Below are 72,089 nucleotides of genomic sequence, written 5' to 3'. Positions count from 1 at the left end.
AGATCAAATACTCTCAAATGCTAAGTGACTTCAGACCAATTAGCCTTATTGGGTGCATTTATAAGATTATCGCAAAAATCTTTTCGATTACAATAAAAAAAGTAATGGGGCATTGTATCGATGAAGTGCAATCAACTTATGTTGAGGGCAAAAATATCTTTACCGGTCATTGATTGTGAATGAGATTTTCTCTTAGGCAAAATAGAACGGAAATAAAGTACTTCTCTTTAAAGATGATTTTAACAAGGTATTTGACTCTATTAACCAGAGATTTTTGGATGCTAATCTCATGCAGATGGGTTTCGGTGACAAGCGGAGAATGTGGATTAAAAGGTGCCTTCATTCATTTCTTACATCGGTCCTCATTAACGAAAATCCCATAGATGAGTTCAAAATCTCAAAAGGAGTCTAACAGGGAGACCCTCTCTCCCCTTTCCTCTTTATTATGACCATGGAAGGTCTCAGTATCACAACGAGAGCAGCTTGCCAAGCAGGTATCTTCCAAGGTATCTAACTACCACATGGGGAGCCGTTGATCTCACATCTGCTATATGCGGATGACATGTTGTTTGTAGGTGAATAGTATAAACATAACATAAAAAACCTTGCCAGAATCCTATGATGCTTTTATGTGGCTTCAAGACTTAATGTCAACTTCAACAAGTTAGAGGTGTTTGGAGTGGGAGCTTGTCTGCAAGAGGTGTCTTGGGCAACACCCTTAGGTTGTGAACCATCTATTTTTCCATTCACATATATCCGGGTCTCGTGGGCGCTAACATGAGGCTTATAAAACATTGGAATCCAATTGTTGATAGGTTTCACAAAAAAATGTTGTCATGGAAGGCAAAAACGCTCTCATTTGGTGGGCGCTTGACACTAATTAAATATGTCCTTGGAAGCCTTCCAATTTATTCCTGTCTCTCTTCGTCGCACATGCTGGGGTATTAGAGAAACTTGAAAAACCTAGAAGGAGGTTTTTATAAGGTAGATCCGAGGGAAATAAAAAGATTCATTGAGTTTCTTGGGAGAAAGTGACAGCTAGCGATGATGTTGGAGGTTTGGGTGTGGGATCTATAAAATCTCTCAACACATCCTTAATTGTTAAACTGTGGTGGCGGCTTCAAAACGATCCCAATTTATTATGGGTCAAAGTCATCTCAAGTATACATAACCTCACAAATAAACATGATAATTATTATTCCATGAAATTAATGGCAGGGGTTGGAACAATATTGCATGTATTGAAAAGGAACTAGTCAAAATGGGCATCCTTCCCAACAATGTTATAAATAAACATGAGGTATCAAACGGATACTCATGGACATGTAGCCTTACTGGTGATGGGAATTACCAAGTACACACACTTAGAGATGTGCTCGAAGTTAACAATAGGGTGGATATAGGAAAATTATGGTAGATTAAAGAAGTATCAATCAAAGTCAGATGATTTATGTGGACGGCAAAGTCATAACGAATCCCCACTGCCTCGACTCTATCCACTCAAGGAATTAGTCTTCTCTCTACATCTTGCTATCAATGTGAACATAATGTTGAAACAGACATTCGTGCATTGGTGTAATGTCCCATCGCAAAAACTATTTTGAAATGGGTCTTTCACTGGTGTCAAATTGCATTGGTAGATATCCATTCAGTAAACGAGTTTCTAGATTATGCTTCAAACTAGGGAAACAACCCAAAAAGGAAGAGGAGGTTGTTTGGCATCTGATATGGGATCTTATGGTATATATGGAAGGCAATGAATGAGAGATTATTCAACAACAAAAGGTGTACGCTACGAAAGTCGTTGATATCATAAAATCATCAACTTTCCTATGGTTTAAGCATAGAATTGAACAAAAAACGGTGTCAAATGGCTTGTATGGATTTCATATCCATTTAGTTGTATGTAATGGTCATTGCTTTTCTTCTTAAACTTCTACTTTGTTTTCCCTCCTAGCTTCTTGCTAGGTTGGGTTTGTTTTTCTTTTTCATTCATATATATATATATATATATATATATATATATATATATATATATATATAAGGATCATATCTTTTCTATTCATAGATATGTTAACCAATATAAGTGTCATATCTTATCTTATATATGCTAATACATACCAATAAAATCTTTTTCACTTGTTACATGAGTAATAAATGGATTGTTTGTGGGAAGTGACATGGGTGAAAAGAATCTTGTATGGATAAATTGGCAGAACATTATGGCGAGCAAGAAGACACTCGTCTAGAAGTTGAAAATTATATGCTTTTAACAAAGCCTTATTGTACAAGTTGAGGTGATATTTTTTTAAAGTGTAGTAATGATTTATGTGTTTGAATTATTTAAGGTTCTAAATAACGTAAGACGTGACTTGACGGCAATGTAAAGCCTCAGTTTTTTTCAAGTTGTGGTAAGCCATGTCTTTCGTAAGACATGACTCAAGGCGGCAACTTTGTATATAATTATAATTTTATCCGTATTTTCTGCTATTACTCATTTTTATATACATATATGACTTAAACTAGCATTTAATTAAAGCTTGGCGGCAAATACAAGCCTTGGAGCCATGAGACGTTATGACGAGTTTTTTAGAACCTTGGTATTATTAAAGAAATCTTCGGTTTGGGTTGATGTTGTTACTCTTGGTCCAGGTATTATTTCATTTCTTGACTTTGGGGGTTTTTGGGAACTCAACGAGTTGGGGAGCTCCGACTTTTCGTGTATAGACTTTTGTGTCTGCAACTTTTAAGGACCCAAGTCGACGAGTCGAGGAGTTCCAACTCGACGAGTTGACGGCTAGTGATGAAACCCTAATTTTAGGATGTTGCACTCTATTTAAAAGACTTAAACCCTTTTGGTTGGCCTCCTTATCAGCCTCCCTGTCCAGAAAACCCTAGATTCGTGTTTCATCTTGAAAGGTTGTGTGTGGTGAGCTTAGAGAATTGTTTTTGGTGATTCTTGAAAGGAGTTTGGAAGTGGGAAGCATCTAGCTTGGACGAAGGACCTAAGATCCAAAAACTCTTCTTCTATAACATCCATAAAAATCATGCCAAATTTAAACTTTTAAAAACATTTTCAAACCATTATTCATTACAAAACTTGTTTGCAAGATAGTAAATATCAGAGTATCCCAGAAACAAAGTCATAAATGTGAGGAGCTATACGATCACGCATTTACCTTCCTGCGATCATATGATGTACAAGTGGAAGTGATGTTTTTTTGAAGCGTAGTAATGATTTATGTGTTTGAATTATTTAAGGTTCTAAATAACGTTAGAAGTGACTTGAGGGCAATGTAAAGCCTCAATTTTTTTCGAGTTGTGGTAAGCCATGTCTTTCGTAAGGCTTGACTTAAGGCGGTAACTTTGTATAAAATAATATTTTATCTGTATTTTCTGCTATTATTCATTTTTATATACATATATGACTTAAGGCGTAATTTTATTAAAGATTGGCGGCAAGTACAAGCCTTGGATTCATGAGACGCTATGACGAGATTTTTAGAACCTTACTATTATTAAAGAAATCTTCGGTTTGGGTTGATGTTGTAACTCTTGGTCCAGGTATTATTTGATTTCTTAACTTTAGGGTTTTTGTGCTCATCATGTACAAAATTTTGTGTCCGCGACTTTTAAGGATCCAAGTCGAAGAGTCGGGGAGTCCCAAATCGACGAGTTGACGGCTAGTGATGAAACCCTAATTTTAAGATGTTGCACTCTATTTAAAGGACTTAAACACTTTTGGTTGACCTCCTTATCAGCCTCCCTATCAAAAAAACCCGAGATTCGTGTTTCATCTTGCAAGCTTGTCTATGGTGAGCTTAGAGAGTTGTTTTTTTTGGTTATTCTTGAAAGGAGCTTGGAAATAGGAAGCATCTAGCTTGGAGGAAGGACCTTAGATCTAGAAAATCTTCTTCTATAACACCCATAAAATCATGCAAAATTTAAACTTTTAAAAACATTTTCAAACCATTATTCATTACAAAACTTGTTTTCAAGATAGTAAATATCAGAGTATCCCAGACAAAAAAATCATAAATGTGAGGAACTGTACGATCACGCCTTTGCCTTCCTGCGATCATCTAATGTACAAGTGGAAGTGATGTTTTTTTAAAGCGTAGTAATGATTTTTGTGGTTGAATTATTTAAGGTTCTAAATAACGTTAGACGTGACTTGACGGAAATGTAAAGCCTTAATTTTTTTCAAGTTGTGGTAAGCCATGTCTTTCGTAAGACGTGACTTAAGCTGGCAACTTTGTATATAATTATAATTTTATCCGTATTTTATGCTATTATTCATTTTTATATACATATATGACTTAAGGTGGAATTTTATTAAAGTTTGGCGGTAAGTACAAGCCTTGGAGCCATGACACGCTATGACAAGCTTTTTAGAACCTTGGTATTATTAAAGAACTCTTCGGTTTGGGTTGATGTTGTAACTCTTAGTCCATGTATTATTTCATTTCTTAACTTTGGGTTTTTCGTGGGAATTCGACAAGTTGGGGAGCTCCAACTCATCATGTACAAACTTTTGTGTCCGCGACTTTCAAGGATCCAAGTCGACGAGTCGCGGAGTCCCAAATCAACGAGTTGGCGGCTAGTGATGAAACCCTAATTTTAAGATGTTGCACTCTATTTAAAGGACTTAAACCCTTTTGGTTGACCTCCTTATCAGCCTCCCTGTCAAAAAAACCCTAAATTCGTGTTTCATCTTGAAAGCTTGTGTGTGGTGAACTTAGAGAGTGTTTTTTTGATGATTCTTGAAAGGAGCTTGGAAGTGCAAAGCATCTAGCTTGGAGGAAGGACCTTAGATCCAGAAATTCTTCTTCTATAACTCCCATAAGAATCATGCCAAATTTAAACTTTTAAAAACATTTTCACACCATTATTCATTACAAAACTTGTTTTCAAGATAGTAAATATCAGAGTATCCCAGAAAAAAAGTCATAAATGTGAGGAGTTGTACGATCATGCTTTTGCCTTCCCGCGATCATCTGATGTATAAGTGGAAGGGATGTTTTTTTTAAAGTGTAGTAAGGATTTATGTGTTTGAATTATTTAAGGTTCTAAGTAACGTTAGACGTGACTTGACGGCAATGTAAAGCCTCAATTTTTTTCGAGTTGTGGTAAGCCATGTCTTTCGTAAGGCATGACTTAAGGCGACAACTTTGTATATAATTATAATTTTATCCGTAGTTTTTGCTATTAATTTATTTTTATATACATATATGACTTAAGGTGGCATTTTATTAAAGCTTGGCGGCAAGTACACGCCTTGCAGCCATGAGACGCTATGACAAGCTTTTTAGAACCTTGGTATTATTAAAGAAATCTTCGATTTGGGTTGATGTTGTAACTCTTGGTCCAGGTATTATATCATTTCTTAACTCTGGGGTTTTTGTGGGAACTCGACAAGTTGGGGAGCTCCAACTTGTCGCGTACAGACTTTTGTGTCTGCAACTTTTAAGGATCCAAGTCGACGAGTCGAGGAGTTCCAACTCGACGAGTTGACGGATAGTGATGAAACCCTAATTTTAGGGTGTTGCACTCTATTTAAAGGACTTAAACCCTTCTGGTTGGCCTACTTATCAGCCTCCCTGTCCAAAAAACCCTAGATTCCATTTTCATTTTGCAAGCTTGTGTGTAGTGAGCTTAGAGATTTGTTTTTGGTGATTCATGAAACGAGCTTGGAAGTGGGAAGCATCTAGCTTGGAGGAAGGACCTTAGATACATAAACTCTTCTTCTTCAACACCCATAAAATCATGCCAAATTTAAACTTTTAAAAACATTTTCAAACCATTCTTCATTACAAAACTTGTGTTCAAGATAGTAAATATCAGAGTATCCCATAAACAAAGTCATAAATGTGAGGAGTTGTATGATCACGCCTTTGCCTTCTCGTGATCATATAATGTGCCTGAAACAAAACTGAAACTGTAAGCCCAAAGCTTAGTGAGTTTCCTCCAAAATACCCATACACACAATAATACACATATAATAAAAAACAACATACTGTGGGTCCATTCAACCATCGGATTGGAATACCCCAGACCCTCAACCATCCGGTTGGAATGCCAACATACTACGGTCCAATCATCCTCGGGATGGAATACCCCAGGCCCACAACCAATAGGTTGGAATGCCCACATACTACGAGTCCAGTCATCCTCGGTATGGAATACTCATGGCCCACAACCAACAAGTTGGAATGCCCAGGTCTATTGGCTTTCGTACAAAGCAGATAAGCCTCAACCGCCAATCAAACATGTGCACATATAACAGATAACCACATAACAGTCTATAGACAAGCAAACTGGTCTAATGGATCAAAGCCACATAATAACATAATACCATCCTATCTACTATGGACTGATCTAATAGATCATACTAGCATAGCATATCGGGATAACAATCCAAAGGGCCAGCTGGTGCCATCGACCCTTGAGTATAATGGGGAAAACCCACATCGCAATGTCGTACTGAAAAGATAAGCTCAAACTCTCAAATCACCACCACGTACCCCACCACCTATATTTACCATAAGATCATTTCCATAAATTTCCAATTCACCAAAATAACCCAGAGGTCAAGTAGTAATTTCTTAGTCAAAGTCAAAGTCAACGGTCAAGGTCAACAGTCCACGTTGACCCGACTCATCGAGTGCATTTCAAAGACTCGTTGAGTCCTTCCAGAAATCGAGAAGTCATGAAATACCCAGTTGACTCATCGAGTTTCCCTGCACCTCGTCGAGTTCATGCATGTCCAAATGTCGGGAAAACCAAGTTGACTCGTCGAGTTCATGCATCTCCCTGAAACTCGGCATAACTCTTCTATCTACTATGTGGAGTCTGTAACTACTGTCTAATCTGCTGAATCTTCTCAGTAGTTTGTAAAACTACCTCTGTCTGTCCAATCGCTCTGTGACCAACCTCACCCCAACAAACCGGGGTGCAACATCTCCGCCAGTACAATAGCTCAAAAGGTGGGGCACCAATACTGGAATGATAGTTGCTGTTGTAGGCGAACTCTGCAAGGGGTAGGTGGGAATCCCAGCTCCTACCTGTAACACCATAAATTTTCAAACAAAATTTTCATTTTAAAATCACTTAATTCTCATAAACACATTTCACCAAATCCCAAGTATCAAATCATCGAAACACAACTCCATAATTGTTTGATTAAAAATCTAGGATCCTCAAAACATAACTCTTTCTCTTGTATGTACAATCGAGCTAGCGTCTTCCTGATATCCTGAAGAGTACCTAAAACACATATCACATAACATGGTAAGCATAGAGATTAGTGAGTTCCCCAAAATACCACACACATCAAATTGGCCACTCAAGGCTATAAATCAATAAGACCCTCAGGTCAATGTGTCTTAGTGGAGACCCTCCGGTCCCACAGCTCGGATGCACCCTCTGGTCCTAACTCAATAAGCTCATAATAATCATAATACTCAACATAAATCACAAAAACATAATGTATGATATCACAATACTCAAGTAAGCACATAAGACCCTCCGGTCATATAAAGTTATCACTCTAGGTAAGTATAGTGAGAGGACTCACCTCGTAAGTAAGCTAGGAAAACATATGCCCCTCGAACCTTCTAATCCCCGCATACATGTAACAAGCATCTCTAATTAAAACTTAAAATCACAACTCTAAATACACTCATGATAGCCCCTCTCTAGCTCTTAGGAAGGGTAAAAGACCATTTTACCCCTCCATGGTCCCCATTACTCATGTTCGACCAAACCTTAGAGTCAACAGAAGTCAACACTTGAGTCAACAGTCTATGTTGACCTAACTCCTCGAGTGCATCTATGCAACTCATTGAGTCCCCTCATTATCTCATAAACCTCAAGAAAGTCCAAATCAACTCATCAACTCGTCGAGTCGACTCATCGACTCGTCGAGTCCTTTCAGTCCAATCCTCATTCAGACGTTTTAAGGCAGAAAGCTACTCTATACTCTAGATCTATGCTCCTAAGGCTTGAATACCATGTAAAGCTTACAAATTTATGTTTACGCATGTTATATTGGCTCAATAATGCCAATACGAGCTCTAACAAGGGTTTGGTGCTCAAAAACTTGCCTCTAACTCCATAAAGCTTGGGTCTTTGGGCTCATAAGACCCCATATAATCTAGATCTGAGGTTTCAACCTCAAGATATGCTCAAGGGACTGAATAACACAAGATGGATAGGGAAAAGCCCTAGAAACTCCCTAATCCAATATCTCTCAAGGAAAATGATCAAGATAGCATCTTTTTACCTCTAACAGAAGCTATCCATAGAGAACCTCTAGATCCAAACGTCCATCCATGCTCCAAGCCATGATGCTCCCTACTTTTTCTCTCAAAGTGCACCAAAATGCTCAAGATAGCCTATCCTTTTCACACAACAAGCTAAAACTCGATTATGGTTCTTCACAGAGCTCAAAGGTGATAAGGGAGGCGGAAATAAGCGCCTAAGGACCTTTAAATAGGACACAAACCTAGAAAATTAGGGTTTCCTCGCACAACCCCTATTCGTCGAGTTGGGGTCCTCCGACTCGTCGAGTAGACTCTAAATGTCCCGCGCCCAAATAGTCTCTACTCGGCGAGTTGGTGCTCCCAACTCGTCGCGTTTCCCTGTTCTCATGAACAAAATACATTAAATAAAACACCTGGGAGTCGGAATGATACACCACCGAAGGCGATGACGCAATACCTCAACATCTACTATAGTCCGCTCGCTCTATCCGTTGGACTACGAATGATATGTTTTGCTAAAATGAAGTTATGTGCCCAGATCCTCATGGAACTTCTGCTAGAAGCGGGAGGTGAATCAAACATCTCGGTCGGAAACAATAGAGACCAGAACTCTTGTTGGAATAGTGTCTAAGGCTGTAACTATATTCGGTTGTGCATGGTCCTTTTGGGTTGCCTTCACCATAGCAACTTGAAGGATGATTTGTTAAGAGAGAGTAAATATTATAAGAAATAATATTTAGCTATTTGATTAATATAAGTCATAAATTAATTGGTATTAATTTGGTGACTTAAAGAGATTAATTAAATAAGAGGGTATAAACTGTCAATTGTTTGATAGTTAGACTTTAAACTATAAATCCATTAGGATGGACTTTGGACGGATTCTAAGAGCTTTAGGATAGCTCAAAATCGTCCATAAGGATATCTATGGAATGGATTTGGATAGCCTTAAGAGAAGATTATCCAATTAGGGTTTAGGGTGAAACCCTTAAGGAGTCTACAAGTATAAATAGACCCTATGGGTGAGGGAATTCGAGACACAACCTTAAGCAAGGATACTCTGGCCGAATTCCTCCCCTCTCCACTCTCCTAAATCATCTTGCTTGCTATTGGTGTTTGTAAGCCATTAGAGGAGTGACAATTGTGACTCTAGAAGCTCCAAGACAAGAAGATCAACAAGGAACTCAAAGGTATGATTCTAGATCTGTTTTAATGTTGTTGTTTAACCTAATTAGCCATTAGAAGTCTTGGATTCAAAAGCATGTTTATTAGAAAGCCTAGATCCAAGCAATAGGGTTTTGCATGCGCACATAGGAAAGTTCTTATGGATAAAACCCAACAGTGGTATCAGAGCATAGATTGGTTTTCTTTAAATTGTTGCTTGAATAACTGAAACAAACCTGCAAAATTCGAATTTTTGGGTTTTGTGTCACTGACTCGTCGAGTTCCAAGGTGGACTCGTCGAGTAGGCCTGACTCGGCGAGTCCCTTTGTGCACTCGGCGAGTCCAAGCGTCAGGAAGGGCAAAATTCGGGATTTCTTTGTGTTTATCTTATCCAAACTTTCCATAAACTAATTAGATCAATATGAATCCGATTTCTTGATAAATATAAGTGTTATCTTGATCTAGTTAAAGGTAATTATCAACTAATTAAATATTTAGTTTCCTTATATGATAATTAATTAATTATTTTGATTATTTTTGGTAATTATCTTCAAAGAAATCAAAGATAAATCAAATAAAGATAATTAAGATATTAATTGTTAATTGAAATTATTTGTTATTTGATCCTCCATGTTTTAAATGTTTAAAACCTACCCTATTGTTTTGAAATTTATATTTGTGATTAAAAGTTCTAATTTAGACAACTTAAATTTCAAACCCTAAATTTTGAAAAGTTTAAAATGCAACCCTATACTTATATAATATTACTAGGATAATATATATATGTATAACTAAATGCTAGTCTTACCGCTAGTAGGCCTCATTCACGAAGCCGATCTATAAGGTGGGTATAAGGTTGCGGCCTATAAAATGACGCTTAATGGGTGTACACTCACACCCACCGCTTGCTTGATTGGTGGAGGGTCGTTAGCCGAACGGGTAGGATAGGGCAACCTCATCCTCTCATTAAAAGTATAATAAAGAAATACGAAGTAACTAAACTTTCTTTTAAAATTTCCCAATCTTAGTTACTTTAGGAAAAGTGAATTGATGCAATCCCATGAAATTACACTTTGCACCTTGCTAAGATGTTAGTGGAGCGTGTGTGGTTTACCGGCACACTAATTGGTTCTAAGCGAAGGTGGCAAAGGGTGATTCATTGTTTATCATAGTTCGATGGAGCGTGTGTGGTTTACCGGCACATCGAATAGGTGATCGTAACAATGAAGGCACCATGTAAATTTGCATGGTAATTCACACCCGCTTTGTGATCCTCGGCATCCCAGTCACAAACAAGAGGGGCATATCGAGATTTAAACATGCCATTGAATAGTTCAATGAATCTCATCCGAACCTAGGAATTCTCAAAACACTTAGAACCAAAAGTTTAAGTTTTGTGTTGGAGAATTAGTGAATCGTCATTCACTTACCTTCAATTTATTTGCATGTTAGATTACGGCATCCCTTCTCTAGTATATAAATGTTATTGTTGGATCCTAGCCCTAATTTTTCTTATTGGGTGATAATTAGGGATTCTTATTCTAATCTATCTTTGTCCTTTCTATAGATGTCAAACGCAAACAACGCTGCTGCTAGTTCTTTCACGTTGATGAGCCTTTGCCAAAAGGTCACCTTCGATGGAACGAACTTTGGCGAATGGATAAGATACATTCGCACCATTGCTCGCTATGAGGATAAAGAGTATGTCCTCGACGAGAAGCTCGAGAAAATCAACCCCGAAGTTGCTACTCCCGCCGAAATCACCGCCTTTGAAACTCATGAGCGAGATGCGACGAAAGTACATTGCATCATGATCGCCACCATGAATTCCGAATTCCAAAAGTCCTACGAGGACATGTATCCATACGAGATGCATCAAGACTTGTTGGAGAGGTACCACCAAAACGCGAGACAAGAGCGTTACGAGATCTTCACTAACATGATTTCCGCTAAGATGGGTCATGGAGAATCTCTTACCGTGCACTTGCAAAAGATGCAAAGGTATGTCGACCGCCTTCGCAAGTTAAATGTTGACTTCGGCGAAGACTTGGCGATCGACATGGTGCTTCACTCTTTGCCTCCCATGTATAATCAATTTAGGATGACCTACCACATGAACAAAGAGGAGGTCACTCTAAGTAAACTCCAAGGTCTCTTGAGGGTTGCTGAGAGCAAAATTTCAAGGACAAGTCTGTTGCATCAACTCCCAATCCGTCTGCTGCTCCTGTCTTGGCTATTGGTCAAGGGAAGGGAAAGAAGAGGAAAGCTTCTTCAAATAACTATCGAAAGGTGAAAGCCCGAGATGGTTCATCTTCTAGTGGGACCAAAGTTGATCCCTCTAAGCCCTGCTCTAACCCGAAGGAGGCAGAGTGCCACCACTGCCACAAGATAGGACATTGGAAGCGAAGCTGCCCGGACTACCTGCAAGCCATCAAGGAAGGAATGATCAAGCCATCTTTCGCAGGTATATATGCAATCAAATCTAACGATTCTAATCATGCTATTTCTTGGGTTCTTGACACCGGTTGTGGTTATCACATTTGTTCTAATGTGCAGGGACTAAGAAGAAGTAGGGATGTGGAGCAAGGAAGGATCAATCTAATCATGGGGAACAGAAGATCGTCGCCTGTGACCAAGATTGGAGTGTATTCTTTAGTGCTTAAGAATAGTTTAGTTTTATATTTGAACAATTGTTGCTATTCGCCAGAAATGGCTAGAAACATCATTTCATTTCATGGTTTATATAGACAAGGTTTTAGATTATCTTTTAATAATGAGAATGGTTCTATTTTGGCTTATCTAAATGGTGTCTTTTACTTTGAAGCTATACCATGTAATGGAATATATGAAACTGTTATGATTGTTGATAACTTAGGAAATGATGTTTTGAATATTGATTCTTCCACTAGTATGGATAAAGCATCCTTGTGGCATTGTCGTCTTGGACATGTCAACAAGAAACGCATAGCCCAACTCCAAAAGGATGGAGTGTTGGAGTCATTCGACCTTAGGGAAGATGACACATGCGAGTCTTGTTTGCTTGGAAAGATGACTAAGTCACCCTTCACGAGCACTTGTGAAAGGGGTGAGGGACTATTAGACCTAATACATACCGATGTATGTGGACCTTTTAGATCAACCACGAAGGATGGGAACCGCTTCTATGTGACCTTTACCGATGATTATAGTAGATATGGGTATATCTATTTAATCAAGCAAAAGTCAGAAACCTTTGAAAAGTTCAAAGAGTTCAAGAATGAAGTGGAGAATCAATTGGGTAGGAAAATCAAGATGCTTCGATCCGATCGAGGAGGAGAGTACCTAAGTCTTGAATTCCACGAGTATCTCAAGGAGTGTGGAATAGTTTCGCAATTGACGCCTCCTAGGACACCGCAACTGAATGGTGTGGCAGAAAGGCGTAATCGAACCTTATTGGATATGGTTCGCTCTATGATGAGTCGTGCTTCACTACCTATCTTCTTTTGGGGGTATGCCTTAGAGACTGCCGCCCATATCCTTAACCGAGTCCCTACCAAGAAGGTTGCCAAAACACCTCACGAGATGTGGACGGGGAAAGCTCCCTCGTTGGCACATATCAAGGTTTGGGGTTGCGAGGCTTTCGTAAGACGAGATACTCACGACAAGCTTGAACCTCGAAGTGAGCGATGTATTTTTATCGGCCACCCGCAAACTTCCTTTGGATATCTCTTCTATAGACCGAAAGATAATGTTATCTTTGTTGCGAAGAGAGGAGTTTTCCGAGAGCGAGAACTCATAAGCCAAGGAGACAGTGGGAGGCAAATCGAACTTGAAGAGATTCAAGAATCGGTAGATGAAGGAACCTCTACCGATGGCATTCAACCCGAGGAGGAAACTCCGGTTGAACCGATTGACGAATCCTTACCTCTTAGACGTTCCGATAGAGTTAGAGTTCATCCCCAGTTTTATGGTTTTCATATTACTACCGAAGGGGACACGTATATTAGTGATGGTACACTAGTAAATCTTGATGAACCTAATAGCTATAAGGAAGCCATGGCAGGCCCGGAGTCTGCGAAATGGAAAGAGGCGATGGATAGCGAGATCCAATCCATGTACGATAACCAAGTTTGGAATTTGGTTGATTACGTGCCCGAACGTAAGACCGTAGGGTGCAAGTGGATCTTCAAGAAGAAGACTGACGTGGATGGGAACGTACACACATACAAAGCGCGATTGGTTGCGAAGGGATTTACTCAAACTCCCGGAGTTGACTATGATGAGACCTTCTCACCAGTTGCAAAGATTAAATCTATTAGAGTGATGCTAGCGATTGCCGCATTTCATGATTATGAGATTTGGCAAATGGATGTCAAGACCGCTTTCCTTAACGGAAAGTTGGCTGAGGATGTTTACATGGATCAGCCAGAGGGGTTTGTAGATCCGAAGCATCCGAATAGAGTGTGTAAGCTTGAGAAGTCAATTTATGGACTTAAGCAAGCGTCTCGCAGATGGAATCTTTGCTTTGATGAGAAAGTCAAAGAGTTTGGATTTGTACGAAGCGAAGACGAATCTTGTGTATATGTCAAAGCCAGTGGGAGTGTAGTAAGCTTCCTCGTTCTATATGTCGATGACATATTACTCATAGGAAACGACATCCCGACTCTGCAGGAGGTTAAGTCCTGGCTCGGGAAGTGCTTCGCTATGAAGGACCTCGGAGAGGCTTCTTACATTTTGGGAATAAGGATAGTAAGAGAAAGAAGTAAGAGACTAATTGGACTTAGTCAGAATACTTACTTGGAGAAGGTACTAAAACGTTTTAGTATGGAAAACTCAAAGAAGGGAGAACTACCGATACAAGGAAATGCCAAGTTGAGTAAGACTCAAAGTCCGAGTACCGAAGCTGAGATAGCAGAAATGAGCCGAGTACCATACGCTTCCGCAGTTGGCTCAATCATGTACGCTATGACTTGTACTCGCCCTGATGTAGCCTTTGCTTTGAGCATGGTTAGCAGATATCAAGGGAACCCTGGCAAAGCACATTGGATTGCGGTGAAGAACATCCTTAAGTACCTTCGGAGGACGAAAGAATGGTTCTTAGTCCTTGGAGGGAGTGATGACTTGAAGGTGCAAGGGTATAGTGACGCCAGCTTTCAAACCGACAGGGACAACTATCGTTCGCAGTCGGGCTGGGTTTTTACCCTAAATGGAGGAGCAGTGACATGGAAAAGTCCCAAGCAAGAAACCGTAGCTGATTCAACGTGCGAATCAGAGTACATCGCAGCGAGCGAAGCGTCGAAGGAGGCAATATGGCTGAAGAACTTCATCGGTGATCTTGGAGTTGTGCCGGCCATAAAGGAGCCCATGGAGATTTTCTGTGATAACGAAGGTGCGGTTGCCTTGACCAAGGAACCGAGGGATCATGGTAGATCTCGACATATCGACAGAAAATATCACTTCATTAGACATCGTGTAGAAGAAGGACAACTCGTAGTGAAGAGGATATCATCAGAAGATAACCCAGCAGATCCGCTTACGAAGGGACTGAGTAGGGTTAAGCACTTACAGCATGCTAGGAGTATTGGGCTGAAGGATGATATTAGCATAGATTAGATGGTATTAGAAACGTATAATAGATAAATGTAATTGACATTTGATGAATAAATAAAGAAGTTTTATTTATGAGTAAAGTTACTATCACATGTTAGTTGTTTAACTATTGTTTCACTTTGCATGTTTTGACTTCCAGAATAATTGAGTTTATTAGGAATAATCGAATTATTCAAATGATCCACAATCGTTCATATGTTGGGAGTAGATATGAATGAAGATTGTCATGAATTGGTGTGTAGAATGTCTAAATGGTGTTAGACATAGCAAGGGTTGCTGCAACGTTCATGAGTGCTTATGAACTGGTTTTGAGCATTGAAATAAACCCGTGCTTGCTGGAATCACCTTATGGAATACGATATAAAAGGTGATCGCGAGACGATAATATCATATGGTCTTAAAACCTAGATATATGGTTTATTATTTGTTAATTGATTGTGCATTGATAATGCGAAAAACGCATCAGTAACTTGATGTTATAAAACGCATTGTTGTGTATAGTTGGTTAATGAATAAGTAAATGCATATAAGTCGAAGTTTATCTGTAAATTTTATCCTAAGAGGGTAGAAGAGATATCTTGGCCACTCGATGATTTGATTTGACTTATGTGCCGGGCCCGGTCAGAACTGAATTGATGTGTTCGATTAAGTTCTATGTCAAATAAATCGAAGATCGAGAAATCTAAATGCTAGACTAACCATTCCATAGGATTGTCAGCATGATATCTAACAGAGGACTGTACGATCCCTTATCTAAAGGACAAGATTGATTAGATCAGAGTTGACAGCGTCTTTGAGAGCTACGATTGCAAACCGAATTGTACTTGTATAGTTACTAGACTTATCCAAGTGGGAGACTGTTGGAATAGTGTCTAAGGCTGTAACTATATTCGGTTGTGCATGGTCCTTTTGGGTTGCCTTCACCATAGCAACTTGAAGGATGATTTGTTAAGAGAGAGTAAATATTATAAGAAATAATATTTAGCTATTTGATTAATATAAGTCATAAATTAATTGGTATTAATTTGGTGACTTAAAGAGATTAATTAAATAAGAGGGTATAAACTATCAATTGTTTGATAGTTAGACTTTAAACTATAAATCCATTAGGATGGACTTTGGACGGATTCTAAGAGCTTTAGGATAGCTCAAAATCGTCCATAAGGATATCTATGGAATGGATTTGGATAGCCTTAAGAGAAGATTATCCAATTAGGGTTTAGGGTGAAACCCTTAAGGAGTCTACAAGTATAAATAGACCCTATGGGTGAGGGAATTCGAGACACAACCTTAAGCAAGGATACTCTGGCCGAATTCCTCCCCTCTCCACTCTCCTAAATCATCTTGCTTGCTATTGGTGTTTGTAAGCCATTAGAGGAGTGACAATTGTGACTCTAGAAGCTCCAAGACAAGAAGATCAACAAGGAACTCAAAGGTATGATTCTAGATCTGTTTTAATGTTGTTGTTTAACCTAATTAGCCATTAGAAGTCTTGGATTCAAAAGCATGTTTATTAGAAATCCTAGATCCAAGCAATAGGGTTTTGCATGCGCACATAGGAAAGTTCTTATGGATAAAACCCAACAACTCTGTATCGAGCAACGATCTCACGGACATACACGTCGGCTAGCTTCACGACCGATGAAATCTCCCGTATGGCCAGGAAATGGGCATTTTTGGTCAATCGATCCACGATGAACCATATAGCATCAAATCCCTTCGCTGTCCTTGGCAAGTTGGTAATGAAGTTCATCGTGATATATTCCCATTTTTACATGGGGATCTCTAGAGGCTGCAGGTCAAGAACCTCTCGACGTACCAAGCGATTTCTTGCTTCATGCACGGCCACCAGTAGCTCAAACTCAAATCCTGATACATCTTGGTGACTTCCGGGTTAATAGAGAAGTGAGACTTATGAGCCTCCTCCATACCCGTCTGCCTGACACCACCAAACATTGAAACCCATACTCGACCGCATCGGATCAACAATCCCCGACTATCCTGCACAAATTGGGCGTTCTCCCCCCAGATCCTCTCTAGTTTCCATTTATCAGGTCACATGCCCTCAGCTTGAGCATCTCTAATCAAACACACGAGTTGAGAATTCACTAATATCTCATACATGTCGCCAGTATAGAAGACCCAACTGACTTGTAGCTCAGATCGTCCGTCACCACATTTGCTTTACTTGGGTGGTAAAGGATCTCACATTCGTTGTCCTTGACTACATCTAGCTACCTGCGTTGTCTCATATTTAGGTTCGGCTAATCCATAATGTGTCTCAGGCTCTTGTGATCCGTGTATACATAATAACGGACCCCTTAGAGGTAATTTCACCTAATCTTTAGAGCGAATACCACCACTCCCAACTCCAAATCATGAGTAGGGTATCTCATCTTATGCGGCTTCAACTACCGCGATGCGTAGGCTATCACCCGTCCTCTCTGCATGAGGACCGCCCCCAGTCCCATGATGGATGCATCAAAGAACACGACAAAATCCTCAACTCCCTCCGGGAGAGTCAATACTGGAGCCTCGTATAGTCGCCGTCGGAGAGTCTCAAACGCCCTCTGCTGCTCTAGGCCCTACCGGAAATCCACCCCTTCCTCGTCAGACGAGTGAGGGGTACTGAAATCTTGGAGAAATATTGTATGAATCTCCGGTAGTGCCCTGCCAATCCCAGAAAACTCCTGATATCCGAAGGAGATCTTGGAACCTCCCCCTGCATAACCGCCTCGATTTTGGCCGGATCGACCAAAATCTCCTTCTGGTTAACGAGGTGTCCGAGGAACTGAACCTCTCGTAACCAAAACTCACACTTCGAGAACTTGGAATAAATTCGTTCCCACCTCAGAACTCCCAATAACTCCCATAGATGCTCCTCATGCTGCTCTTGGGTATTGGAATATACCAAGATATCATCTATGAACACGATGACTACGCGGTCGAGCATCGGTCTGCAAACCCGATTAATCATGTTCATGAATACGGTTGGGGTGTTGGTGAGCCCAAACGGCATCGCCCCGAACTGATAGTGCCCGTAACGAGTATGAAACGCGGTCTTCTCTACGTACTCCTCTCTAACCCTAACCTGCTGATACCCGGACCTCAGGTCTATCTTGGAGAACTAAGATGCCCCTTGCAACTAATCAAAGAGATCATCTATCCTCGGGAGTGGATAACGGTTTTTCACCATCATCTTGTTCAACTCTCGGTAGTCAATACACATCCGGTGTGAACCATCCTTCTTCATGACAAAGAGGATCGGTGCTCCCCATGGAGAACTGCTCGGATGAATGAACTGCTTGCCCAGCAGTTCCTGCAGTTGTGATGACAACTCTTGTATCTCTGGTAGTGTCCATTGGTAGGGCGCCTTGGCGATAGGGGCCGCACCTAGCACCAAGTCGATCTGAAACTCGACCTGCCTCTCTGGATGTATCCCTAGTAACTCCTCCGGGAACATGTTCGCAAACTCCTTGACCAATGGAACCTCTGAAACTGAAACCTAATCTCTGTCTCACATATCCACCACATACGCTAGATAACCCATACACCTGTACTGAATTTACTATCTAGCCCTAGCGGCTGAACAAAACCCTGATCCCACTCTGGTACCCTCGCCATAGACAATCAAATCTCCCCCACTTGGGGTTCGAACCACTACACGCTGACCCTCGCAGTCGATCATGGCACCGAATCGACTAAGCCATTCCATCCCCACAATCACACACACATCCCCCATGGGTATCAAAATCAAGTCGATCGTAAAGGATACCTCGAAGATCTCTAACTCACACCCCGGTAGACCGACAAAGCAGAAACTCCATTTTTGTTGGTGATAGAGACTCGAAACGGACACTCTAGCTCACATGTTGGTACACTGAACTACCTACTAAATGTATGAGATGCAAACAGCCGACTTGCGCCCGAGTCACATAAAACCAATGCATGAAAGGAGTTCAATAAAAACGTACCTAAACACAGGCATAAACAAATAAGAATAAAACATATATAATCAATAATATAAGGGATAGAAACATACCAACTACCACATCTGGTGCTGCCATGGCCTCCTCTGTTGTGAGCTAGAAGGCACGCCCCTGAGCCTTCGGGGGATCTGCTCTACCTGGCCTCTCGTCCGTAATCCTCAGTATATCCGGTGTGGGAGCCTACGTCGGCTTGGCGGCTGGTAGGGGACACTGGGCCTTCATATGGCTCACCTGCTCACAATGATAACAAAGTCAGACTCCGGGAGTCAGAGTCTGTTGCTTGCAATTCCTGGCCAGATGGCCCTGTTTGCCACATCGGTGGCACTCGCTCCCTGATCGGAAAATCTCCGAATGAGCCTTTCCGCCATTTCCACAAGTGAGGCCTAGTTGTCCCCCAGTCATGATATCAGCGGTCTTAGACCGCTTTGGCGCCAACTGTGACTGTGTCGGGGCCTACCGCTGCACCCTAAACTGCAGCTTAATCTTTAACTTGAGCCGCCTAGCGGCCTCCTGTAACTACAGTAGTGTATCACATCGTTGGGTGGCCACAAACTGATGAATGTCATTCTTAAGCATGCTCAAATAACGTGTCTTCTGAGCCTGCTCAGAAGCAAACTCCAAGCAAAACAATGCCCTCTCGGTAAACATGCGAGTGATCTCCATTACCAACTCTGTACCCTGTCTCAAATCCAAAAACTCCTGTGACAACCACTCGCGCTCGATCTATGGAATGTAGCGAGTGCAAAACATATCCCAGAACTGCTCGCAAGTAACCACAACTCTTTGGTCATCCGTATAAGAACCAGTCATCAATCACCACCAGTCCTTTGCTCCAGACCGTAGCAACTTCAAGCCATATCTGACCTTCTAGTTAGTAGGACATGAGCATGTGAAGAAACATCCCTCCATGTTAGACAGCCACCTCATGGCTATGATCGGATCCTGAGTCCCATCAAAGGTCGGGGGCTTCATGTTATTGAAGTCCCGATACTGGAAGCCCCGACTAGCTCCCCCCTGCCGCTGTTACAACTATTGTAGATGCTACAACAGCCGTCTCAGCTAGGGCTGCATATCCGTCATCAAAATACTCCATAATAGTGGTCTTGATAGACCCAAACATCTCCGAAATTTGACCCCAGATAATCTCGACCACCTCCTCGTGGATGATGGTCCTGATGCGGTCCTCTATCCATACTGACCCATACTGACCGATGATCTCGGGTGCTGCCGAGGCACCCTGATCTCGCTGCCCTGATCCTAATCTGGATCCCATCACGAAACGCCTCTTAACCACCATACTGAAAATACACCAGGAAGATATCAGACAATCCACACAAATAATAGGGAACCAACTTCTAACTAAACCCTAGGGTTTGTGACTTCCTCTCTACGTGTATAGGTCTTGTGCTTTTAGTAGTTTGGGCCCATACTACCTTCAACATCTACCCATATTTGTCTCAATTATCATCACAACACCCTAAACATATACATATGCATGGTGGTCGCTCATTCCTCACTCCTATAGGAAAGATAACTATCTTATAACTGACCTACCAGCCTCACACAACCCACCCATGAAACTTCCAACAACCATGCAACACTCGTGTATGCTAACTATACATAACGCTAGACCCTATACCCTTTCGAATACCTGATCCTACCGTAAGCCCTTCATCAAACAAAAACAAGAAATAACGCCAAACCAAACATTCTAAGGCTATAAGATCTTAATTATGTACAATCGTGATGCAAACACAAGCAACTACAGTAATGATGTCAATTTCATATAAGGAAACCCAAGGCTACCAGGCATCATGTAATCAGGCAATTCTATCACGCAATTCCTGAAGATCCATAGCCTAGTACTAGCATGTTGTTCTAACATATCACAACATCAAATAACCGTATGGTATTTTGGGGTCTACTTACTGGCTCCGACTGATCGTACACCATGCATATTCCTTTGATATTTTGAAAACCTTTTTGAAAACCTTTTCCTTAGTTTGAGACTGCGTTCATAAAAGTGTTTCTCCAATTCACTCAAACCAAGGCTCTGATACCAACTTATAACACCCATAAAAATCATGCCAAATTTAAACTTTCAAAAAAAAATTCAAACCATTATTCATTACAAAACTTGTTTTCAAGATAGTAAATATTAGAGTATCCCAGAAACAAAGTCATAAATGTGAGGAGCTGTACGATCGTGCCTTTGCCTTCCCCCGATCATCTGATGTACCTGAAGCAAAACTGAAACTGTAAGCCTAAAGCTTAGTGAGTTTCCCCCAAAATACCCATACACACAATAATACATGTCCAGTCAACCATCGGGTTGGAATACCTCAGGCCCTCAACCACCCGATTGGAATGCCAACATACTATGAGTCCAATCATCCTTGAGATGGAATACCCGAGGCCCACAACCAACATGTTAGAATGCCCACATACTACAAGTCTATCATCCTCGGGATGGAATACTCATGGCCCATAACCAACAGGTTGGAATGCCCAATTATGTTGGCTTTCGCACAAAGTATATGTAAGGTCCTAAAACGGATCTTACCAGTGATCAAACAGAAAATACAATCAGTTAGCAATAAAGAATGAGTAGAATAGAGAACAAACAAGCTTGCACACACTTTTCTATTAGAATCACGTCTGGTACAACTTGCGGTTTACAGGAGCCGAGAATATTGAGGCATCAACAACAACAAAAATACCTAGCAAACCTCTATATATACTGTCATGGGCCGGCCTTGGGATTATAGCTGTAAATAGCTTACGGCTGTAAACTCCTTACAGTTGAACATAAACTCCAAATAGACTACCATAAGCTATCAAATGAGCAAAAGAACCTATTACATAGAAAGCCTAGACCAAACCACTAATTAGACCCTTCAATCTCCCCCTTCGTTTGGTGCTAGCTTTAAGTCAATCTTTGTTCACAATCCTTATATCATCTAGCCCCATGGCTTTATTCCACATTCTTTTATTAATAATCTCAGCAACCATCGCAGTGTACTCTTTCGCAGCCGACTCGAAAATCTCCTCAGCAACTTGGATCTGAAAATTAACGTCCTATTTTCTGAAGTGGAACAAATCCCTTATGTCGTATAGACGAATGCATCTTTCCTTCAGCTTGATGATAGCAGATGTTGTTGTCTCATCAAATACCCAGTAAAGCATTGAACTCAAGGATCCATCCGGATAACTCTGAAGCACTGGAATTTGTTTGACCTGATTTGTAGTAGGCCACATCACCACCTGGAGGGGATGACCAGTTTTAGGATCAATGACATCTGGATGGTGCTTTATCACAGATTCAGCTGTTTTCATCGACGGGAATCCCTTATTCACTTGGTCTTCCAGGAAATGTTTGAAGTTGGTTGCTTGTTGATTGTTTGATGGATTTGAGAAGGGAGATTGAGACAGCTCCGAAAGATCCACCATGGTCCAAGAATTAAAGTCATGACTGTCCTTGTAGAGCTCTGTATTACCGCTCTTCCTCCTTACAATCCACATTTTCAAGGGATCATGAAAACCCCAAGATATAATTCCTGACCTATCACCTTACGTGTCTCTAAACCTTGCGGCCTCGAGATCTGTTATAGTGATTGTGGATTTGTTCCCAGGTGCATTTTTATCGAAACTCCTCTTGAATAAGAGTTGTCCTTTCTTAGCTGCTTCAGCTTGTCTGTCTCTGATTATCTTTGCAACGTGAGGAGCATAGGCAGGTTCTTCTTCGAAGTGATTCACAACCCGTGAGGTATCAGCAGTTGGCACAACAATGGGGTGAGCCTGAGAGTGAAGATTAATTCTATATTCATCAGCAGTACTCTTGTACTTAACAACAAAATATTCTTCAAGCTTCTTCTTTAAATCAAACTAGCTAAAGGTCAAAAGATTGAAATGAGCTTGGAGCTTAGAAATCTACTTGGTCTTTGTAGCTCCATCTTCTTTGAGATCAGAGACTTGAATCTTTAAATTTGTATTTTCACTTAGAAGATCTTCAACCTGGATGCTGAGTTCAATGTTTTTCTGATCAAGCACATTTACTCTTTTATGAAGTTCATCGATCACAGAATCTTCATCTCTAGACTGACCTTCATTAAAAACAATCCCTTTCGCCTTTGAAGCAGTTGCAGCGGTCTGCTCTTGAGCCAAAAACTGAGCCAAACGAATGGAAGCTTCTTCAAGATTTGTCCCTGGGGAAGAGAACCCTAGTGGTATAGAGGAGCCATCGGTTTCAAAAATGGCACTAGGGCCTTCACTAAATGGTTATACAGTTATGATAGCCGGAGTAGTAGGCACGCCTTGAGATAGGCCAGAGTCCATAAGCCTGACCCGTGGATCTCTTCTTCTTCTTTTTGACTGATATCAGCACCCACTCCTACAACTCTTCGGATTACTAACGACCGACGGGGCCGAGCGGATGCACCCGTGGTGTAGAGCAAGGATTTTTAGTTGATATCCGAGGAGGCTCGTGCAGCTCCCGGTGTGACGACAGATATGTATCTTCTCCTTATCTCTTTATTTATATTTTTTTGACTGCTTATATTTATGTGTTTTATTTTAGGATCATTCCTCGTGAATGATATTTTTGCTTTGGTATTGTTTGATTTGGGAGCTACCCAATCCTTTGTATCGTTTGCACTTAGAAAGAGGTTCCATGGAGCTCTGAGGGAGCTAGATTGTCCTCTACGTGTCGAAATTGTAGATGATAGATCTATTCGATTCCAAGGGTTCGTTAGGGTTGTACTCTTCGGTTATTCAGTGAGCAATATCTGGTCGATTTGGTTCCAATTCCTTTGTGTGGGACAAGGTTATTGTGGGTATGGATTGGTTTAGCCCTTATGGGGAGGTGATTGATTGTGAGCATCAATTAGTTCAGGTTCGAGCCCCAAGTGGGGGAGAGTTAGTGGTTCATGGAGAGAGAGCTCATCATAGGCCGATTTTGTGTTCAACAGCGAGGGCCATACACTATATTCAGTAGGGTTGTTCAGGATTTTTTGCATATGTTAGGAATACCTAGGAGAAGGGTATGGTGACCATGGATGATGTGCCTATTGTGTGGGATTACCCGGATGTGTTTCCATAGGATTTGCCTGGGATGCCTCCGAAGAGGCAGTTTGAGTTTAGGATTGATCTGGTTCCTGGGGGGCACTGATCTTGTTTGTGAAGAAGAATGACATGTCTCATCGTATGTGTATTGACTAAAAGGAACTTATTAAGGTAACAGTGAAGAACCTTTATCCATTCTCGAGGATTGATGATCTTTTTGACCACCTTCAGGGTGCATATTGGTTCTCTAATATTGATTTGGAATCAGGTTATCATCAGATGAGGGTTAGAGATGAGGATTTGCTGAAAACAGCCTTCCGGACTCATTATGGTCATTACGAGTTCACGGTGATGCCTTTTGGGCTCACCAATTCTCCAGCCGCGTTCATGGATCTCATGAACCGCGTGTGCAGGCCGATGCTGGATCGGTCTAGGATTGTGTTTATTGATGATATCTTGGTCTACTCCCAGACTCAGGAAAAACACGAGGATCACTTGAGGGAAGTGTTGGAGATGTTGAGGAGGGAGAAACTTTTCGCAAAGTTATCCAAGTGTGAGTTTTGGTTGCGCGAGGTGGATTTTCTAGGGCACCTTGTCAACCAGAATTGTATTCTGGTCGATACAGTCAAGGTCGAGGCCGTGATGTAGTGGGAGGTTCCAAGGTCTCCATTGGAGATTTGGAGTTTCCTTGGTTTAGCAGGTTACTATCGGTGATTCATCCAGAATTTCCTTAAGATAGTTGTTCCTTTGACTCGGTTGATAAAGAAGATGGTTACATTTTGTTGGGGCCTAAGCAGCAGGTAGTTTTTGAGTCCTTGAGACAGTGGTTGTGTGAGGCACCAATTCTGACCCTGTCGGAGGGTGTTGAGGATTTTGAGGTTTATTGTGATGCATTGATCACATGCTTGGGGGTAATGTTGATACGGAGGGGTCATGTGATCGCTTACGCTTCAAGGCAGTTGAAGCCTCATGAGGTAAATTATCTGACACATAATTTGGAGTTGGGGGCTGTGGTTTTCGCCCTCAAGATTTGGCGGCATTAGCTCTATGGGGTCCATTGTACTATTTACACGAATCACAAGAGTCTGAGGTATTTGATGGATCAGCCAAATCTGAATATGAGGCAATGTTGATGGTTGGATGTGATGGAGGATTATGATTATGAGTTCATTTATCACCCAGGGAAGCCCAATGTGGTGGTCGATGCTCTCAACCGTAAGAAGGTCGTGGCTCCGATCAGATACATATGTTTGAGGATGACTGTGATTACTCCACTTTTGGGACAGATTCATGAGGCTTAGGTCGAGGCTATGAAGGAAGAGCACCGAAAGAGTGAACGTATTGTGGGCCAGGTGGCTTCCTTCAATTATGATAGTTATGGGTTGTTAACTCTGCATCGGCGGGTTTGGGTTCCGTATTGGGGTGGTGTACATTAGGTTTTGATGGAGGAGGCACACAAGTCTAGGTTCGCCATTCATCGCAGGCGATAAAGATGTATAGGGATCTTCGTCCTGATTATTGGTGGCCTACATGAAGCGGAATGTGGCTTGGTATGTGGAGTAGTGTCTGGCTTGCAGGAAAGTTAAGGCCAAGCGTCAGAGACCTCACGATAAGATTCAGCTGTTGGGCCATCAGAATTTTGTTAATGAGCTGTATATTTTTTTGGACTTTTGGTTTAAGGCCCGTGAAAGAGATTTGGGCCCAATTTGGAAAATTGGGCCATAGTTGTGCCTTAGGTTATTATTCTAGGATTTGGACCTTTGGATAGTTGTGATGGGTTTTGAGCATTCTAACACTTCCTAAGTGTACATACAAACCTAATAACCTTGGATCTATGTTTGTCTAATTATCATGCAAAGTTGATTTCCAAGGTTATGATCCTATCTAGCATACATGGGGAACAATTTTAACTTGAATAAAAGATAGAACTGCATACCTTGTTGTTGATTTTGATCCTTGAAACCTTGTGAGCCTAGCACCCCAAGTGTGATGCCTCAAATGCTTCACATAACACCAAATGCTATGGAGTAAACTTGGAGAGAAAGTATAACACTCAAAAATCGGCTCTAGCCCTCAAGTATGCATGCATGGCCGATTTTGGGAGAAACATGAACTTTATATAGTGTTGACACATCTAGGGTTACACCATGTAAACCCTAATGTGTCATGACTCTTCATTTCCATGACCCATGGGTTTGTAACTCCCATGGAGCCTCCATAGAGCATCCAATGGGTTTAACCCAACTTGATTATCCATGGAGCCTCTTAGCCCACTATACAAGATACGGATGATTTACATAATCAACCCATATGTTTAATTAGTTATCTTTTGATCACTTAATTAATTCTAAATTAATTCATGATCAAACTAATTAAATAATATTATTAATATATTAGAACTTATAATATATTAATAACCACAAGTGTTATTTCTCTCATTTAGTCCATCCAATTGCATGGTGCCATGCAACCCAAATGGACCATGCCGGGTCGGGTCAAGTACATACCAGAAATAGTTATGGATTTAGACACCTTATCGAACAAGTTGGGCTTGGGCCTTGGGCCAATTATAAGGAAGGCTAAAGAGATCTTTTACCCTAAGTTGGACTCTTAGGGTGAGTTGGGATCCAATTATTATTTGGATGGTGCTTTGTAATTATAGCGCGCATATTTTTAGCTAGACAGCAACCAAAGATTTATCAGTGGGATTCAACAGTGCGAGGTGAGTTTCCTCATTATGAGTAGCTGGTCGAAGGCACCAATTCCAATCCATGATTTGTTATGTTAGGATGCTAGATGTTTGCATGACTCTTGCATATGTTATGTGTTCGTATGCTTATCGGGTGGTGCCAGATGACCATTTGTATGATATATATTCATGATTATTACTTGTGTTATGTGTTTATATGTTTATATGTTTATCTGTTTATATGTATGTCGAGCGAGGCCCGATAACTAACATATCTGTATACCGAGAGGGGCCCGATGACAAATGGAGCCTATTATGTGTTTATTTATGTATGTATGGTATGTGGTATTCTAGGGAACTCACTAAGCTTTGTGCTTATAGTTTTCAGTTTATGTTTTAGGGACTTCTAGTTCCAAGGGGAAGAGTTGGGGATGATTGCAGCGCACATACCACTCGATTTTGCAATTGGTGATTTACTCTAATATGATATGATGATTAATATATTTGTTTTATCTGGATTTTTATGATGATGTTTTTAGGATATTGGTTTTATTAAATTAAAAATGAAATTTTTGGGACGTTACACCAAATGTCAAAGTGGCCCAAAGTCAATGGTCAACCCTTAGTTGACTTACGCCCTGCGTAGAACAAAACCAATACCTAGGTCCATAAAGTTATATATTGCTCAATGAATCATGCATGGATGGATGAGAGTGTCCAAGCTCTCATTTTATGACTCTATATCCTCAAATACATCATAATGAGGCATTCAAATGGTTTGGAGTAACCCATACTCACAATGACCAAGATTATAGGACGAAAACATAAAACCCATGAACTAATTAGATCTAACAAAAGGAACATCAAGATGCAAGCTTTATACTTTTCTGAGGTAGGTGATGAAGTGGAAATTCTGGATCTACAAAGTTTGGAGCTCACACTTACTTCTCCTATGGACTCCTTCTTCAAGAATGCACCCAAAAATCACAATAATGCTTCCAAAACTCACAATTGTTGGTTAGGGTTTCAAAGGAATGGTTTGAGGTAATGGAGGCTGGTAATAGGAATGGTTCCAAGAAGTTAGAGCCCTTAAATAGGGCCAAAAACCTTAGGATTAGGGTTTTGGGTAACAACAGTTACTCCCTGCGTAACATAAGTTACGCCATGCATAGCCCATTAGAAACGCAATCAGCATTTAGCAAGATACGCCCTACGTAGGGCAAAATCCCAAACTTCCAATTCAACTTCAAACAACCATAACTTCTTCGTTTCAACTACGTTTTCGGCGTTCTTTATATGCATGGAAAGGTATCGACGAGCCCCACATTCTTATCTAGTTACTAAAATCCTTAATTCATGCAAAAAGCCCGATATATCACCTTCCCAAATTTACCCTTTGCTTCAATGCACAAATCGATGGCTTTAATCACTTAATCCGTCATTGCCATATCCGAAAAGGGCCTAAAACATATTCCTTTGAAGCCAAATACCATCACTTGATCAAATTATGGCCCAACGACTAGAAATTAGGACATCACTATTACTAGGTGTTACATGAACACATCCTAATGAGATACTATTTCATCAAATATCTAATTAATGAGGGTATGTTGTCCCTGAGGAAAATCAAGATTGGATAATCCAACATATATGTTTACCAAGATGGTGACAATAATTAACGAGAGGGTGGGTGGAGTAAAGGGAATATGTTACTTAATTTTAAGTTAAATGAGGAGTGCAAATCTTAGAAGACGATTTATTTACTGATCGTCCTCCAAAAGAGAGATTGTTGAGTTGTGGACACTCGTAAGGGTTCCGCGTATCCAAAATGGTATTGGTGAATTATATTAATATCAAATCATGGGTGATACTATCTTTCAGTCCCAAAAAGTATAGACATGGTTGTATTTGTCTTCATATATATATATATATATATATATATATATATATATATATATATATATATATATATATATATATATATATATATAAGGTTGTAAAAAACGTTCGACGTTAGCTAGTCGGTGGACTGAGGTCAAGAGATTAATCGGAGACCATTAATTGCAAATTTTTTGAATTTTAAAAATCTAAATATGACTAATCTCATATCAAAGTTTGTAAATACCACTAATATGATAACAAAATAGGTTAATATGATGAATACAACACTAATCATGCCTCAAATAGTTTCCATTGATATAAAACTTCTTCAAAATATTAAAATTTCATCTTTTTATAATGTTTCACTCATTATGTATGCAAAGATTCATCGTTAGGCGCCTTCTAATCGGTCGAGTAGCGTCTAAGGATTAATCGGGACCTAATCGAGATTTTTACAACAATATATATCAACAATAAATCTATTTATTCATTTCCGATCGTAGAATTATTAGTCTAATCATGTAAACCATACACATCTGTTTTCTTTTTTATTTTTCTTGGCATTTTTATTTTCATGTTTGTCATTCAAATACCTAATATTGCGATGTGTTGCTTTTAACTAAAATTGATGATATTTTCTTGGGATTTTTCTTAATTTAGATAGACCTCAAGTAATTGCAATAAATAACATCAATTGAATGTTGTCATTCAGGTAAAGTCACTTAGAGCATTCACAACCATCGACACCATGCGTATTTTTTTTTGCCATGTCAACTTTCTATTAACTTTATCAAACAAAACTTATTAACTTAAACCCTCTATACTCATTCCCCATTTTGATTTTTCTACAATTAATCAATCTATTATCATCTAGATTCACAAATATTATTCTCAAAAAAATTAGTGTTACCATCCAGAAAAAGCTAACGGCGCAGCTTATTGCCCGTTTGCCTTCAATCGATATGTATTGAACATTTATGTTATTTAAAAAATATATATAAATTTGTTTTAAGTTATCATCTATACCCACTTCATCTAAGGTTTTCATGTTTACACGAACATAAATTTTTTTAATTATAATAGTACACTACAAAACTAAAAAAATATCACTTTTTTAGCCTTCATTCTTCATAAAACATGAAAGATAGAAACTTTCTTAGGCTAAAAAGAAGTGTTGCCATGGTTTTACCATAACAAAAACACTCCCTCCATCTCAACTCCACATAGGATAGTAGTGATGACATTTGTTTGATGCCACAAACACATAATAGTAGATAACAAAAAACGGTGTGGAGAGAGAGAGAGAGAGAGAGAGAGAGAGAGAGAGAGAGAGAGAGAGAGAGAGAGAGAGAGAGAGAGAGAGAGAGAGAGAGAGAGAGAGAGATTGTAGTTAGGGGTGTCAATTTATGACACGACACGAAACGAAATCGGGACGAAATCAAAATTCGAATTCGTTTTCGTGTCGTGTTCGTGTCAAGTTTAAAAAACACGATGTCGTGTCGTGTCGTGTTCGTGTTTACAAATCCACACGAAATTGACACGATTGAGCATGTACTTGTCGTGTTTTCGTATTTTTCGTTTTTATCGTGTTATATATGATTAAATATGAATTAAATAAAATAATAGTTATGTAATATTATCTTTGTCGTGTCGTGTCGTGTTGTCGTTTTTTAATTGGTTCGTTTTCGTGTTAGTGAAAAAAAACACGACATCGTGTCGTGTTCGTGTTACAAAAAACATTGTCGTGTCGTGTCAGACAAAAACACGACACGACGGCCCGATTTGACAGACCTAATTGTAGTCAAGCATGATTTGTACCTCACGTCAAGGACGGTGCGAGCTATATCAATGGTGGCAAATTGTGGCCTAAATAGTTAAAAATACAAAAAAAAATTATATTTTAATTAAAATGTAATATTTAATATCAAATATTATAATTAAATTTTTTTATTAATATTAAAAATTTAACTAATTAAAATAGCAAAAAATTAAAGTTCAACGATTTCAATCGAAATAGTCCCTACTTGCTACATACAGTAAAACTCAGTAAATATTGTTCATTGGTTCGAATCATGCCCTATTGTGGGCATTGTGAAGCTTTGATAGAATATTTATTAACATACAATTCGGCGATATATTTTTACAGATTTCTTCAAACTTCTTATATTGGCCAACAATTTTTTTTTTAATCTCATGTATATATTGTATTGTAATGGTCGTATTTATTGTTTTTCAATTGTTATTTAATGTCATCTTTGTCATATCGTTTTTGTGATATCGTGTTCGTTTTACATAAAACATTGTCATGTCATGTTTTATTAGACTGAAAAACCGACATAACAGCCTGATTTACCACCCCTAATTGCCTATCCACCTCGCACACGAAAAACAGTTCCAAATAAAACATTACGCTAAAAAAAATGAGGAAGCAAACTATAAAGTCTAATTCGTCTTCCACCCTAAATTTAAAAGACTTCCAAGTTCCAACAATAAACATCTAAATTTATACTAAAAATTAAGGGGGGATATAATCCATTCTTGATTACCAAAAATATAGCTAGGCGTATCGTATTTATAGAAAGTTATACGTATATTTACATGTCCTCATTAGTAATTTCACCTAAAAATCTATTCAGAAGAAATCAAACGACGACGTTGGCCCACCAAAGTACCTCGTCGACGTTGCGGCCGTCTTTTGTCTTGGGATCACCGGTGGTGTCGCTGACCGGATAAGTGCAAAGTTCAACCCGTTAAAAAACGGATGGGTCTTGATATCAGCCGCACCACGTTTCGACCCGAATCGGCTTTCCGGATTCTTATCCAGCAATCTGGATATCAGGTCACGCGCTTGGGTTTCGCGCGAAGAAATCGGCGAGACAGTTGGAAACTGGAGAGGCTTTTTCACGATGCTACGCAGCGTAGCTTCGTTTGTTACACCCGCAAACGGCGTACAACCGTAGACCATTTCGTAGATGAAGATCCCGAGCGCCCACCAGTCGACGGCATTGCCGTGGGACTGGCCGGAAGCGACTTCCGGAGCGACGTACTCGTGAGTGCCGACGAAGGAACAGGATCTAGCGTCCACCGGTTCCGCCACGAACAAGCGTTTGGTGGAGGAGAAGGACTGGATTTTCTTCGATCGGAAGAGTTGACTAGGGAGACAAGAGAAAGGATGAGACGACGGACGTGAAACCGCCGGCGAGGATGAAGAAGGTGGATCCGGTGATGAAGAAAGTGATTGAGATTGAACGGCAGGGATTGCGTCAGAGCATAGAGAGAGGTCAAAATCAGTGAGCATGATGTGACCATCTGATCTGACCAACACATTTTCAGGCTTTAGGTCTCTGTAGATGATTCCGAGCATGTGCAGATACTCTAGAGCTACCAAAACCTCAGCAGCATAAAACCTGGATTACCAAAAATATAATCAAAATCTCGATCAATTTGTTTCTCGGGAATCAATGCAATAAACAAATCAATATTCAAGGTAACTTCGATTTGAAAGCTAACCAAAGAGAGGTCCATTAATGGCAATTTGCAGGTAAAAAGTCAAAAAAGTCTGGAACTATCATAGAAAAATCGGTAGAGTCCAAAAGTTGTTTTCAAATTTCCAGCGTACAAATCAGGATAAGGCATACAGAAACAAGCAAAAAAACGACAGAAGAGAAGTTAAGGTTAATTAAATTTAAGGTAGGTACCTTGCGGCTGAGAGAGAGAACCGTTTGCGCGGTTGTTTATGGCGGAGGGAATGTAAATCGCCGCCGGAACAGTATTCCATGACGACGCATGAGAAATGAGAAGCTTCAAACTGAGCGTAGAGAGACGGTAAGAACGGATGATCAAGCATGTTTAAGATTTTCTTCTCAGTTGCTGCTCTCTGAATCTTCTTCTTCAGAGCTAACACTTCCCTATCCACCACCTTCATGGCGAAATAGCACCGGCTTTCTTCTACATCTTCGTTTCTCAACCGACACAGGTACACTTTCCCGATGTCACCACTTCCGATCTGACGAACAAGACTGAAGTCTCTAAAATTCAAACTGCTTCCTCCATCGACGCCACCAAATCCTTCACTACTACTCCTCTTCAACGCCACCGTCCGAATCGCTTGCCACGACGACTCCGAAGACCTATGCGGCTTCATTATCATATTTTCCGGAGAGTACAGTGGTCGTGTTGGTGGAAGAAGCTCCAACGCATCAAATGACAAACGACTAAAACTAGTACAACTATCACTACTCATCGAGCTTTGACTTGAATTCACCGCTTCAGAAACCGTTTCTTCTCCTAGACCTTCTGACTGATCCCTCGGAAACTCTAACATTATCCTTCAAATATGTTAAACACACAACAACCACCGGGAAACCTACAATGCTCGAAGAATTAGCTAGAAGGTGGACGTGGGCTATAGATTTCAGACCACTAATCCGCCAATAAATGAAAAAGACAAGGCTTCCGTACAGTTCGGAGGAGGAGGAGGAGCAGGGCGGTGTAGATACGGAGGAGGGTTGTTGGCGATATTTAAAACGACGACGTACGGCGGAGGGTTAAATTTCTTGCAGAGAGAGAGAGAGAGAGAGAGAGAGAGAGAGAGAGGCTGTGGAAGGTGGCGTTTATGGTTTACTTTTTTCAGTTTTATGGACCGGAGATTAATGTGACACGTGAGGGGTAACAGTGGTCGCACGTGCTGAAGCCCGATTAGTGACGTAGAAGGAGGCTTCGTGGCACGTGAGTTCCGGTAGCAGCTTCGCACGTGGCAAATGAGAAGAGTGTTGCTTCTTATGCTTCCTCTCTAGGCCTAACCTACGCTATAAACATCAGAAATTTCAAAGGGAGGGCTTCCTAGAAACTACAAATGAAAAGAAAAGCATTTACTTTTCAATCAGATTAACATCATTTGAAGTTATAAAATTGTTTGATTGATTCATTTTTGGTTTTAATCATCAAATAATTATATAAGGTGTTCCTTAATATATAATAATTCTCTTTAGTTATTTTCGAAGGCGAGAAAAACCCGCTTACGTTCAAGAAAGTTAAGATTACCCTTATAAGACTGGCGGATGACATTTAGAGTATTTCGTTTAATTAGAGTATAATCGGATTAAGCATAAAGCAAATCTACATGGCCTTGTAATTCTGTGTTCTAGCATCTTGTTACATTTTTGTTTGTTTTAATAATATCTTTGCTGTTAAAAGAAAAATTAATGGTTTTCAACTTTATTTACTTTGAAAAAACAAATGTAGTAAAAAAAATACACAGTTTTACTTGAATGAGATATTTATGTATAAACTTTTAGCACTAAAAACAATATTTTATATATTTTTCTATTTTTTATATATATTTTGAAAGTAAATTTGATAGTTATTGGTTTTTTATAACTTAATAAAATTTGTGTACCAATTATTAACGAGTAGTGAATTTTTCAATATTTTTATAATATTGTATATCGTAAGTAACGATATTAAATGTAGAAATTATTATAAGATGATAAACTGTATAGGTTGAATTAATTCGGAGTTGTACCAATTTTAGTAAAAGATTTAATATTATGTTTCACCTTCAAGAACTATGTGATATTAAATTTAATGTTATACTATTCACAAAACAATTTGTGTTAAGTTGTAACTTTACATCAAAATTGATTATCGCGACATTTAGTTTTAACACTAGGCTGGAAATAGTCATACAACGAATTCGATCTTTTACCACTTTTTATGCTCATGATTTATTATTTCTCCGTAAATTGATTCCCGCGACAAAGGTATACGAATGTCAAAAACACATTGTGTGTTCGTTGTTAGTTTGCTTAGACTTGTCATAGAGACATTCAAGGGGACACAAGGAATCGATAATATCCACCTTTGTCATTTATATACTATAACCGAATCATATTATAACACGTTGTACGAAAAGGAACAAACAACTATTGATATAAAACGTACGATTGTTGTTCAAAGAATAACAACGTGAGGATGTCATAACTTTACAAGTAAACATAAATATTTATGAGTCGATAGTTTTGGGTCCACAAAATAGTGGCAAGTCGAGAAACCTTATGTTCATATTACTAATAAAGAATCTTGAATTGTGTATGTTGCATTTTACAGTATTTTTTTACATACTTTATGTATCTACTTATATACTATTTACTTTTCAGTCTAGTATTGATTATCCGTTGGTATTAGGAATTTTGTTTTGCATTTCTATCTTCCAAATTTGTCTATGAGAAGTGGTCTTAGAGTCTATTTGACTAAATGGACTATAGAATGTATAAGAATAATCTCTGGAGATGCATGATGTAGCCTTATACATGGTGGTTGAATTGAATGAGATGGATACATAGATAGAGGTCAAAGGAAAGGGTACCATCATGTACTAACTTGAAAGATGTCAAAGGAAAGGGTGCCATCATGTACTAACTTGAAAAAAGTAGTATTTAGACACTTGGTGTAAAAAGTTAGGTATGATTCTTAAGAAGTATATATTTAGTTGTTTTGTTTATAATAACATTCTACTTTCATTTACTAATACCAATATATTTTCATCTAGTGGTGTATAATAGTATTCTATTTTTATTTATTTGTATTATAATATTGCTCTCTGAAAAATTGAATTATAAGAAAACATGTCATCTAAATACACATTAATTTTCTGTTTATTATCGGGTTATAATTTCAAAGTATAATGAATAAGAAGATAAAAGTACAAAGCTAAAATCGTGTATATACTAGATTTTATCTTACATGAAGTGAGTTAGACATCATTGTTTGCTCACGCATTCAATAATTCCATATATGGATTACGTATAATCAATAAAAGTCAAATCATAAGCATGAATGTTAAAGGCGTTGTATTAACTACTAAGATTGACACACGTCTATATAATACCACAATACTTTAAAAGCAAAATTGTAGCTAATACATGCATCTCCAAAAGCTTAAGTTGAGTGTCTTAGACATAAAATTATATTCCTTGTTTTAATGTGCTTCCAACTTGAAAAAACAAATAAGAATTGGAATATTTAGTTTTCTTTTCACCAAGATTTTGTTTATTTGTGAACTAGTACTCTATTTCAACAAGAGGACCATCTATTTTCGCCGTTTTTAAAGAAACAAATAATATATCTTAAAGAATAATTGTTTTGGCATCTGTCTATCATGTTCGATCTAAAAGGGTTATGATTAGTTGAACATGTCTTGATGTTTGTCAATGCATTTTGTTGTTTATTATATGAGAGGCAAGATCTTGCATTAAGGAAAGGTATGAAACTTCTTCACTTACATATTTAATGAAAATATATTGGATATTAACATATTGATGTTATTTTATTTGAGAAACAATAAATTTGTAGGACGTAATATACTTCATTTTTAAATCAAAATACTTTAGTTATTTGATTAATAGTTGTATGATTTGGAAAGTGAAAATGACACAATCGATATTTTAAAGGTTGCTTTTGCCTAAATGGACCAGACATGTAGGACATGTCATCAAAATTGGAACAAATTATGGTCCTACAGTTGGAATTTTTAAAGGGTCCACCATCCTTTTAATATGTACAGACAACTTTCTTGAAAATAACAATAAGTTTGGTCCATGTTTTAATTGCTAATTTTCTTTTGGAGTGTAGATACGTATGTATCTTATATTGTTACCTTCTTTACCAACTTATACAATACAGTAAGTTTTGTTGGTGCATATTGGGAAAAGCCGAAAAGGTTTAAATGGCATTCACATAAGAAAAGTATAATTTATCTCCAAATAACTTCGTTTATTTGAAATAACAAGGAAACAAAATATATATATATATATATATATATATATATATATATATATATATATATATATATATATATATATATATATATATATATATATTACCTTTTGTTCCTAATATCCTCCTACTATTTTAGATGGTGATAAGTATCATTAAATTTAATTTAAATTTGACCTCAATTTTTAGTTTCATTCCATTATAAAAATAAAAATCTTAATCATCAATTTTAATTATTTGAATTTTCGCAAAACATGTGACGTTTAGTCCCCATATACAAAAGAAGTATGAAAGCTTTATTAATTAATGATCTTGAAATTAATAAAGAATTATATATTTGGGATCTCTTATTCATCCTATCGTTTTTACTTTCATCCCGCCTCCGAAGAGTTCGACTTGGGCTATCGATCATTTTATTTAGTTAATCATCATACAAGTTAGAGTTTGTGGTTTAACTGTTTACCAGAAACTTTGTTTAACCCACTTCAATATTTCTAAATTTACAAGTTGATTCCACAAAAACGACACTAGAAGAATATAACCTTATGAGGATGACTCTCGAAAATTGAGCTCGAAAAAAGAAAGAAAAAGATATGTATCATTTCATATGAAAAAGGGTCCGAATGATGGTTACCATGGAACTATTTGTCATGGAAAATGCAGCCAAAAAGTTAAGCATTCAAGTGAGAGAAACTGAAATTCCTCATTAAAGTGAGCCAACCCCCATATTTAAAGATGCTTGTTTATTTTGTATTCATGTTTGATAATCCAAAAATTTTGAGCCCCATAAAAGCTTGCAATTTACATCATTTACTATTCACTCACATGAAACTCCTTTTTGCTTTATTATATTTTATATATATTCTATATAACAAATTGGAACTATCTGGTTGTTAACGTAGCTATGGTAGTTTGTTGAATTGTATGCTAAAATGAGTTCAAAGTCAGAGCTTATAGATTCCTAAGAATTTTAACTCGGAAAGGATAAATTTATTTTAAATGGTACTTATTTAAACAAATAATTGATTCCACTATAGAGTTTCTACCAATCTTTCCCACCCATAATTTCATTGGCTGTCATAATGATAATAGGATGGTAATCTATCTGGAAACATATATGATAATTATGATTTAACTTTCCATATTAGCTATGAAGGTGGTTGGTGGGAATCGTAATATTTTGTAGTTTTGTTGGTTGATATTAAAGCCATACACAATTAAAAATTAAAAATAGGTTACTTGGAATTAATTAGATAAAATATAAGATATGTAGACACTAAATCTAAGGGACAAATGATTTTGGGAAGACATGAGGATCTATGACTTGCATAAATGAATGGGTTAAAGAATCAAGAAAATATCACTTATAATATGAAGCACAAGTTACACACATGTATTACATCTAAATGGAAAATCTCACTTTAGAACTCCAGGGATCTTGTACTATCTTTTGTGGGATTTTCCTTTTTGTTTTTTAGAATTTATCTTTATTTATATAAAGTGTTTTAAGGATAAAATTAATGAAATTCATCATACCACTTGGTCGTAAAATATGTGGAACAAACGGGTGTGTTTATGGGTTGATTAGTTGATCCTAGTTTTTAAAAAAATAATTAATTAATATGTTAATTATAATTAAAAAAATCAGATTATTATATATATTTTCTAGTTAAAAACAGTTACAGGAAGGTATAATATGTTGGATTATATTTTATAGTGGTACGTAAAAATCAACCCATATAACTTATTTCATAGTTAGATAAAAAAAAAATCATCTTATACCTAATTGAGTCAAAACTGTCATTATAATATGTTGTATATTTTACAGTCATAAGTAAAGATATCATAATAGTATTAATATGTATGGGTATCTATGCAACCATAAAGTCTTCCTTGACAATCCACCTTCTTAACCTTATGTGCATATTTCAACATGGTGAACTATAAACTAATCTATCTTCAAAATCGAAGGGCATTTTTGCCCTTCTAAAAAAACAGAAAAGAAAAAACATAAATACATTTTCCTTTTTTAACTGGCAACGTTTTTTTTGAACCGACAAATTCAATCTACTCCTAAACTAACAACACATATTCCACCTATATCCACGACGAGACTTGAACCCTCGACCTCAAAGAGGGAGAACACCACCTGATTCCGCTGGGCTACAAGCCCTTTGGTAATTAGCAACGTATATTTATGAATTTCGGGAAATGACACAGTTTGATTATTCAAAAGACACTTACATAATATATAAATAATTCTCAACCCTAAAGAGTTTGGGCCTAAACCTTAATCACTAACATCCCCCACAGTTTGACCGGGAGGAGGAGACGATTAAACTGGAAAAATCTTCTCTATTAAATAATGGTTTCTTTAACATTTGTCACATTTTCATACATTTTTTCAAATGTTATTTTGTGGTTATTTTAAATTAATTATTTTTCACATGTCATTTTATTGGATTTCTATTTTATTAAATTCCACATAATATTTTTATATAATAATTGCAATAAATATAGTAATAAATGAATATTAATTTCATTAATAAACATACATTTTAATTTCAAAATTCTCAATAGTAAAGCTTATTAGTTTCTTTTCATTATTTAAATTATTTGTTTATATTTAAAAGATAAAAAATATTTTCATTATAATAAATCATTATTTTTCTTATTTTCTTATAATTTTAAAGTTCTCAAATATTTTGAACTTCATATTTAACATTTTTTTTAAAAAATTAACTTATGTAATACATGTGTCTCACAACAAGTAAAAAAGAACGAAACATAAAAACTAGATGAATAGAGCGGCAACGACAGAATAAGAACTCTAACGATGGTGGCTAACAACTACTGCTTGTCGGAGAAGAAAAGCGAAGAAGCGACATCTAGAGGTGGTTATGTTGTAGAAGAAGAGAAGAGCGGTGACAACAAAAATCATGGAACTAGCAGTAGAAGAGTCCGAAGAAAGGAAATGAGAAAGAAATAGGGCTCGAGTTTTGGCAAACAGGGCTAATTCCGAAGAGAATGATGACTAGAGTGTTAATATAAAGAGGTGATTGCAGATCATAAGTCGACTTAGAAAAGAGATGTGAAGAAGAAGTGGCCAACCGAGGAGGAGATAGAAGGCTCGGATGCGAGGGCCATTGTAACATCTCGTTTATTAAATAAATATATCGATAAAGATTAATAAATGAATAGTAGTCCTATAGTTCATAATAATTAGCAGGGTGTTGGTTTTGGGGAGTCAAATAATATAATTTGGATTTTCGGGGTTAAAATGTAATTCTGGGAGTATTTTGTAAAGATTTTCAGAAGTTAGGGGTGTTTAGTAAAATATTGGACTTGTTATGAAGGGAGTTTTAAAGGCTGGGGCTAAAAGGTAAAATCCAGATTCAGTTTGTAAATATTTAGGAAGACATGGGCTGCATGGTAATTATTGGGACTTGAATTGTAAGGAATTGTTAAAGATGGGGATTATTTGATAAATATTGGATTTAATTTGAAAAGAATTTGGAAGGAGGGGATAGAAGTGTAAATATTGGAGCTAATTTAAAAATATTTGAGAAGGGAGGGACTGACTGTGTAAACATGGGAGGAAGTTTCAATTTGAGTCGGGGATTATAACTATCACCCTCATCCCATAACCCTAACCCTACCTCAATGTTCAGCTGTCACCACCTTATACCACCCACTCCCTCCAATCGCTTCCTTACCTGCTGAAGCCGGAGCACCCTTCGTCGCCACCGTTGTTGAAGTCGGAGAACCACCAATCAAAAGGTCATCGTCGCCGTTATGCTACCGCAGAAGACATGAAACGAAATCCCGACGTAGGGCAGTCGAGGTGGTCGGGGCTTCATGGTTTGCGGTTACTGATGCGTTTACTGTGGTCCTGCTCGTTGCCTTCCATGTTTCTCCTATTGCTGCACCTCAGCCATGACCGCCGCCGCTCGTGAGATTTTGGTCCCGCTGCCCCGGTCTGTACGCACCACTCCCAGGAAGGTTGTTTGGTACGTATTGGCATATGAGTCGCTTGTACGTGTATTCTACTATGTTGCTGCCATTCCCGGAAACACCTCACCTCTTATTATGTTCTGCCACCATTCACGTCGCTGGTATCACGCTAAGACCGTCATTAGCCACTGTTGTTGTCGCTAGTGCTGCTGCTACCGTCACCATGCACCACTAGGTGGGTGGTTGCATTTAGATTTCCGAGCAAAGCGAGTATGTGTGTGTTTTGTTGTTGGAGTATATCGTGTGTGGTGTTTGCTGGACGGATATTGCCAAAAAGCCATCACCACCACCATGAGGTGGTGACTGCCATTCTCTACCACCGCCTGCCGCCATAAGTGGCTATGTGTGTGTATCTTATTGAGTGTGTTTATTTTTGGGATATTATGTTGTATTATTGTAATTGGTGATCAGAATTATCAAGAAATTCATAACCACCACCGTGAGCCGCCATTGACCACCACTACCTGAGGTGGTAGTGGGTGGTGCCCAACTTAATTAATAATTAATTAACCTAAAAACTTAACAAATGGACTAATTGGAAAGCGATTGGGTTGGAAACCCTAATTTTGGGTTTGTTGGTTTGGACTTATCAGGACCCACATTTTGGGCCAATGCAATTGAATTATGAATTACACCCGATGACACCGTATGATTTATCTAGCAGAGACTGTAGAGTGATGGACTTAATGGATTAAGTCCTTAAAGGGTTAAGTAAGAAACACTTAACCCTAATCGTCATTTTATATGAAAACCATGATTTTGCTTGGGCTTTGGTGATTGGGCTATTGATGGGTCATCCAAGAACAAGCATATGGACTAGAATATTTGGATGGGATTTAGGGTAAGGCCCATGTGAAGGGTTTGGTCCCAATTTGGAAAGATGGGCCATAGGTCGGCCATAATTGGGCCTTGATGATTATGAGGTGTTAGACCATTAGAATGCCAAATGTTTGGACTGGAATAAATGGTTGGGCCTTAGGGTAAGACCATGTAAAGGTGTGGGCCTAATTTGGACAATTGGGCCATATGTTGGGCTTTGGTTCATAGTTGACTTTTGGGCCTTTGGTTTGAATAAAGTTAAGTTAGGGGTAAAGTAGTCTTTTACCCCAAGCATGGACTTATGGTTACGTGTTGGAACCCAATCATTAATTGGGTGTTATTTTGATGTTTACAGTTCGGGAATCTATCATCCAGCAGCTTGAGTTTTGTCCGCGGACTTCAGTAATGTGAGGTGAGTTACCTTCCAGTAGAAGTGGGTCGAAGGCACCAATGTCGGCCCATTAGTAAGAGTATAGGAGAGATGATTGTATTTGTGATAATTATCTAGTATGCAACTATATGTTATACTTTATGTGCTAGTATGTTATGATATTATGTGATAGTGGTAGGAGGGGTAGGATAAGCCCCAGTATCGATCGCAAGGACCGAAGGGGTATGCCAGCACCTTGATAAGCTAGGCAGTATATGACTTATGTTTTTATATACTAGGATGTTATGTGCTAGAAGTAGGGGTGAAATAGTCCCTAGTACTGGTCGAAAGGACCGAAGGGGTAGGCCAGCACCCTGATATGCTAGGCGAGGTATCGGTCGAAAGGACCGAAGGGGTAGGCCAGCACCTTGATATGCTAGGCGAGGTACTGTTATAAAGGACCGAAGGGGTAGTACAACACCCTGATATGCTAGGCAAGTTATCAGTTGAAAGAGACCGAATGGGTAGGGCAGCACCCTGATATGCTAGGCAGTTATCAGTTGAAAGAGACCGAAGGGGTAGTCCAGTACCCAGATATGTTAGACAGTATGTTTATTGTAAGGTATGTGGTATGATGGGGGAACTCACTAAGCTTCATGCTTACTGTTTTCAGTTTTGGTTTCTGGTACTTCTTTTGCAAAAGGGAAGGAGCCGACATGATCGCAACACATCACACTATGTTTTCTGCATATGAGATCTTTGAGAGTACACTCTGATATTGTTTTATGATAACATGTTTTGATTATTGAAATTTTGGTTTTGCATGGGATGTTATTATGATTGTTTTTTTATATCGTTGGTTTTATAATAACTTAATTAAAAATGAAATTTTTGGCCTTAAATTTTAGGATGTTGTAAGTTGGTATCAGAGCCCTGGTTTGAGGATTCAAACACGCTCTCGGGTGTGTCTGGACTGAAATATGGGGTTTGAAAGATTTTTACAAGAAATTGATTTTCTAAAAATTAAAATAAAGAGTTTTGATAAAGAACAAGGAGTGTGATGCGTGCAATCAACCGAGCTCAAGTAAGTTTTCCCCAAGATACCTATACATGTTATGTTATGTTATGTTCTGTTATGTTATGTTATGTTATGTTATGTTATGTTACGTTATGTTATGTTTGTTGGATTAGTGTCTAAGCTCGTAACTATATTGGGTAAGTACTTGACCCGGTTGTGCATGGTCCTTTTGGGTTGCCTTTACCAAAGCAACTTGATAGGATGATTTATGGAGGAAGAGGATTAGTTATGATTTATTAATATATTATGTCAATAATATATTAAAGGAGAAATCATATTGTTTAATTAATATTAGGCAAGAATTAATTAAGAACTAGTTTTGTGACTGAAAGACATTAATTAAACTTAAGGGACTGGAATTGTAGGCACCAATATCGGCCCGTAAACATGGGAGAAGGTTATATAGGGCCAGGAGGGGTTCTGCCCCCCCCCCCCCCAATGCTTTCCAATAGTTCGAATGAAACAAAAGAAGGGATCGTCAATCTACTGCTGACTTGTTGTGCTGTTGTGACCTGTTGTGCTGCACACCGAAGAGTGAAGTCTCCATCTGCTATCGCTGCACCCCTACTGCCCTGCACCCCTGTTACTTAATCAGGGTTTTTTTTTTGTCTTCACCATGCAAAAATCATAATCTCTCATCTCAGTTATGTTTAACTGCCATGCGTCCCTTTCCCTGCTGGAATCAATGATTGATTTCATATATCTTTAATTGTTTAATTATTTTTTTCTAAATCAAAATCAACAATGTTTCATTGTTTTCAATTATGTTATATCATGTAATTGTTAGTTAACCGATTAGATTTTTTATTGTTAGGATTTAGGATTAATTTCATATATGTTTAACTGTTTGATTATTTTTTTCTAAATCAAAATCAACAATGTTTGATTGTTTTCAATTATATTATATCATGTAATTGTTAGTTAATTGATTAGATTTTTGATTGTTAGGATTTAGGAGCATTGTTAGTTAAATGATTTCTCATAAATAAAATTTGTAGGATTTAGGAACATTGTTGGTTAATTGAATCAAAATTTTGCAATATGATATTATGATTTCAATTTTGATTTTTATAGATACAATCATACAAAGCTTACAATTTTATGGGAAAGATGAAAACCATTGATTCTTTTTTCAAAAGAAAGAATGATGATGAAGAAACTCATAATGAAAATCGACAAAGTAAACGTCACAAAGCTTCAACAAGTGAGCCGCAACCGCAAGAACATGAAAATCAACAAGAGAATGATATTTTTGAAGCTACACAATCAAATCCTAATGAAGTGGATCTTAAAAAACTAGAAAGAGATCCCACTAAACGAAAACAGATGTGGGAATATCTGGTTAATTTAAGGGAACAAGTAAGACGAGCATATATGACTTTAGGACCTTTCCAAATACGTCTTCAAGAATATCATGCTAAAGGTTCAAAGAAACATCCTCGTAGATTCCAATATTCTTGGTTCAACATTTTCCCTAATTGGTTAGAGTATTCTCCAACAACACATGCTTATTATTGTTTTATTTGTTATATATTTAATGATAAGCCAAGTGTGTGCAATGGTTACGATGTATTTACTGTTAAAGGATTTGACAATTGGAAAAAAGTTAATGATGGGAAAAAGTGTGCATTCTTGAAGCACTTAGGTTGTTCACAACATATAAATGTGGTTACATTTGCTGAAAACTTGATGAATCAAACAACACACATTGAAAATATCATAGTGAAGCAAAATGAAGCACAAATACTAAAGAATCGTTTACGATTAAAAGCTTTAATTGACACAGTTCGTTAGTTGACATTCCAAGCTTGTGCTTTACGAGGCCATGATGAAACGCCTAATTCCAAAAATCGAGGTGATTTTCTTCAACTACTAAAACTTCTAGCATCTTATAATGATGAAGTTGCAAATGTTATATTAGAGAATGCTCCTTATAATTCAAAGTATACTTCTGGAGATATTCAAAAAGAAATTCTTAGTATTATTGCAAATAAAGTTCGAAAGCATATTCGTAGTGAATTCGGGGATTCATACTTTTGTGTCATGGTTGATGAGTCACGAGATGAGTCTAAAAAAGAGCAAATGACCATAGTTTTGAGATTTGTTGATGCAGAAGGGATCATATGGAAAAGATTCTTGGATTTGGTTCATGTTAGGTACACCTTATCATTAACCTTGAAAACAAATATGTATTCCCAACTTTTGAACTATTTGTTTGATGTTAGTAAAATCTATGGCCTAAATCTATGGCCAAGGTTATGATGGTGCTACTAATATGAGAAGGAAATGGAATGGATTGCAGGCACTTGTTCTTAAGGATTGTCCTTATGCGTATTATGTTCACTGCTTCGCTCATAGATTACAACTAGCATTGGTGGCTGCTTCAAGGGAAATTATTCCTATACACCAATTTTTTACAAACTTAATTTTATAATTAATGTAGTTTGTGCTTCTAGTAAACGACATGATGAGTTACAAAAGGAAAAGACAACTGAGATTGAACATTTATTGGAACTTGGTGAAATCGAATCAGGTAAAGGATTGAATCAAGTTGGGACATTAAGAAGAGCTGGTGATACACGTTGGGGTTCTCATTTTCGTTTAATTTGCAGTTTGCTTAACATGTTTGATTGTAATCGTGTTGTTCTCCAGGGAATAATTGATGATGTATCTACTACTTATTCTCAACGCGAAGATGCTGATGCAAATTACTGTTTCCTGAAATCATTTGAGTTTGTTTTTATTCTTCACTTGATGAAAGAAGTAATGGGAAAAACTGATATATTTTCTCAAGTTCTACAGAAGAAATACCAAGATATTCTTAATGCCATGGAGTTAGTTTCAGCAACAAAGGAGAGTCTAAATGATTTCAGGAACAACGGATGGGATTCTTTATTTGCACAGGGAAAGTTATTTTGTGAGAAACATCAAATAGATATGTCGGATATGAAAGCTCCATATACTTCTACTCGATACCGGCCTCGAAAAAACGAAAATCATGTTACCTTTGAACATTTTTATCGAGTAGATTTGCTTACATCCATATTGGACAAATAGTTACAGGAGTTGAATAATAGATTCAATGATCAAGCGATGGAGTTGTTAAGTCTTAGTTCTACTTTAGTTTCAAAAGAACACCCTAAAGTGATTAACATTGATCATATTTGTCTTCTCGTTGAAAAGTATTATCCTAAAGATTTTACGGAGCAAGAGAGAATTCAATTACGATATCGACTAGATATTTTTAATATCGATATGACAAAGAATCCCAAGCGAAGTGGTGTATCAACTATTGCTAACCTGTGGAAGGGTCTTGTAGAAACTTAGAAACGTGAGACATATTATTTGCTTGATAGAGTGGTTCGGTTAATCTTAACACTTCCAGTTTCTACCGCATCAACATAGAGGGGCTTTTCAGCAATGAAAATATTCAAGAACCTCCTTCGCAATAAGATGTCATATGACTTTCTCGCAAACAACTTGGTGGTTTACATAGAATGAGAAATTGCTGAAAACATTGATATGAAATTAATAATTGATGAATTTAAAGACCTTAATGGTCGTCAGGCTGAGTTGTAATTCTTCTTTTAGGTATTTTTGGTGTTTAGTTGCTGAAAAATAATTTGTTTTTTTTTATGTGTAAGAACCGTAATTATAGGTATTTTTGGTGTTTAATTGCTGGAAAAAATGGTTATTTTATGTGTAAAAACGTTGAATTTAGTTTTCTACTACTTTCGCCACCCCCCCCCCCAAAATGAATCGTTCAAGCTCCGCCCCTACCCGTATATGTATGCTAGTATGTTCCGGGCTAAGGTATGATGCCACGCAATACCCGATGTAGGTTTATATGTTCTTGGATTTCGATCCGATGTCGGGCGGTGCCCGAGGAATGTTTGTATGCTTGATGTCTTCGTAATTCTTGTATGTGTCAATTTTGTATGTTTCCGGATTATGGTCTGATGCCAGGCAATGCCAGGGGAATGTTTGTATACTTCCGAATTTCGGTCCGATGTCGGGCGGGGACCGAGGAATATTTAGATGTTTGTGTTATATAAGTATTTATGTGTATTTTTTGATATGTTCATATGTATACCGAACTTCGCTCGATGCTGAGCGGGGCCCGATGCCGAACTCTGTCTGATGTCGGGCGGGGCCCGATGTCGGATACTGACAGATGCCGGGCGGGGCCTGTGATATGCTATTGTGTGATTATGCATATGGTATATGGTAGTTTAGGGAGACTCACTAAGCATCGCGCTTACAGTTTTCAGTTTTGATTTCAGGTATTTCCAGTAGCAAGGGGAAGAGCTCGGGATGTTGGGATGGCAAAGGAAACCGAACCGATGGTGAAAACCGACATATTAGGGTCGGGTTTAGGGTCGGTTAATCGGGGCCGGGATCGGGTTTGGTATGCTTTTAAAAAAATTTCACGGGTTTGGTTACGGGGATGGTAAATAAAATACCCATCCCAATTACCCGAAACTGGAACTCGTTAACCTGAAACCGTTCATATATATATATATATATATATATATATATATATATATATATATATATATATATATATATATATATATATATATATATATATTCTTCGAGTTATCTTCTTTGTTGTGAAAGATTTAAAGATAATTTTTTGAGATATATTTATGTTTATTTGTAGTACTAGTGTTTTGACACTTTTTTATTCATAGTACTTTGAGTAATAGTGATATTATGATTTATGAATGCTAGTGTCTTTACTGTTTTTTTCCACTAGTAACCACTTATGTATCAGAACAAATACGTCTGCTCCTAATGGTTTTGTAAATTATCAAAATTATGTTGGATATGAATTTATGCTTGCATCACTAAGTCCAATGGTTTTGTATTCTCATTGCATCAAAATTATTCTTAATTTGAATGTTAAACGGGGATCCCCATTACCCCATTGGGATACCCGCAGACTCGATAATGTTTGGTAAATGGGTACCCGTTGGGAATCGGATCGGTGATGGGATCGATTTTCATATTCGGGAATGGGGACGGGATTACCAAAACTCGTCCCAAACCCGTCCCGTTGCCATCCCTATCGGGATGACTGCAATGCACACAACATGATGATAGCCTGGAATTATTACTCTGATATTTTTGACATGTGTTTGATATGGATATACTGTTTTGATGTGTTGAGATATTATGGTTCCTATTTTAATAAATGATTTTTAGTAACTATGGTTTATTTAATGATTTAAAAATGTAAATTTTGGTCATGATTTTTGGGATATTTCACATAAGTTTCAAGAGTTAGTTCAAAAATTGTTTTATTTTTGTTTACGCGGTGTTTTGATATACTATTCTTTTTATTTTTACAATTAGCCTCACAACTTATGGTGTCTTGCAATCCCATAGTTATGGAAACTGTTATTACACTTACCACTATCAATTTTGTCGTTTTCGAATTTTCATTTTCCATCTTTACAAAGTTATTAAATGTAAAGAATGTCATCATATCATGTAATTTTTTCTAAGTATATTTCATTTTTTTATGCCGGAGATAAAACTAAAAATAATTTTTTTTTGTTTTATTATATATAAAATGCGGAAAAACATAAAATATTTTTTTGGACTTTTTTGATATTTATGCAATGTAGAAAAGAAAAACGAGAAATTTAACTGAATTTTTTAAAACTTTTAACAAAAAATTGCAAATTTTAATTACCCCCTCCCCCCAAAGCTTAAAATCAAACATTGTCCTCAATGATTAGAAACGAATGCAACTCAATAAAACATATAAAAGTAAAAAGGTTGCAATTAGGAAAAAATATACGTAATATGTTTGCAGAGGTTTTTTGTTTATTTAATGAAGATTTTGGCAAAAAGTATGATTTTCTACAATTTAGAATATTCACTGATTGCCCTAAGCTTGCTTGGAACTGTGACCACCATTTATTGAAAATGAAAAGAAAAAATTATGCATATGGTTGCCTCTTCGAAAGTCGTCCTTTTATAGTCGTTAGCTCGGCTGTGCTCAACCAGATTGTTAACTAATATAAGTGTGGCTCCTCTTCAGCTCAAATTTTTTTTATTTTTTTTATTTTTTTTTAAACTTTGGATTCTTTTAGATATGGCAAAATTGTTGGATCTAGTACTTGTACAACAAACTGGAAAAACTTTAGATTTTTATCAAATGACTTTATTTTCAAATTTCTGAATCTTTTTCTTCTCCCGATCTTCTTAACAGCAACCAGCTCCTTCTCCTCCCCAAGCTTGCTTGTTTTCAGCTCCTTTGATGATTCATTAGATAATTTTCAAACTAAAAATAACTCTTGCATAAGACGATTAGAAAACTCACAACAAACCTTAGACAAAGGATTGCTGGTACCTAGAAAGTTAACAAAAAGATTATCAGTTGGATATTCAACATCATTTATTTCAAAGATACCACATCCCCTTTAAATTCCTTGGAGAGAGAACCATTAAAATCATCAATTTCTGTTTTTGCAGTTGTCATGAATGTCCCTCCTAGGATGATTGAGTTTTTATAAAAAAAACATCTACATTGCCCATGTACAAAATACAAAAATCAGCGGGAAAATGGAACTCATTCAGTTGGAGAAGAACATTTTCCAATACACCTTTTGTGTGTATTGTCGAATGATCATTAACCTGAATGATGATCCCGGTCCTTTTAAAGGTCCTGATTTTAGTCTTTTAAAAAAACAGATGTCGGGAGAACATTGACTGAAGCAACTAAATCAAGCATAACTTTTAGAAAAGTTAGACTTGCTAATTTACAAGGAATCAAGAAAATTCTCGGATCCTTACACTCTGGAGGTAAACCTTCTTGTAAAATAGCAGATGTATTTTTCCTGCTTTTAGTGTTCCATTACTTTTCAACTTCTTTTTTTGAAACACATAAATCTTTTAAAAACTTAGCATAACGAGGAACTTGTTTAATAATATCGAGTAACTAAATATTTATCTCTACCTTTCGGAAGGTATCCATAATCTCATCGCCCTCTCATTCGCGGTTCGTGCTCTTCAGTTGTGACGGGAATGGTGACATTGGCTTGTACTCCTTTAGAATTGGATTTTCTCGTCTTGGAGTTTCTTTATCTTCATCTTTTTCACCCAAAACTTCTTCAGTTTATTTTTAGTCACTATTTCTTCTATCTCTTCCTCAACCTTCTCTTTTCCTGGTTCGCTCCGACCTTAATAACTTTTCGCACTTCTCAAGGTAATCGCATTCACGTTATCTTTCAGATTTTGTTCAGTCTGAGCATGAAGTTTTCCTTGAAACTCCAGTCGACCCACACAAGTGACAAGCCGAGACATTTATTGTTCAAGATTTTTTATGCTTGCTCTGTTTTCGTTCTGGAATGCTTGAGTACAGGTGGTTAAGATTTTAACAATATATTCTAAAGCTACATTGGAGCTATCAGATTGCTGCTGCAAATTTTTGATTTTAAAATTGCTATTGATAATTCTGTTGGTGCATATTTTGAAAACTGGGTTGTTTATTCTGAAAATTATGCTGCTGAAATCCAAGCATATGCTGAAATTACAATCTTTGCTGAAAACTATTATTCTAATAATAATTTGGAGGCTGATTAAATTTTTTTGTTGTTGATATCCTCCGATAACTTTTATTGCAACAATGTCTTCTTGCAGTAGTGGACACATATAAGTTGGGTGTCCAATTTTCAAGCATATTTCACACTGTTTTATTGCAGGTGTAAGCCCTTTTTCTTCTATCAGTAGCATAAACCACGTTGTTTTAGCTAATCGGGGGATTGAGATTAATAGACCAGGTTGAGATTAATCGGATGATTCATTGGAGATCATTAATTGCTAATTTGTTGAATTTTTAAAAATTAAATATGACTAATAGCATAACAAAGTTCAGAAATACCACTAATATTATAACAAAATAGGTTAATATAGTTAATACAATGATAGTCATTTATCAAATAGTTTGTATTGAGATTGAACTTCTTAAAATTGTTAAAATATTCATCGTTTTCTACTGTTTCACTCATTTTGAGTATGCAAGAATTAATTGTTAGGAGTCTGCTAGTCGGTTGAGTAGCGTTTAGGATTAATTGGAGATTAATCGAAATTTAGTTGAGATTTTCACAACACTGATATATATATATATATATATATATATATATATATATATATATATATATATATATATATATATATATATATATATATATATATATATATATATATATATATATATATATATGTTTAGGTTCTATGGAAAACAAAAAAACCCTAAAAATCATAAAAATGCATAAAAAAAATACTTAGAGATCACAAGACTTTTTTTTGAATTTTTTTTATAAAAAATCGCAGCTTTTTATAAAAATTCGCTGAAAAAAAAATAATATATATATATATATATATATATATATATATATATATATTTATAAAAAAAGTTTTTTTTTCAAATTTTTTTTTCAGCGATTTTTTTTAAAAAGCTGCGATTTTTTCTTAAAAAATGTCAAAAAAAGTTTTGTGATCTCTAGGTATTTTTTTTTGCATTTTTATGATTTTTAGGGTTTTTTTTGTTTTCCAAATAATCTTTCCCTGTATATATATATATATAAAGACATTTAAAATATTTTTTGAAAAAACTTCATAAGCTTAAAAGTTATTTTAAAATAGCTTATCTAAAACTAGTTCATAAAATAAAATAAATATTTTTATGGTTTACCAAACAATAAGTTACAATAAGCTTGTTTATTTTTACCAAAGAATGTCTAAATATAGTTGCTCACACTATTTTTCAGAAAAAAATTTTAAAAAATAAAATAAATCCTTTAATTCTTTATATCTTTTGATTGACGAATCCATATGAACTGGTGTGAATCACATTTACCTTATGAAGATATTTAGTTTTCATATACGTTTCCCAACAAAACTTTATCGATTCAAATGCATTAAACATAAGCTTGAAATAGAGCAAAAACTATAACCATAAGTTTATTCGTTTCTTGTCATTTTAAGTTTTTTTTTTTTCACCTTTGACTTTTGGCTTATTTGTGGTGTAAGACTGTAGTCTATGTTCAGTTTATTCTTGTTGCACAATCAAATTTATATCTCAATAGATTAATATAAATATCTTGTGTACGTTTTAAATAAAAGTTAGAGTCGTTTTTTATTTTTTATTTTTTAACATAAACAACAATTTATATTTTAAAATATTATATTGTATAATTTTATAAAACATAAATTAATATTTATAAATAAAAATTATTGTGTACGAAACAAATTTTTTTAAATGTATAATAAGTAAAAGATACGTCTATACTATTAAAGATAAAAAGATGAAATGTCTTTTTATATTAGATCGTTTAAACTGTGATATAAAAATAGTTGTGTAAAAATTATTTTCGTTTTGAATACATAACTATGAATAAAAAAATGTCTATACTATTAAAAACAAAAGATGAAATGTATTTATAAGATGTTTAAAATGATATAAAAAATCATTTGGAAGCAAAGATCATTGCAGATCTCAAACATAAGATGTTTAAATGAGTTAAATAACTTGAGAAATTGAATGATATTTATTGCAATAATTTAAAAATCTAAAAGATAAATAATTGAATCATATTATTAATTTGGAATTAAATAAACAGAAAAAGAAAATGTATTATTAAGAGGAGAAGCAGGAGAGCAATATTCTCGGTGTTTTGGTGGGTCGACAAACGGACAAAATCTGCTGTCACATCAACCAATTCCACTTTACCACCCTAGACCTCTACACACCGAATCTTTTCTTTTACTATGTCCCCACTGCATTTATTTCTCTTCTTACTATTCATATATATTTTTGCAAGTAGCAATAATATAGTCCGTTTACACTTTACACGTTAACATGTGTTACATTATTTCTTTATGTGAATTACCATAAATATTACAAATAAAAACAAAAAAAGAATATTGAAACATATTAAAACAAATTATATTATTACAAGATCATAAATTTTTGGAATAAAAAATTTTCTATATTATTTTTAATTACAAAAATAATGTAAGTAAAATTTTACATCATTAGACTATAGGCTATACAGAGTCGCACTTTTTATCAAACGGGACAATGTCACTGGTGGCAAACATCACATCTTGACTAGTATTTTTGCATGCAGTGATTTTCATATGCGTAGTATTACCGATCATTTATGGTATGAATTAAAAATAAAATGTTTTTTTAATCGAACTTTTATTCATAACTAAAAATTACACAACACAATCTTGTTTCTTGTTTCATTTTTCTAGGATGGAATCCACTCTTAGCATCTTTAAGAATGATATGTACGATACCTTTTCCAACAAAGTTATACAACAAGTCAATTTTAATATCCTTATTTTCGTGACTTCTACCTTTCTCTCATTCTTTTTTTTAACCGGTCAATATTTTGATCCATCATTGTATCGAATTTTCTCTTGTATTTTGAGTAGGACTTTTGACAATTTTTTTTTTTTGAAATGTATAATTATGTAAACTAAAAAGGGATCAAATGGCGCCACACTGCAAAAACAATTTACTATAGTATATTTGATTCAATGTCAACATTTAGACCCTATACACGTATTATGCCATGTCATGTTGAGTTATTAAATAGGTTGAAACAGCTTGATATTAATCTATTCGTCAAATATTTGTGACTTTCTAAAGACGATTAATATCAAAACAAGATAGTTGTTTTTAAGAAGAAGCTACAACTTCTTCAAAATAAACTCAAGTCTGGGTTGTAGATGGAAGGTCGAATAAAAAATTGAAGAAGCTGCCAAATATGATTGGCTTTCTCAAGGTGATGCCTATAAAAACGAGATGGTTGTTTTTAAGAAGTTCAACTTTTTAAAAATAATCTTAAGTCATGGGTTGTGATAAGGTCAACACAAAAAGTGAAGAAAGTTGGATTTCAAAATAAAGAGAACTATATCGAGAACCTTATAAAGAACGGTACAACATTACAACTTCTTTAACCTAGGTGGAGTAACGTATGAAGTGCCTAAAGGAATTGATAGATCTTAATAGGTTAGAAGTTATGAGTTATGTATTTAGATCAAAGTACTAGACTCCAATATGATATGGAAGGGGATAAAATTCCCATTATTTTCATGATTTATTGAATAGAAAAGACACACAATTTTTTTATTAAGATGGGTGGAGCAGGCAACGCGAAAACGCTTTATTCCGACGTGGCACCGGGATAACGCCGTCATAACGCTAGGGACACCGCCTCGGGTCCTCGTTTTTAGGCATTATGTTACCGGCCGTTATCGTAGCAACGGAAAGAAACAGATGAATTGTGTTGAATTTTTTTTGGTAATGGTCATAAAATGTACCGTTGAATAACGAAAAAAAAACTATTTTTTTTTTTTTCATTTTTTACTCAACATATATATACATTATTACTTCAAACTAGAAAAGGACACGCTGGCTCACTATGTCATAGAAGTTAAAAATCGGTAAACTTTAAAAGATGTGTTAAAAGTGTAAATCGGCACAAATAAAGAAGAAAGCCGACAACCGTTAAAATTAGATGTTAAAAGTGTACATAGAAAATGACATGCGGTTCCACCGCTTTTGGACTATGTTATAGAAGTTGAAAATTGGCAAACTTTAAAAGATATATTGAAAGTGTAAATCGCTACAAATAAAGGAGAAAGCCGACAACCTCTAAAATTAGATGTTAAAAGTGTACAACCAAAAGAAAAAACATTGATTGAGAAAAACCAAAAATGTTGTGGCTATAGTATGAAAGTTGCCAAAATTAGAAAAATATGGTGGCAAAAGTCTAAAGGAGTTTTTTTTTTTTTTTTGGTCAAAATGCAAAAGTTTTGACTTCAAGGTTGGAAAGTGTCAGAATCACAGCAAATTTATGGCAAAAACATCAAAATATAAAAGTTTAGACTGCAAGGATGAAAAATATCAAAAGTACTAAAGATTTGTGGCGAAAACCTAAAGATAAAAAAACCTAATAAACACTTAAAAATGTCAAAAAAAAAAAAATTACTTAAAGGATGAAAAATGTCAAATTTAGCAAACATTTGCGGCAAAAACCTAAATCCAAAAAAAATTACTATTCCTAAGGGAACCTAAAATTAGTATATATATATATATATATATATATATATATATATATATATATATATATATATATATATATATATATATATATATATATATATATATATATATATATATATATCATTTCTTAATTCAATTTTTACATACCATTTATCAATTCATTTTTTACACAAAAAACCATATGGATCAAAACCCCAAAACTCCTCCTTCAAACACAAATATATCTTTGCCTCTCGGTTTTGCACGAGTTATACGCAAACATCCTCAACACTCAAGGCACACCGCAACGTCCAATTTCCGGTAACTTTTTCAATCACGCCTCACCCCCACCACAATTCCTTACAACCCTTCCACAAAACTTTTTTCACCACATTCGCTACAATGCAACCAAATACAAAACAACCACTACCCACGCAAGAAACGGTACCCGAAACGCAAGCGGGGGAGTCGAAAAAAACAGCAAACAAATGGAGAGCAAGAAGGGAAGGGAAAGTGGTCACGGTGGAGCAATCGGAATACGAACCTCTAACATGGTGGTCTGCGGAGGAAGAATACATGTTGGCGGTGTCATTGTGCGGGACATCAAAAAATCCAACCGAAGGAAACGATATGAGAAAAATCGTTCTTTGGGAAGTTGTGATTCGGAAATTTAGGACCATTTTGAAGAATGATGCAAATTATTGTAATCATGATATGTTGAGTAGCAAATGGACTCAAATAAGCAAGAAATGTACTAAGTTCAATTCCATCTACAACAAACTTTCATCGCATAAGCAAAGGGGTGCAAACGATTTTGATGTTTATAGAGCGACGATGGGCCAATATCATGTCAAGACGAGTCACGTTTTCGAGCGTGAAAAGATTTGGGAGATTGTCAAGGAATACCCAAAATGAAATAAAACGAACACATTTTCGGAACAACAATCCAAGAAGTCTCGCAGCTCGGGTTCGGTTGACGCTTCGAACACACGCACGAACATCGACCCCAATGCGGATACAGATGAGATACCGGAGGAGTTCAATGATATCGAAGAGATATCCCCATCTCAAAGACCGATAGGTCGTGAAAAAGCGAGGTGAGCTCAACGACATGCGGTGGAAAGCGAAAGTAGACTTCGAGAGCAAGCGGAAATGAAAACAGAAATTTGATGACCACAATGAAATCGCGCGTAAAAGATATAAGTTGCAACGTGAGCATTTGGAGTTAATTCGTCGTGAAGCCAAGGAAGATCGCATGACGAATGATTTGACAATTCTTCAAAGTTCAAACTAGCGAGGAGAATATGCACCGAAACGCGCGGAGGTGCTCCAAAAAATGAATGTGAAGATTGAGCGGAAATATTTAGGCAAAGAATAGTGTATAAGTTTATGTTTTTAAAATTATTAGGACTATAATATGTTTTCGGTCAATGTTTTTTTTCCTTTGTAATGTCGTTTTTATTTTAAAAATGGCATGTTTAATTAAGTATTTAATTTAATTATGTTTTATTAATTTATTTGTTTTTTTAAATATTACGACATAAATTAAAAATAATAAAACAAATTAGAAAAATAAAAATTAAAAACATAAATAAATAAATAGAAAATTGTAGGTGTTATCATATGTTATTTGGTGTTGTACATTTTTATATTGAGTGTTATAATACAAAAAATGTGACTACCATGATGATATGGACATTTTGGATATATCAACATGTAATAAGATGTTGTCCAAACCCTAGCCTTAAGGATTCTTGTTTGATATAAATAGATCAAGACAAATCTTAATAAATGCTTGATGTGGTTTTCTAGAATATCAAATTTAATCTCAAATTTTTTTAGTATCATAGAAGGTCCATGTGGTTTCAATTCCTATTGTAGTTGGTCCACATCCCATCTAAAAGGACTTGTATACCATTTTTATTTTATTTTATATTTTCTTTAACAAATATTGACTTAAAAAGCACTACAAAAAAATATCATTTAGTGACACACCAAGAGTGCCACTAAAATCCCAAAAAGATGTCACTAAAAATATCTCAGAGAATCCGCGACACACAAAATAAGTGTAACTAGAAGTGCTCCCACTAAAACCTTTAGTGACATTTTTTGTTTTTGTTGCTGTAGTTTTTTAGACTTTTACTGGCATTTTTTATTTGTCATTATAGAAGAAAAGTTTTTTGTGGAACATATTTTGTGCCAAAAAAATGCTCATTTGATTAAAAAATTAATGTTATTTTTAGTTACATATTTTAAGATTTTAGTAGTACTTTTTTATTTAAACAATATAAAAAAGGGCACATTATACCCATGAGATTCTATAATTTAGGTTACTAATATCTACATGATTTTTATCTAAAATATAAAATAAAATAAGTAATTAGATTGTAGAAAATAATAAAGATTCTACCATACTAACAACTTCATATCCAAAAACAAACAAATAAAATTCAAAGTTTAGAAAATTCATTTATATAATTGAGCACAGTTTTCAGAAGTATAATCTTCAAGGCATATAGAATAGGCAAACCTGAAATCATAAACCAAAATAGTTTCAGAACACAGTAAATCACATAGGAAAATGTACTTGTTGACAAAATCCCACAAAAAAAGTTTCAATTTATGCGTTTGAAATATTCACAACATAATGTTAAAACAAAGCATATGGCCACATACCTCATGCCCAAGTCTGACATTCATTTCTTGAGAAACTCTAGCAGCAACACTCATGGCAGCAATTTGTCTTGGTTGTGTGTGTAACACTCTAAATTTTCAAATAAAATTTTCATTTTTAAATCCACACAAAAACACAGTTTAACATTTCTCAAACCCAATTTGTAAATTGTACCAAACACAAAACAATAAATTGTTTAACAATATCCCATAATCCTCCAAAAACACAATCAACTAGCTGGTGTGTACAATCATGTTGACGCCTTCCCGCGATCCTGAGAGGTACCTGAAACACATTTCACACAACAATGTAAGCACAAAGCTTAGCAAGTTCCCCGAAATACCACACATAAATAATTAGTCTCTCATGGTTATATCTTGATGAAGACCCTCCGGTCATGTGTCTCAGTGAAGACCCTCCGGTCCCACAACTTGGGTTGGACCCTCCAGTCCTGTATCTCAGTGAAGACCTTCCAGTTCCACAGCTCAGTTTGGACCCTTTGGTCCTAACTTAATAAGACACAGAATAATATACAACATAAATCACAAACACAAAATGCATAATGTCACATAACTCAGTATAAGCACATAAGACCCTCCGATCAATAACTCACATAAGACCCTCCGATCACACAATATTACCACTCAAGTAAGTATAGTGGGATGACTTACCTCGTAAGTAAATCAAGTAGGTCTCGTACTCAACTATCGGTCTAGACTCCGCCTACATATTTCATAATCATCTCTAATTAACAACTCCAAAGATGTTAAGCTAACTCCTTTACTAACTCTCAGAAAGGGTGAAAGACCATTTTACCCCTCCATGGTCCCTAAAGTCCAGAACTTGACTAAACCCTAAAAGTCAACGGTAGTCAACACTGAAGCCAACAGTCCATGCTGACCTAACTCGTTGAGTGCACCTATGCGACTCATTGAGTTCCTTCGGTTCTCAGAAAAATCGGGAAAATCCAACTCAACTCGCCGAGTTTGTACAACGTCCAGGATAACGGGGAAAACCCTAACCAACTCCTCGATTTGGCTAACCAACTCGTTGAGTTCCTTCAGCCAAATCGCTCATTCATATGGTTTTAAGCGAGACTAAGGCCCCAAGCTCTAGATCTATCCTTCTAAGTCTGAAATACCACATAAAGTTGCAAGCTTTACGTCCATGCATGGCATCTAGGGCTAAGTTTTCCAAAACAAAGCTCAACAAAGGGTTTAAGGCATGGAAGTTGGGAAAAGCTTGATAAAGCTCAAGTCTTTAGGCCTAAAGGGCCTAATAATGTCCATATCTGAAGTCTTAGCTTCAAGGTAAGCTCAAAATCAATAATGACTCAAGAAAATGCTAAAAATGGCCATAAACTACCTAATGGAGAGATCTAACAAACAAGTGGTCAAGGTAATGGCTTTTTACCTCAAATTTGCTACTACAACAGAATAGATGTCGGGTCCAAGGTCTCCTTCTTGTTCCAAATCCTTGACTCTTCAAGTTCCTTCAAAGAATGCACCAAAACACACACTCTTAGCCTCACTCTTTAGATCTCTCTCACAGTGGAAGATAGATCGATTAGGGTTTGTCTCAGGGTGATAAGGTGATGAGGGAGGTGGGATAAAGGGCTTAAGGTCCTTTAAATAGGGTGCGAACCCTGAAAATTAGGGTTTTATTACTCAGATCCAACTCGTCAAGTTGGGGTCCTCCAACTCATCGAGTTGATTCTAAAATTTACGCGACCATCTTGATCTCTACTCGACGATTTGGGGCCTCCAACTCGTCGAGTTGCCCTATCAAAATGAATATAAAATAATTTAAATTTATACCTGGGATTCATGATGTTACCGTGTGCACACTGAGTTTATAATTGGGTAGATTTCTCAAAAATACAATGTCTCAAATAGGAAAAAATGAAACTGCAAATTTATAATAAACAAATAAATGAAATTATGCCATCATCTTTTCAAATATGTTTTAAACATCACTTTTTATCCAGGCAACACAAAGATAAACAATTAGTGTTGTATGAATAAAGCCTAGTTTTGAGAAAAAGACCAATTTACCCTTCTAGCTAAAAGGAAATTGAAGATATAAGGAGAAGTGATACAAAGAGGTACATACCAAAGTGGATGGACTGTGAAAATCAATATTTTGCCGTTATATCCTTAAATAATTCCTTAGGTGTTGTAGTTGCAAAGTATAATATAAAAACTCGAAATGAAAAATCTGAAATATGATAATTTAAAATTTTATAAATCTTACCAGGTAACTATGTAAATTCTCATATTGTTTATAAGATTGCCCTATAAACATTTGCATCCATGTAAGAAATTTAGCTCCATATTCTCTTACGTCCCTAAGCCTTCCGGTCATTTTAGGCGTGTAAACTGCATTAGATACTAAGCATATGACTTTAAAGCTTCCTGCCACAAAACATAAGAATACAAAAAATGACATGTATGCCCTTGCAGGGGTAAGAGGTGGTAAATGTTAATAAGAAGATTTTATTTCAAATTTTATTTTTTAAGAAAAATGAAAGGATTAAAGTACCTGATATTCCCTTTAAGCCATGTTTGTTATGCATCACAATATATGAGACAATAGTTGCAATTCTTTTGTCATACACAAAAAAGTTGAACATGGAATCGCATTCCATCTCTCATTTGTGCAAAAGACATAAATGCTCTCCTTATTATTACAAACTCTAACATCCTAAAAATTTAAGACTAGGTTCTTAAATTAATATAGTAAATAAATGAAAATGATTAATAAAGTTAAATCACTAAGAAATACTCATAAAATAAGTCAATATGAAGTTTATAAAGTTAGAAGTGGAAATAATAACATTTTAAAAGTTAAAGGGCCAAAAATGCCAAATTAACAAAGTGAGTTGACCAAAGGGTTGACTCAATTAATGGAAGGAATTAGAAAAAAGTTATAAAATGGATGGATGAGGAATTACTATGTCAAAACTTAAATTTAAAATACAAATATTGAAGTTTGGTGTGTTTTGGACAAAAGATTCAAACTCAAGGGACTAAATGTGAAAAATATGAAAATAAGAGTGCACCCTCTTTATTTCAGCCAAGTGAGAACGAGAATAGGAGAAGGGATGCTGGGAGATGGCGATTCATGCATAAGAAAAACCCTAGGATTCAAAATCAAGCTTTCTTGGTTCAATTGGTGCAAATTTTGATGAAATCAAGCGGTGTAAGGTATACTTTCTTCGTTCCTTAGTGTAGAATTCGAGTTTCATTTGTGGAGTTGGAGTTATATCTGATTTTTATCTCATTGGATGATTAGGTTTTGGTTTTCTAACCTCCCTTGAGTGGTTTTCATGGTTCTAATGTAGCATCCGGGATTTTCCATGTATTATTATCATTATTCATCATAATTGAAGTGTAGAGTGGTGTGTTGGGCTTGAACTTTGGGCAATTATTATCATAATTGCCTGGTACACCCAGCGTACTCTTGGAAAGGATGCGCGGGAGCCAAGCATGTACGCCCAACATACGTGTGCAGCCCTTTAAACCCAAAAACTTAGGGTTTACTCCATATATAAAGAACATTATCCTTGTTTGTTCATCCTCCCTTCACCCTTAAGCAGTCACCACGAAAACCCTAACCCTATTTGGTGTGTCTTTGTTATTTGGGGGCCATTTGAGTGCATTTTGGTATGATTTCGGTACTTAGAAGAGAAAGGAACTTGAAGAAGGAGCATGGATCCACCAAGAACTTGTACATCCAGAAGATTTGCATCATTTTGCCCCACTTGAGGTATCAAGTCCGAAACTTGGTCATTATATTCTTAGATTGCTAATAAGGATGTTTAAGGTTACTTTTGGACTCCATTATTAAGGCTTCTTGCATCTTAACGATTTCTGACCTTAATAGTTGTCCTTTTGGACTCTTAGAGGCACTAAGAGTCATAAAAATCAGACCTTGATGGTTAAGCTACAACCATGCAAGTGTTAGTGGATTTTAAAGTTTGTCAAAAGGGCCTAAAACCATATTTGACCCCAACCATGCATGCAAGCACATAAAGTTCGTGACTTTATGGGTTAGGATGTCTCAAAGGACCCGAATCTACATTTTGGACGTAAAGGCTTAATGGATTAAGTCATGGTTGAAGTCCCAAGGAAGCTGGCCAATACGCTGGCTGTACTCCCTGGTACACCATGCGTACAGGGTCAACTTCCCGTATGCGGTCAAGGCCAGCGTACGTTGAGTGTACGTGACAAGTACGTCGCACATACACATGCAAAGTGGATTCATTTGGGCTTTAGGGCCTTAGAGGGTTGGGCCTGGACTGTTGGGCCTCATAACCCATTGTAAATCACAATTAGACCCGGGAATCTGGAATCGGAAGTATTGGGCTATATTGGGCCATTTGGGATTATTCTGTTTAGGGCTAAAGACTTATTAGAAATTGTGAAAAAGTCCCATTTGAAGGGTTGGGCCCAATTTGGAAAATTGGGCCATTAGTGGACCTTTAGGGAGTCTTGGGGACCATGGGTGAGTTGGATTTAATGCGCTAGAGTGGGGTCTTATGAATGTTCTAAAATTGGACCTAGGGGTAAAATGCTCATTTTACCCCCGAGTAATGTCATAGATTCTGATTTAGTGTTAATATGACCATGATAGACGGGACTCATTGGAGCAGCTGTTAGAGACTAATTTCCAAGAGATTAGACACGCGGTATCACGAGGTGAGTTACCTTTCAGTAGCGGTGGGTCTACGACCACAATGTCGACCCACTAGTAGGAGTGTATGTTAGACAATTGTCTTTGTGATAATTGTCTGTGTTTGCTGTTACTTGATATGTTTATATGTTAGCATGTTATGATGCTATATGATTGTAGCAGTAGGGGGAGATAGTCCCCAAGTTACCGACATATAGGGCCAAAGGGGGTAGTTAATACCCAACCATGCTAAACAGAGTGTGATTTTATGATAACATGTGATGGTAGTAACGGGGGATAATCCCCTGAGAACAGTCTAGAGGACCGAAGGGGTAGGCCAGCACCCAGATATGCTAGGCAAAGTCACCGGTCGAGAGGGCCGAAAGGGTAGGTCAAGCACCCAAAAATGCCTGGCAGAATGTATGCTATATGATTGTATGGTATGTGGTATGATGGGAGAACTCACTAAGCTTTGTGCTTATAATTTTCAGTTTTGTTTCAAGTACCTCCTCAGCGAATGGGAAAGAGTCGGCGTGGTAGCGACACGTTATACACAAACGCAAGATTCCGCACTAGGAGATTTCTTGGGATTATACTATGACATTGTTACTATTTTATAATATGACTTTAAGACTTTAGATAATGGTTTTATGAAATGATGTGACTTAATGATGTTTCTTATGAATGTTTTCTAAATTGTTATATCAAAAACAAAATTTTTTGGTCCTAAATTTTGGGATGTTTTATTTGGTATCAAAGCCTTGGTTTGAGGGATTCGAGCACACTCCTGGGTGTGTCTGAACTAAAACTAAGGACTTGGTATAAATTTTCAAATATAAGACCCTTTCACAAAAAGAAGTTTGAAAAGGATTTGAAAAAGAGAACATAATTTTGAAAAGAACAAGGTGTCTGATGTGTGTGACCGAACGAGCTCAAGTAAGTTTTCCCCAAGATACCTATACATGTTATGTTATGATATGATATGATTATGAGAACTGCATGCTAGAATAGGGATGAGGATCTAGGAATATGCATGATATGACTGCTATATATGTTTATTGAGCTACAAGATAATACTGATTAGCCAGATATATGATAGCTTGGATAGAGTACGTTTGATAGGTTTTCTTAATGTTCGGATGCTGCTTGCTTTGTGCTAATAGGAGTTCTAGTTATCTTTATTTAACAAATAAGTGAATACATTACATTATGTATTGTAAGGATTAAATAATTTCTGAAGGTTAGGTTTAGCCCTATTTCGCAGCTCTTGTTTGAGTCCAACCATTGTAAGGCAGAACCTCTCATTCGAAGAATTATCTGGTCTTAGTGATATGCGATGGTATTCGCAAGTTAGTTGAGTGAGGGTAGCAGGGACTTCTTATGTAGCTGATGGCGGAGGGTGAGTTGGAGAGTTACTCTAGGGTAAGCCTAGGATGGGATTTGCAAAGAGTGCAACAGTAGTATAAGGGACTTAGTGAAGTCGAAGCAATCCTTGAGGAAAGTATGGATAGATGTGGAAGTTAGTATGGGCCCGTACTACTGAAAGCAAAGGATCCGTACTTAAGTTAAGGAAGGCTAAGATGGAATCAGGAAACTGTAGAGTGTATGAGACTTCTCGATATTTATGTATGATTCTGAAGATTATGTGTTCTGTTTCAGAATGGTGATGATCACACGTCATGGAGGGGGAGGTTCAGGGTCAGGATCCGATTCAGGATCAGGTTCGGGTGCAGGTTCCGAGCCTGCGGATGAGGGACTAAGTGAGTTCATAGTGTCCGAAATCACGAGAGGCATCATCGAGTCGACACGGTAATTTTCGGGTTGATCAAGGAAAGGATCATAGAGTTGGTGGATGATCTCCTCAGGGCGTTCAGGAGAGACATGGCGCTCAGCCAGTCAGGATCACACACACTGTCCTTCAAGGACTTTAGGGGTAGTGGTGCGACAGATTTCCATGGAGCGAAGGACCCCATTGCTGCCAAACGATGGATTGCAGACATGGAGTCTGCACAGTTGACGAGCTTCTTCCCTGAGGGGTCGAAGGTTCGATATGCTGCGGGATGTTTGAAGGTCAGAGTTAGAGACTGGTGGGAGTCAGTTGGTGATTCCTTGGAAGCTGCAACCATTGAGGCAATGACCTGGACTGACTTTGTGACCAAGTTTAGGGCGGAGTTTACGCCGGTTGTGGAGCTTCAGTAGCTGGACAGGGAGTTTCTCGACATGAGGCAGACGACGGAGTTAGTGGTGGAAATCACTGCTAAATTCCAAGAGAGGGCATTGTCGGTGCCCAGTATGTGGGGGATGAGGAGATATAGAGGACCCGCTACTATGACATATTGAGAGCTGACATCCGGGTGCATGTCAGCTTCTCAGCATGCCCGAACCTAGATTCCATGATTGCCAAGGTAAGGGAGAGGGAGATTAACTTGGAGCACATCAGGAAGAGGAAGGCGGAAGAGGGCATGTGACTGGGACTACAGGAAAAAAGCCCAAGGGATCTGAATCCAGGTCGAGGGGCCAGCATGGTCGGGGTCGTTGCGGAAGGTGCAGCAAGACTCATGAGGGGGTTTGTAGGATGGGATCATCGTGCTGCTACAAGTGTGGCAAGACGGGGAACTTCAGCAAGGATTGTACTGCCCTGCGCCCACATTTCAAACATCGAAGTTTCTGTGTTTCCAATACAACCAGTGAGGCCATAAAGAGGCCAATTTCCCTCAGTTGACAACAACAGCAACAACGCCAGTGATGGTGCCGGATCCAGCGACCCTGCAGAGTACTGTTGGCTGGAAGGGCAAGATATAGGCTCCAGTGGTAAGCAGCCAAGCCTTCCAGCTGAGTATTGAGGAGGCACGCGTCGCACCCGATGTGGTGACAGGTATGATTTCTTCTCCCTAGCTTTTATTATATGTTGTTTATGATATTGATATGTCATGCTGTATGTTTTCTTAGGATCGTTCCATGTGAACGGTATCCAAGTACAGGTGTTGTTCGATTTAGGTGCCACTCGATCATTTGTTTCTCTTGCACTTAGCAAGAGGTTCCCTGAGTCTTCGGGAATTTTGGAGTGCCCCCTAGAGGTTGAGATTGCAAATGATCGATCAGTACGGGCATCGAAGGTTTTTAGAGATTGTTTTTTAAGGTTGTACGAAGAGCGCTACTTAGTAGATTTGGTTCCCATACCTTTGCGGGGAAATAAGGTTATCATAGATATGGATTGGTTGAGCCACAATGGGGTGGTGATCCACTGTGCGCATCGGTTGTTACGAATCAGGACCCCAAGTGGGAGAGAGCTGGTGATTCAGGGTGAGAGGCCACAGCAGGGACCAACTTTATGTTTAGCATCGAAAGCTAGGCGCTACCTCAAGTAGGGTTGCGTAGGATATGTTGCCTATATTATTAATACCTCGGAGGCGGGTAAGGAGACGGTGGGTGATGTGCCAGTGGTACGAGAGTTCACGGATGTATTCCCCGAAGAGCTGCCTGGGATACCTCCGGAGTGGCAGGTAGAGTTCAGGATCTACCTAGTTCCTGGTGCAACTCCAATAGCCAAGGCACCGTAACGGTTGGCTTATCCTGAGATGCAGGAGTTGTCTACAAAGTTACAGGAACTGTTAAACAAGGGATTCATTAGACCGAGCAGTTCACCCTGGGGATCCCCGATTTTATTTGTGAAGAAAAAGGACGAGTCGCATCGGATATGTATAGATTATCGGGAGCTGAATAAGGTAACAGTGAAGAACCGTTACCCACTTCCGAGGATTAATGACCTCTTTGACTAGCTACAGGGATCATCTTGGTTCTCCAAGATTGACTTCGGATCGGTTATCATCAGATGAGAGTCAAAGAGGAGGATGTGTAGAAGACTGCTTTTCGGATGCGTTATGGTCACTATGAGTTTGTGGACATGCCTTTCGGGCTCATTAATGCTCCTACCACATTCATGGATCTCATGAACCGCGTGTGCAGACCGATGTTGGATCGGTCTGTGATTGTATTCATCGATGACATCTTGGTTTATTCCAAGACGCAGGAGTAGCATGAGGAGCACTTGCAGGAGGTTCTAGATACTTTAAAGAGGGAGAGCTTGAATGTTAGATTCTCCAAGTGCGAGTTTTGGTTGCGCGAGGTGCAGTTCCTAGGGCACATTGTCAACCAGAACGGGATTTCATTCGACCCGGCCAAAGTGGAGGCCGTGATGAGGAGGGAGGTTCCGAGGTCTCCATCTGAGATTCAGAGCTTTTTGGGACTGGAAGGTTAGTACCGGAGATTCATTCAGGACTTCTCCAAGATAGATGTGCCCCTGACCTGGTTGACGAGGAAAGTCGTAGTCTTTCGCTAGGGGCCTGAGCAGCAGGCTGCATTTGAGACATTGAGACATATATTGTGCGAGGTGCCAATCTTAGCCCTGCTAAAGGGCATGTATGATTTTGTAGTATATTTCTATGCGTCCATCTCAGGCTTGGACGCGGTACTGATGCAGAGAGGGCATGTTATTGCCTACGCTTCCAGGTAGTTGAAGCCTCACGAGGGGAACTATCCGACACATGATTTGGAGTTGGGGGCGGTTGTCTTTGCCCTCAAGATTTAGCATCATTACCTCCATGGGGTTCATTGTACCATTTACACAGTCGACAAGAGCCTAAGGTACCCCATGGATCAGCCAAATCTGAATATGAGGCAGCGTCGGTGGCTTGATGTGGTAAAGGATTATGATTGTGAGATCCTCTACCACCCGGGAAAGGCCAATGTCGTGGCCGACGCACTTAGCCGCAAGGCAGCACTGATCAGGGATGTTTGTATGAGGATGACGGTTGTGACTCCCCTGTTGGAGTAGATTCGGGAGGCCCAAAAGGAGGCCATGAATGAGGAACATCGCAAGAGCGAGCGTATTGTGGGTTAAGTTTCCTCCTTCGAATATGACAGCTGTGGATTGTTGACTCTTCACTGGAGGGTGTGGGTCCCTTATCATGGAGGTGTGCACCAGGTATTGATGGAAGAGGCGCACAAATTTAGGTTTTCTATCCATCCCGGGGTGACAGATATGTACATGGATATTCATCTACATTACTGGTAGCCTTGCATAAAGCGGGATGTAGCATGGTATGTAGGGCGGTTCTTGACCTGCAGGAAGGTCAACGTCGAGCACTAGAGGCCATATAGCAGGATGCAGCCACTAGATTTTCCCATGTGGAAATGGGAAGATATTACTATGGATTTCATCACCAAACTTCCTAGGACCGCACGAGGAGTGGATTCCATATGGTTCATCGTGGATCGATTGACCAAGAGTTCCCATTTCATATCGATCCAGGAGAGCATATCGGTCGAGAAACTGGACGACATCTAAATTCGGGAGGTTGTGGTCCGACATGGAGTGCCAGTCTCAGTGATTTCAGATAGAGATGTGTGGTTTACATCCAAATTCTGGAAGAAATTCCATGACGAGTTGGGTACTCGTCTACACTTTAGCACCGCTTTTCACCCACATACAGATGGCCAGAGCGAGCGAACTATCCAGAATGTGGAGGATATGCCACGGGTATGTGTTCTATACTTCGGTGGTAGTTGGGATACCTACCTTCCATTAGCCGTGTTTTCCTACAACAACAACTATCATGCGAGTATCGATCGTCCTCCTTTCGAGATGTTATATGGGAGGATATGCAGGACCTCGATTTGTTGGGGTGAGGTTGTAAAGAGAGTCATGGGGAGTACCGAAGTGGCACTCAAGATGATGGAGAGGATCCACCAGGTCCGGAGCAGGCTTCAGGCTGCGCCGAGTCGGTAGAAAAGTTATGCCGACAAGTGTCGTTCAGACCTGGAATTCTAGGTCGGGAATATGGTCCTCCTAAAGGTGTCACCTTGGAAAGGTGCCATATGGTTCAGGAAGTGGGACAAGTTGGGCCCCAGGTACATCGGTCCTTTCAGGGTCGTTTTCCGGGTGGGCAAGGTGGCATATCGGCTGGATCTCTCAGCCGAGCTTAGTCAGATTGATAGCACCTTTCACGTCTCCTAGCTGTGGAAATGCATAGTAGACGACTCTACAGTGGTACCTCTCGAGGATATTCAGGTGGATGAGATGAGAGAGCATTACCCCGAGTTATTTTCAGCGACGATAACAGACTTCGAGGACAAACTCTAATTCAAGTGGGGGAGATTTGTAGCATCCGAGATTTTCCAGGTATTATTATCATTATTCATCATAATTGAAGTGTAGAGTGGTTAGTTGGGCTTGAGCTTTGGGTCTTGTTAATGGGCCGAGGAAGCAGAGTACGCGGGGCGTACATTTCTAGGTATGCCCAACGTACTCGTGGAAAGGTAACGCGGGAGCCAAGCATGTACGCCCAGCGTACCAGGAGTATGCCCAAGGTACATGTGCAACCCTTTAAACCCTAAAACTTAGGGTTTAATCCATATATAAAGAACATTCCCTGTTTGTTGAGCCTCCCTTCACCCTTAAGCAGTTACCACGAAAACCCTAACCCTCTTTGGTGTGTCTTTGTTATTTGGAGGCCATTTGAGTGCATTTTGGTACGAAGAAGAGAAAGGAGCTTGAAGAAGGAGCAAGGACCAACCAAGAACTTGTAGATCCGAAAGATTAGCATCATTTCTGCCCCACTTGAGGTATCAAGTCCCAAACTTGGTCATTATATTCTTAGATTGCTAGTAGGGCATGTTTAAGGTTAATTTTGGACTCCATTATTGATGGTTCTTGCATCTTAACAATTTCATACCTTAATAGTTGTCCTTTTGGACTCTTAGAGGCAATAAGAGTCATAAAAATCAGAACTTGATGGTTAAGGCACAACCATGCAAGTGTTAGTGGGTTTTAAAGTTTGCCAAAAGGACCCAAAACCATATTTGACCCCAACCATGAATGCAAGCACATAAAGATCGTGACTTTATGGCTTAGGAGGTCTTAAAGGACCCATATCTACATTTTGGATGTAAAGGCTTAATGGATTAAGTCATGGTTGAAGTCCCAAGGAAGCTGGCCAGTACGCTGGGCTTACTCCTTAGTACGTCGCACGTACTGGGTCAACTTCCCGTATGCGGTCAAGACCAGCGTACGTCAGGCGTACGTGACAAGTACGCTGCCCATACACATGCAGAGTGGATTCATTTGGGCCTGGACTGTTGGGCCTCATAACCTACTGTAAAGCACAATTAGACCCAGGAATCTGGAATCGGAAGTATTGGGCCATATTGGGCCATTTGGGATTATTCTGTTTGGGGCTAAAGACTTATTAGAAATTGTGAAAAAAAGTCACATTTAAAGGGTTGGGCCCAATTTTCCATTTGTGGACCTTTAGGGAGTCTTGGGGACCACGAGTGCGTCTGATTTAATACGCTAGAGTAGGGTCTTATGAATGTTCTAAAATTGGACCAAGGGGTAAAATGGTCATTTTACCCCCGAGTAATGTCATAGATTCTGATTTAGTGTTAATATGACCATGATAGACGGGACTCATCGGAGCAGCTGTTAGAGACTACTTTCCATGGGATTAGACACGCAGTATCACGAGGTGAGTTACCTTTCAGTAACGGTGGGTCTACAACCACAATGCCGACCCACTAGTAGGAATGTATGTTAGATAATTGTCTTTGTGATAATTATATGTGTTTGCTATTACTTGATATGTTTATATCTTAGCATGGTATGATGTTATATGATTGTAGCAGTAAGGGGAGATAGTCCCTAAGTTACCGGCCGATAAGGCCGAAGGGGGTAGTTAGTACCCAGCCATGCTAAACAGAGTATGATTTTATGATAATATGTGATAGTAGTAAGGGGGGATAATCCCCTGAGAACGGTCGAGAGGATCGAAGGGGTAGGCCAGCACCTAGATATGCTAGGCAAAGTCACCGGTCGAGGGGGCCGAAAGGGTAGGTCAGGCACCCAGATATGCTTGACAGAATGTATGCTATATGATTGTATGGTACGTGGTATGATGGGGGAACTCACTAAGATTTGTGCTTATAATTTTCAGTTTTGTTTCAAGTACCTCCTCAGCGAATGGGAAAGATCCGGCATGGTAGCGACATGTTACATACAAACGCAGGATTTCGCACTATGAGATTTCTTGGGATTGTACTCTAACATTGTTACTATTTTATAGTATGACTTTAAGACATGAGATTATAGTTTTATGAAATGAAGTGACTTAATGATGTTTCTTATAAATGTTTTCTAAATTGTTATATCAAAAACAAATTTTTTTGGTCCTAAATTTTGGGATGTTACATCTAATCTCGATTCAATCATCGTATTGATGGATTTGATGATTTGGGTTAAAAACTCCATGAATCCTAGAAAACCCAAATGAGGGATATTGCAATTTATGGTGAAATGAGATAGGATTCTATGACCTATATGATATTTTATAGCAATAAAACCAATTGGAATGCTCAAATTCATCCATGACGGTAGAATCAAACATGAATTTTAGGTGACTTAGGGAAAAATATGAGGACATCAATGGATTTCATGCATTTTGATATAATTGCTAAGCAAATGAAGTTCATAACCATGAATGGATATTATTGGAATTATTTGAATTCAAAAAATGAGATGTTTCTTGATTCCTATATTGATATACGAAAAAATTAGCCATAAGGGTATTTTGGGAAATCTAGGGATAACTATATGATGATTGACGTATTTCAAGTGAATGACATTAATGAACATGAATTGACACTTTAGAGATGGAATTGGAACATAAACGTGAAGGATCTCTTGATCTATAAGTGGTTCTAGTGATTGTTTTAGCCTAAAGGGCAATTTGGGAAACATGGAATAGAATTGGTGATTCCATGGTTAGTTTATGTACTTAGAATGATATTAATTAAGTTTTATGTGCTTGAAAACATTTATTTGAGTGTTCAATAAGTTGGGAACAAGCCTTGTGAGCTTTGGAATGTTCAAGTGAAAAATGGACTAGTTTACCCTTCTTTTAAACACTTGAGGATCATCATGATCTAAAGGTTTCAGTGAACACCTAATGGATTAAGTGGGGTGTTTTAAGATGATAAAACACATCCTAAACATGTGTAAGAACCTAAATAAATGGTACAAAGAGAATGAGAAATGGGTCTTCAAGAACTATGCAAAGTAGGGTGTTATTTTGAGAAAAATCGAATTTTGGGTGTGGCCAGACATGAAAACACGGCCTGTGTAAATGCATGATTTAATTTACAAGGCCCGTATAAATCCCTGATTTGGAGATTTTCTTGTTTTCTTTATAAATTTTGTATACAGACTAGGATTTACACATGGTTTTCACCTACATTCATATTTTTGCACGAGGAATGGTATGAGTGAATAAAATTTAGTATTTGAACCTTTGAGGGTTATTTTGATCATTTTAATGAATTATGTCCACATATGGTGTAGGTAGGGTTTGAAGAGGATTGATATGGGGAAAGGAACTAGAAGAGCACGAGCTAACCCATGTGTGATTGAGGTGAGTACGTGTTGCATTTTTTCCCACTTTGGGGTACATGGCAAAATGATTTTATGATAATGAAATTCAGTGCTTTGATATATGAAATGTTTTGAAACAAAGCGTCAATTTTTTTGGAAAGTGTGATTTGAAAGAGTGCCTTAAAGGCAAGAATGTTTTGAAAGAAAAGAACTTTTTGGAAGATCGAATGTTTTGAAAATATGATTGAAATGTTTGGAAATATAGATGCTATACTTTTGAAAATATTTTATGATACTAATGTATGAAATGTGTAATTACTCTTGATCAGTAATTGTATCTACTTTGGATTCTCACTGAGCTTGAATAAGTGTATTCTACTTGTGTTTGGATTATATTTTCAAGAAATGGCATATGCCAATTTCATACCGTGAGTTATAATTAGTTAGTGAAGGTTGTAACTTTTTTCGCTGGTTTGGAGTGTTCAGTGTTCTCTTAGCTCGTAGTAGAGATCAGTCAGGGGTATTACATAGAAGGTCTGGAGTTAGGTTC

The 72,089-nt window shown here is 37.6% G+C and overlaps 2 protein-coding genes across 2 annotated transcripts; one reads left to right on the top strand and one right to left on the bottom strand.

Moving 5' to 3' along the window:
* Positions 1-31,058: 31,058 nt before the first annotated feature.
* PID (Protein kinase superfamily protein) lies at positions 31,059-33,260 on the bottom strand. The gene is made up of 2 exons (XM_078963740.1): positions 32,336-33,260; positions 31,059-32,044 (listed from the first exon to the last, which is right to left on the bottom strand). Exons 1-2 carry the CDS (start codon positions 32,959-32,961, stop codon positions 31,270-31,272), a joined length of 1,401 nt encoding a protein of 466 aa, XP_078819866.1. The 5' UTR covers positions 32,962-33,260; the 3' UTR covers positions 31,059-31,269.
* Positions 33,261-39,249: 5,989 nt separating this feature from the next.
* On the top strand, positions 39,250-45,751 carry LOC145006798 (uncharacterized). Its single transcript, XM_078965845.1, has 6 exons — positions 39,250-39,337; positions 43,643-43,656; positions 43,769-44,053; positions 44,240-44,483; positions 44,580-44,918; positions 45,138-45,751. The coding sequence occupies exons 1-6, from the start codon at positions 39,250-39,252 to the stop codon at positions 45,749-45,751; spliced, it is 1,584 nt and encodes a 527-aa protein (XP_078821971.1).
* The last annotated feature ends 26,338 nt before the right edge of the window (positions 45,752-72,089 follow it).

The sequence above is a fragment of the Lactuca saligna genome, chromosome 7, assembly GCF_052625555.1.
Source record: "Lactuca saligna cultivar CGN05327 chromosome 7, ASM5262555v1, whole genome shotgun sequence".
Classification (NCBI taxonomy): Eukaryota; Viridiplantae; Streptophyta; class Magnoliopsida; order Asterales; family Asteraceae; genus Lactuca; species Lactuca saligna.
Note: the sequence above shows the minus strand (reverse complement) of the source record. Positions and strands in the feature narration are given on the sequence as shown.

Bases quoted from the DNA above. Each gene is read 5' to 3' on its own strand.
- PID (XM_078963740.1), bottom strand. From the start codon at position 32,961: ATGTTAGAGTTTCCGAGGGATCAGTCAGAAGGTCTAGGAGAAGAAACG. The intron at 32,045-32,335 runs GTACCTACCTTA...TTGGTAATCCAG, and splicing joins TTCTCTCTCTCAGCCGCAAG to GTTTTATGCTGCTGAGGTTT.
- LOC145006798 (XM_078965845.1), top strand. From the start codon at position 39,250: ATGGTGGCTAACAACTACTGCTTGTCGGAGAAGAAAAGCGAAGAAGCG. The intron at 44,054-44,239 runs GTAAGACGAGCA...TTTAATGATAAG, and splicing joins TGGTTAATTTAAGGGAACAA to CCAAGTGTGTGCAATGGTTA. The intron at 44,484-44,579 runs GTTAGTTGACAT...TAAAACTTCTAG, and splicing joins AGCTTTAATTGACACAGTTC to CATCTTATAATGATGAAGTT.